Raw genomic sequence first — 72089 nt, 5'->3', positions numbered from 1 at the left:
AGACATCTTTATTATATGAAAGTGAAGTAAAAATTCTGTGTTACGATAAATATAATAACATGGGTATATAAGAGGCTAAACTTCTAGTATAAGTAGGAGATTTGCCTAGCAAAAAAAAAAATTGATAAACTTAGGCCTATTACATTGCATTAATATATCTATCACTACAAGAAAAACTGACTATTACGGCAGGCAAAAAGCGCCGCCAAAGGTACATTGGACCTTTAGCGGCGAGTGTTATTGTGGCAGTTCTTCCTGCCGCTGTTACGGTGCCATTATAGATCTATTGCGGTGGTAACAAAAAGCGCCACAATAGATCTACCATTTAGCGGTGGTTTTGGTTTATTGCGGCAGGTAGAAAACTGCTGCCATATGAGGTTAGATTTCGGTCAATTGACCTTTAGCTTTGGGATTTGTGCGTCGCTATAGGTGACAACCTTTAGTGGCGGGTGATAAGCGCCGCTATAGGGCTTCATGTAGAACAAAACATATGCACCTTTTAGTGGCGGTTACGCCCTCCACTATATGTGTGAAGCTTTAGCGGTGGGCTATAAACGCTGCTTTAGAGCTTCATTTAAAACATAATTTTAGACTTTTAGCGGCACTTTTTGCTTGTCGCTATAGGTTAAATTTTTTTTCCCTGCATTTTAGAACCACAGGCCTATTAAATAGAGCCTGTAATAATTTTAGCTCTACTGAGAGAATGCCACAAATGTAACTAATTAACAACACTACAAATTATCCCAAACTAACATTATATTAACATAGAAATATATTATCAAATACATAACATTGACTAAATTAAATGCCAATTCCTGCAAATAGGAAAATGGACTTCAACAGCAATCACAAAAAAATGGGAAACACATTGTTGGCTTGTCCAGAACTAGTTGTGGTGTTCACTAGCCTACATTTACAGTTAAATTCCAAGTAACCTACTGCTTCTCTTAATAATAATTGGCGATACTTCCACAACTTTCAAATTCATACATCTATTTACACATTCATTAATTCTCACAATTAAAATAAAAATAAAATCCAAGAGCTCATACCTAAGGCTTCTATCAGCATATTTGGCTTCAATGCCTTCAACTTCTGCATAGTCTTAGTAAAATGCCCACTCCCTTGGTTAGGCAAATCATCCTGGTCGACACTTGTAATCACCACATAATCCAAACCTCACAACGCAATTGCCTCTGCCACATTCCTCAGTCCATTCGGGTCAGGTGGGGGAGGTGTCTGTGACGTCTTCACATTACAAAACCTGAGAATTTAACAATTTCAGTTAAAGTTAATTCCAATATCAAACAAAGCAGACATCCATCCCTCTTCACAAACTCGTAAAATAAATTCCACAGGAATGCCCAGCTCTATTATCAAAGAAAAGCAAGGGACAATTTAAAAAGTCACACTTTAGCCATATAAGGTCTAATTGTATTTGATTTAGTTTAAAGTATTCATATTGTAATGAGATTACTAATGCATTTTTTGGGCTGTTTTACACATAAGAATTCTAATGAATTTAAGACTGAAAATAAAGTGCAAATTCGAAGTTGTCATTGCAAATCAAACTCTTAAATCAAAGCATGTTTTCTAGGTAAAGTGGGATTCACTCAATAAAACTATGAATTGTTACTAGTAGTCGCGGGTGCAGGTATCACCGAGGATCATGATAGTGGCAATGGTGGTGGTGTCGCATACTTTGACACCTTTGAATTATGCCCTCCTGTTTGAATGAAACATAGGATTGAGTTACACGATGAAATCCAATACAACATCAATCACACTTTCTTAAACTCCAGAATATAAAAGGGAAAATATCATATGATGACATAGCAAGGCTACATATAATTAGAGATAGCAATTCCATCCTCAGTTTTTTTAATATAATAATAAATTAATAATGCAAGCTTGATAAGGTTAGAAATTTAACACATAAGATAGACATATCTATACTGCAACGTATCTTTTTCACTAGTCCAATTTAATCCAATACAATTCATTTGGGGTATTGCAATCTCCTTCGCTTAAATTCCTGACATATATATTACAACATATTACATCCATGATACCAAACGCTATCTCTTGCTATGTGCTACTTTCCTAATCAAAATATAGAAGAGCAACTGCTCTTACAAAGTTAGGGAGTCATTTATGAAGCCTAGCTTATGGGCCAGGTGTGGTGCAGGCAGTAGGAAATCGGTTTTGTTTTAATTTAGTTTCATTTTCATTGATAGCTTTCAAGTTTCAAGTGAGGGAAATTTTGGCCTTTCAGTAATTTTCCCACCAACAAGTTAATAGGGTTGAAGTCTATGTAAGGCCGATATAAGACATGGACTATGTGTAAGGCCTACATGAGGCATGTCCTAATGTATTGGATTAGGGTGCTCATGGGTTGGTTAGGCTAGAGTTGAGGGTAAAATTTGTAGCCCTCAATGCCCAAACAACACCAAACCAACTCAAATACAGAGAGCCCCCAATTTCCAATGGCCAACTCTAAACTGTTTGACAACAAGGACTCTTCAGAAGCCCGTACTCCAAAGACCATTTGAGACCATAGTAAATAGGTCAAATAGCTTGCAGAACTATAAATGGTGAAATTTATATGTCAAGCCCAGCATCCAACACCTTTTTCACTTTGAATGAGGCTCCTAGCTGCTGCAGGCACTGGATCCCTTGTGGGGTGGCATTACTTAAATTAAACATACATTTAAGTTCATTATTTAATGTTTGTGATATCTAGTGAAGAATTTAGAATAAATAGTGTCTGAAAAAAAAAAAAACAATTTTAATGGTGGGTTCAAATTAGAATCATTAATAACTTACCGTTAAAAATTTGTTGAAAAAGTATTGTGAATATATTGTAGACGTAACACTTAGTATTTAATACTATTACCTAAAACCTTTCAAATAAGGAGAATTGGTGAGCTCTCTTTTTTCTTTTTTTTCTTTTTTTTTTCTTAAAAGGGTGTTCATTAAAAGTAAGTAAGCTAAATATCGTGGTTAGACTCATAAAATGTAATATAACAAAAAATGAAGCAAGAATAACAAAATCTTTATTATGAATAATTGCAAGTATTTGATAAAGCCCTTCAATTGTAATATATGATCACATCATTCATTGCAAAAGTTTATAGAGTGATAATGTCTTAACAAAACTCAATTGCTTATTATCGGAAGAAGATGATATTCATTATCACTCTTAGAAGCTTTTAGTGAATGGATATTGCCTTTAGCAAATAGATTTTAAGAAATTATCATGGCAAATAAATACTTATATATTAAAATAGTTACTCTAAATTTAAATACGTAGTTTTATTTATCTTCAAATAGAAATTTTATCTTAATTTTCTCAATGAAAATGCAACACGTGTTGTGCCACCCAAATTAATTGATAGAAAAAGAGTAAAAACTGTAAAGTATACTTAAAAGTAAAGCCATTTGCCCATCTCTACTCTGTAGGCTAGACTAGGCTTTATTTATGTGGTTGTGGTTTTCAACTAAACTAGACTAGGCTTTATTTATGTGGTCGTGGTTTTCAACTAAACTAAGTAGCATCTAGGCCAAACCAAAAACCAATGCAACTATCACTAGTTTAGAGAAGGGGGTAAAGAAATTGTAACTTTGTAAGTTTGTCTTAATTCCTTAGGTAGGGAATAAAAACAACAGTGAGCTAACATACACCCTCTGGGTCATTGTCTTCCTCTTCTCAAATTTTCTACACGACTACTCCCTCTTTCAGATCTTCTCAAATCTCAATTCTACTGCTCTCAATTTCCACAAATTTCCAATCCCACCCCTCAGATTCAATTCCCATTTTAATTTCAATTTCTAGGATTTCGCTAATCCCACCAATGAGTGAATGCAAAAAAGAAGAAGAGAGGACCTTCCTCTTCCATCACTCTTTGAACAAGCTCGTAAGTTCCATTCAATTGTCGCAGACTCCGACGCCGATCAGGTACACTCTCAATGTTGAACAGTTTGGTCGGTTTATTTCCTTCGGCTTCTTTGCCTTCAACCCTTGAATTCATAATTGGGAAACATAATTGAGCATTGAGAGTGTGTTTTGTTTTGTTTTTTTTTTTTTGTTTTTTTTTTTGTTTTTTTTGTTTTGTTTTGTTTTGTTTTTTGTTTTTTGTTTTTGTTTTTGTTTTTGTTTTTGTTTTGTTTTGTTTTGTTTTGTTTTGTTTTGTTTTGTTTTGTTTTTTTTTTGTTTTTTTCTTCTGTTGTACTTTACAAGTTAGCGATTTGGGAAACGTAATTGGGTTGCCGCTACAAAGCGTGTAAAGGTTAGATATTCGTATTGTTTTATCTCTATAGTTATTTTGTGGTTGAAGGGAGTTCAATTACACTAGTTGGACTGTCTTATATTTATTATTGTTTTTGATTTTGTTTCTGAAATATTGTCAAATATTTTGATATTTGTTTGTTTCTAATCCTAAAATTAACATAAAGTAGACCTAAAATGGTTAATTGTCGCTTCCCCACAATATCCTCTCCCAGTTTTTGAAGAACTGCCTATACTGTGTCCATATCTTTATCATACTGCTTTTTTAATATTATGAGAAGCTTAGTTACTTTGAGAAGGAATCCTTGTGCTGCTTCTCAAAATTAAGAAGAGGCTAAAGCACCTTTGATTTATCTAATGAGATGCTTCTATTCTTTAAAATGATGAAACACCCTATAAAAGCCCCAATCAAATGGAGTTTAAAAGGTTCAACTGATAGAACCATCCAGTACTCAAAATTAGGATCTGGAATTCTGTGAGTAATACACACAGCATGTATAACACAATAGTATATTGATCAGAAAAACATGAGCTAGGAGAATCACATCTTTATGTTGGTTACAGATGATAAAAAGGCATTCACATATACAAAAACAATCTCAAGATTAGTTATTTTGTACCTAAGAAAAAAAAATAAAACGCTATTTAGACAAGACTTGAGCAGACACACTTCGACCACTTTATATGGAAATAAAAACAATTTGAACCATAGATGAATATTGATAACCATAAAGGTTTTGAAGTAAATGTAATCAAGATTGGCATGAGTGCTTAATTAAGGTTAGAGTCATGTACATGGTTGTATTTAAGGATTACCTAGTTTTGCGTTGGTGCTTTCTAGATGGAATGACTAAATTCATTTCATTAACTGATCAAATACATGGGAAAAAGGCTTTGTTGAGGAAAATCTCATGCTCTCTGTTTGTTTCTGAATTGTTTAGTTGGTAGTCTCAGCTTAAATTTTTTATGCATAACTGAGGCAGTTACAAAGAATTGGGTATGAGTTTTGGCTGTCACATTGTTTTAAAACCATTCTCAACAGAGAACCAGATAGAGTGATTTCTGGTTTTGTGGTTGGATTAGAGTTTGATCAATGGTAGTATCATCTCATAAATAATAAAAAAATTTAATTAGATATATGTTTCTCAATTTATTATTTTGTGAGTCCAAATATTTTTAGAGATTCTTTTTTCCATTTTGATCTAAGGAGAGGGATTTATAAAGACTTTTTAGTCATTATTATGTAAGTTACCAGTGTGGGACTTTTACACCCTAAGAATGAAAGGTAAAAGAGAAGAGGGCTCATTTATCTTTGGAAACATTCTCAGTATCTTTTATTCTTTCAATGTAGGACATGTTGTTTGTAATAGAAACTTAATGCAAGTCCCATGTTGGAAAATTAAAGGGGATGCTATACTTCTTCTATAAACACCACACTTCATTAGGAATTCCAGGCACTAAATGACGGGCTAGCTTTTGTGTGAGTTTAATATTCTTTAGTTCAATGTTGAATTTGTTATGTGGTCCATTTATTCCCAATGAAGTAAGTAATGTTGTAAGCATACTTAAAAAAAAAGAAAAAAAGAAAAAGGAATGGTCAAAAAGTTTTATGGTAAGTTATGAAAAAATAGAGAAAAAAAAAAAATCAAAACTGGCCAAAACTAGTTTTGGAGATTGAACCTCCTATTTACTAATTTTGACTGGTTTTCGAATTTTTTTCGGTTTTAGGGTAATCACTGGTTTGGTATAGGTATGGCTAAACTAGTGGAATCAGCTAATCAGGTGTGGTTTTGAAACTAGGGTTGTCACCCTGAAATTTTACAAATTGAGTATGTACAATGTACATATTCATTATAATTATTATTTTTACTAATCAAAAAAATATTAATTTGTTTTTGAGGCACTTGTAGTCTTGTACAATGAATTGGTCGGACTAGTGGAAAATAGTCTATTATGATTGTTGTTGTTTCAATAACAAGCAATTTTGTTTATATTTTTTAATTAATTTTATTTCTGGAGAAAATTGGGTTATACTTGGTAAGTAGTTCACTTCTTTTATATTTATGAATTATGATAGAGACATCATAATAGAGAATTTGTTTAACTCATCGACCCACTTCATCTCAAGTAAGAATGTGTTTGTTGAAATTATGATAGGGACATCAAGATGGATAAAAGTTGGATGCATGAAACTGATCGAACTAGTACATGATATAGTGAAGGTGTTAAGCAGTTCATTAACATGGCATGTGTTCATGCGGATCGAGTTGGTAGGATTAAGTGTCTATGTTGTAAATGCACAAATCAGTATTATCAACATATAGATGTGGTCATTTGATTGTGAATAGATTTGATTTGAATTACACCGAATGGATATTTCATGCAGAAGAAGATCCATTTTTTAAACATATGCAAGCTGAGCATAATGATGATAATTCACAAGCAGAGGACATTGATGACGTTGGAGAAATGTTAGATGACATATATAGGGGGACATTTCCAGAAGCAAATATAGGTGAATCCTCCACTTCTCCAGGTCCATCAAACAATGATTACAAAACAAGACCTTTTGATCAATTGTGGGAAGATGCCCAACGTGAGCTTTATCCAGGTTGCAAGAAGTTTTCTAAACTATCTTTTTGTATGAAGCTGCTTCATATAAAGACACTTTGCAATTGAAGTGATAAGTCGTTTGATTTGATGATTGACTTGATAAGCAAGTGCTCCCAGATGGGGAGTCATTGCCAAAATCGTATTATGAGCAAAGTAGTTTAGGCGAGACTTGGGTTTTAGCTATGAGTTGATACATGTATGCAAAAAAGTCTGTTCACTTTTCTGGAAGGAACATGCTGATAAAGAAGAATGCCCAAAATGTCATACTTCAAGATGGAAAGAGGACAATGGTAATGGTAAAAAAATTCCTTGGAAGGTCTTAAGGTATTTCCCAATTAAACCAAGGTTGCAGTGATTGTTTATGTCGAAAGATATAGCTAAAGACATAAGGTGACACAAAGATGAGTGACTTGAAGATGGAGATTACCTTAGACATCCTGCCGATTCAATAGTGTGGAAAGAGTTTGATAAAAAACATGCTTGGTTTGCTGCAGATTCCCGCAATGTGCGACTTGGTTTAAGCAATGGGTTCAATCCATTTGGTAACATGAGTACATCATATAGCATGTAGGAAGTAGTACTTTTGCCGTATAATTTACCTCCATAGAGGTGTATGAAGAATCCGTATATGATTTTGTCCTTACTTATTCCTGGACATAAGGCACCTGGAAACAAAATTGATGTGTACTTGCGGCCGTTGGTGGATGATTTAAAAGAATTATGGAATGAAGGCATCAAGACGTATGACGCATCAACGCAACATTCATTTAAGTTGCATGCAGTGTTATTATGGACTATAAATGATTTTCCCGAATATGCGAACTAATCTGGGTGGTCTACCAAGAGAAAGTTAGCATGTCCCATATGTAATGAGAATATATAGTCAAGTTATTTGAAGTCTAGCCACAAATTGTGTTACATGGGTCATCGTCGATTCTTACCTCAGGAGCATAACTGGCGCAAAAAAAAAAAAAAAAAAAAAGAATTTTTTGATGGAACTGAAAAGCATAGGATAGCCCCTAATGAATTATCAGGAGATCAACTGTTGCAACAACTAATGAATGTTCCAGAAGTGCAATTTGGAAATGATGAAGCTATAAGAAAAAGAAAATGCACGAAGATCAAGTTGAATTGGACAAAGAAAAGTATTTTTTTTTTTAGTTACCTTACTGGTCAATATTGAAACTAAGACATAACTTAGATGTCATGCATATTGAGAAGAATATATGTGACAATGTCTTAGGTACATTGATGTATGATAGTGGAAAAGGGAAAAATAAAGACACTTCTAATGCACGAAAGGATTTAGAAGATATGGGCATACGTAAAGATTTGCACAAGCAAAGTGTACATTGACAAAAGCTGAGAATACAAGATTCTGTGATTAGCTGAAAAATATGAAGTTTCCTGATGGGTATGCATCTAACATTAGTAGATGCGTGAACCCTAATGGGGTACGATTTTAGGAATGAAAAGCTATGATTTTCATGTACTCTTATAACGATTACTTCCTGTTGCAATTCGTGGATATTTCAATGATAATATACGTACAACATTGACTGAATTGTGTTTAGTTTTTAAGGACTTGTGTTCACGAACATTGAAGTTAGATGTCTTAAATCAAATGAAGACATTTTTGTGATTTTATGCAAAATGGAAATGATATTTCCACCTGCTTTTTTCGATATAATGGTACATCTAACTCTTTATTTACCTCGAGAGGTAGAGCTTGCAGGCCCTATTCAATTTCGCTAGATGTATCCAATTGAAAGGTTTCTTGGTAAATTAAAGCGGTTTGTGCGAAATAGAACACGTCCAGAAGGGTCAATTGCTAAGGGATATTTATCTATTGAATGTTTGACATTCTGCTCCATGTATCTTCGTGAGATTGAGACAGTATGGAGTTGTGAGGAGCGGAATAGCGACAGGTGCCAGGAGGAAAGGGATGTAGGCTTGTCTGTTTTTTCACAACCAGTACATCCTTTAGGAGTAGTAAAATATGCAAGACTTGATAATATGCATCTCACATGGGCTCGATGGTATGTGCTTAGTAATTGCTCAAAAATTGATTCGTACAAAATGTAAGTGTTTCATTGAATTTTTTTTTTCAATTTACATGTTACTTAGCAATAAAATGAAGTGCTTTATATGTTTTTATTATGTAGTAAGCGTTATTTGAAGATCCATTGATTTTTTTTAAAGAAAATTTCATGTTACTTGAAAATAAAATGAAGTGTTTTTACGTATTTATAATGTAGCGAGCATTATTTGGAGATCCAGGGAGAAGGCATCATTGACGTTGATCATAAGCATGAAGTTGAATTCGAAAATTGGTTCAAAGATCGTATATGTGGGAGTAATGCGACAAATGTGTCAAAAGAATTATACAGTCTTGCATGCGGATTTGATGCTCTAGTTGCAGTTTACCAAGGTTGCATTGTGAATGGTGTTAAGTTCCACACAAAAGACTGTGAATATACTCGTCGTACTCAAAATAGAGGTGTCTTTGTTTTGGGTGAAGATGGTGGAACAAAAACTAACTATTATGGTGAGTTGAGGAATGTTTTGGAGCTAACCTACATGGGCAATAATCGTGTATATTTATTTGAGTGTGATTGGTGGGACACTAGGGATGGAACATGAATGCAAAGGGATGAGTATTGTACAAGTGTGAATACATCTCGTACATGGTATCATTCTAACCCATTTATCCTAGCATGCCAAGCTTCACAAGTTTATTACTTGAATGATGCCAAATTGGGTAGTAGTTGGCGAGCGGTGCAACATATGACGTATAGAAACATGTATAATATTACAGGCACAAAGAAAGTGCATGAAGAAAATGAAGAAGATAATGGTGATGCGGTATACCAAGAAAGTGAATGTATTGGAGTTAATGCAACAGTTCAACAAGAAAATGATGAAGATTCAACTTTGTTACATAGAGTGGTGTGCCAACAATAGATTTGGGGGAGTTAATACCTATCGATGATGTATATGTGCAACTTGATGAAAGTGTGTTCATCAATGATGACTTGTCTAATGAGGAATGGGATACAGATTCCAACAATGAAGAAGAAACATATAGTGATGACGACGTTTCAAGCTCAGATCAGGAAAAAGATTTATCTAGCAATGATGAATCTATTGGAGATCTTGGGGATGAAGATTAAGTTGAGTTTTGATGCAGGTTAAGTTTTGTTAAATACATAAAGCTTTCATATCTTCTCAACTATGATATTTTTGAAAAATAAAAATGTTAAAGTTTTACTTGGATGTTAAAACTATTTTGTACACATTTTTGTCATCGACTTTAGTTCACCTTTACATTGGTTTATTCTTTTTATTTTAGGTTAAAATGTCGCATGCCTTGGGCTACTAATGATGTTGAGGGGAGATACTTTTCATTGCAAACTTGGTTGTATATCTTCTTGAGAAATTTGTCATTATTTTATTATTATTGTAGAGAGTAGATTTGAATTTAAATTATGTATATGATATAGAACTTGGGTATTGTTTTTCCTTATTAGTAGTTATTGATTGAGTAGTTGTTATGCTTATACAAGTATTTGTGATTGAAAATTTGTAATGTGTGGAAATATGGTTTATTAAAGTCGGATTATTATGGTAGCGACCTGATTGTCCTTATCATGAGTTCTTTTTTTTTGGCCCAATTTAAAAATCATGTTTATAACATGCAAATAACACCTTGTCTTCTACATCATGGCAATCCATCTGGCTAAATCTAATTTACAAATGGCTAGCATGTGATCCTTGTAAAAGATCCAGCTACTTGACCCACTAATGCTGTGAAACTTCCTGATTCATTGGCAAAATATACTACACAATTGTCTGGTATTAAAGCACATTGTTTATGTGTCATTCTACATTTTGACAAGTGCCTGCACTTTTGGAACTCATTGTTGTGTTTGGTTGTTTGGATAGGATATTGAGAATGAGAAACTTAAGTTAGAACATGTTTAGCTTTCAGAGGAGAATAGTGGGTTATGTGTGTAGAATCAAAAATTGGCTAAAGAGGCTTTTTAATCAAAAAGAACTAGCTTCTGCTGTTGTTGTGGAGCTAAACACTTTGGCTGGTGAAGTGTCAAAGCCCTCCAACATTTCGGTTTCAAGTCTCCTGGTCTTCAAAGGCTGTGAGTAGTCTCCCTTTCTTTTCCCTCCTTTTGTGTTTACTTCTATAATTCAATGTTATTGTAAATTATTCCATAGAACTCTAAAATTTTAAAGGTGTCATCAGATGCCATTTCCTTGAAAAACCATGAAGAAGCCTGGCATATTCTTGTTTATTAGGATGCTTGCCTTTTAATTCTATCTTGCCCCTAATTTTCTTACACTTACAAATTAAACATCGCATCCAAATTTCTATTTCTCATTTTTTATTTGCAAAAGTGAACAAAATTTGCATTCATGCAAACTTATATAGGTATATACTCAAACGTTAACTAATGTCGTGATTAAGTTTCACTCAAAATATATGTGAGTTTCTTTTCATGTATTGCATTTTTCTCTCAGCATTTGAAAGGCACACCTGTACTGCAAACCTTTGGAATAAAGTAAACCATGAACCTGCCCCTAATCTTTCTAACAAATAATATTCACCCCGCCCTGCCTTCCCTAAATGTAGCCTTTTGAAAAGTAAAGTTAAAAATTTGAACCTTCTTGAATTAATCTTTTTGGAGGGAAAAAATGAATCATTTAAAAAAAGAAAAGAAAATCTGAGTATATTTTTAGCTTTTGATGTATAGTTTTGACCATTTATCATTTTCACTTTATTGTTAAATTCCCAAAGTGGGACTCTCAATTTGGAGAGGGAGTATAAAAATCTGCATAGACCGATTATCTCATCTTTCTAAAAATTAAAATCTTTTTAAGTTAATGCTTAAGATAGGTTTTTTGTGGAAGGTTCAGAGGTAACCCATGTGCTTAATTTTATACACATTTTGGTTATAACTCTTTATCTTATACTTGTTTTGAAGGTTATGCTGAAAGTACCAATGGTGGTTCGTCTTGAAGGCAAAAATGTGATCAGAAAAGAGCACGATCTCACTCTTTTGTTCAACTTGTAAGTCCCAAGTGTTTACCAGACACTATGTGAAAGAAACAAAGTTTTTATTTTTATTTTTTATAGAAAAAGAAACTAAACTCAAAGTCTGACACTTCAACTTTGGGGAGTGTCAAAGTTCACATCTTTCCTGTTTGTGTTAAATTGAGGTACTTTTGATGATCTCTCTTCATTTTACCTTTTGGGTATTCCTTAATTTTGGTAAACAAGTTGTGGGTATCTTTGAAAATCAGCAACTGTTTCATGGTTTAGTTGTGGGTCTCTATGTCTTAGAGTTTCATGGGTTTTGAATGATTTTTGGAGTTTTTATATGTTCTGGGTGTAACTGATTGGTGAATTGTAAAAAGGGTCTTAATTTAGTTTGAGTTATGGAGTACTTTTTAAAAGGAGACTATTTTGGAAATATTGAGAAAATTGGATATGGAATTTTAGCGGTTACTTTTCTTTTCTTTTTCTTCTTTATCTTGTTCCTTGTTGGCTCTTGTTGTGTTTTGTTCATTGCAACAAGTTTTAGCTTGGTTGCATATCTTCATGAGGAATTCGTTATCATTTGATTAGTATTTGAGTGAATAGATTGAAGCTTTTATTACGTATGTGATATTGAACTTGGGTATTATTTTCCCTTATTAGTAGTTATTGATTAAGCAGTTGTTCTACTTCTATGAGTATTTGTGATTGAAAATTTTTTATGTGCATAGGATTGTGCTTTGTTATTACCTAACATGTACTCATTTAAAATTCAGAATGTAAATTTTAAAGAAAAAAAATGTAAAATATTATTAGCAACAACAATGTCATCACTAATATTTTATCATATCATTAGTGACAACAAACAATATCATTGCTAATATGCAATTTTTAGTGATGACATGTTTTTTAAAGAAAAAAAATGTAAAATATTATTAGCAACAACAATGTCATCACTAATATTTTATCATATCATTAGTGACAACAAACAATATCATTGCTAATATGCAATTTTTAGTGATGACATGTTTATGGTCACTTATATATCGTTATCTACGACAACAACAAGTGTCATCACTAGTAATGATATATAAGTGACCACAAACATGTCATCGTTAATAGTAATCTACTAGCAACAACAACAAAATTCGTCACTACTAATGAGATAGTAGCGATGACATTTCGTCTTGGGGTCTCGAGTTATTTATGATGACAATTGTCACTATTAGTGACAACTTTGTCGTCGTTAATAGTATTGTATTTGGGACAACATTAATATCGTCACTAAAAAACTTTTTTGTAACCAAATTCGTTTAACGAAAGTTAGCGACAACATTTTTCGTTGCCAATATAATTAGTGATGATATTTAAAGCATTAGTGACGACTATATGCCGTTGCTAAAGGCCAAATTTCTTGTAGTGCAAATAGGCAACTGTGACCTGCAATGAAAAAATGCCCCCAAATTTGTACCAATGGAGATATCCTTGTACCAATGGAATTATTAATTAACTCCCAAATATTTACCAATAAATAAAAAGTTGTTGTTTTTGTTGTTGTTCTTTTTTATTTTTTTATTTTTTTTAATCAAAGAAAAACTAGTTAAATAAAAGAAAAATTCATTGGATGTGGTAATGACTGTTCATTTTCTCAATTTTAGAGTGCAAAACTCATTTAATCTCCCACATATAAATGTTGAAATAACTCATTAATCTCCCACTAATAAATGAATCTATACTCAAATTTTATTTAGAGATATCAAATGTATAATTTATTAAAATTTTCAATTAAAACTTTTTAGTATTTGGTTGCTTCACTAAATAAATAAATTTTATTTTAGTTGTATAGTTATCGAGTAATACGATGGATTCATTTTAATTTGTAATTTTGCATCTAAAAAAAAAAAAGATTTTATATATTAAAAAAAAAAGTTAAATAAATCTTTTATTAATATTCAAAATATAAGAATAAGCATTCTTGAAGTAGTCATCTTAGGCCACATAATGCCTTGAGCCGGCCCTGCGTAGAGGTCGAGCCTAGCATGGGTTTTGTTGTTCTATTGTGTGGTTGGTTACATGCGAAAATTAAAGGTTCAAACATGGCAGTTGTTTTTAACCACGAGGAATATTTTGCAACGGTTCCAATGCATGATTGGTTGCATACAAAAATTATAGGTACAAGCCTGTTCGCCACTACCGGTTTTTAACCACATGGATATTCATGCATTACGACGGGATCCCATAGAACCATATGATTAATGGTGCATGAGTTTCAATTAGTAAAATTTATTGTCATTAAATAAAAAATTTGAAGTTAGAATTTTGCTTAGATTAAAACCGATTGGTTTATTGGCTTAATAAGAAACAATGATCATTACGAAGTAGACATCATAAATTAAAATTCTATCATATCAAAAAAAGAAGGTAAAAAAAAAAATGTATGTGATTAATGATGAGAAAGAATGTCAATGATGTTGGTTTTTATAATTTTCTCAAATTCTAATTTGTTGGTTAACTTTTTTGTGCTAGTAAGGCCATCTCCAGCAACTTCTCCAAATTGTTGTACTATTTGGAGAGTGAATAGTATGTTTCTTTTTACCTACCTACCTTTTTAAATACATTTTTTAACAGATTCTTTATTCTTTCTCTATTCATTCCCAATGACTATATTTTTCAAATTTCCCACAGCTATATTTTTAAATCTCACAATAATAAACTATCATATTTTTAAACTCACTCTCAACCTCAATTGAATCTTGTGGAGCACTTGGGCTATAATATAGCAAATCGAAGGATCATCTAATTTTAATGTCAGGCTCACATTATTTTTTTGTGTTCTTAGCCTTTATTGCAACTAGATGATGTCCCGCGTGATGCGTAGACAATTCTACAATTTCATTTGAAATTATTTTTATATATATTAAGATCTACATATAATATTTATGTTTGCCCACAATATTGTGGAATCTTTGAAAACTTGATTTTCTTAATTCATATTTTATTTTTTAAAAAATTGTATAACATTATAAGACTATAACATATTATAATATTTATTGTTAAAAGTAGATTTTATTTTTTAAACTAATTAAATGATTTTGAAATCTTTAAATAAGAATATAAAGCATAAAATGCTTTTTTATCCTAAAATTATGTAAATTTAAACAACCTCCCAAACACTTCCTTAATCACTCTATTCTCACAACTAAATATAGAATCCTTAATCTCAAAATCCAATCCATTATCTCAATGAAATTGAGGGAATCATTTATAAGTATCAACATAAAGAGAATGTGATTAAACAAAAAGAAATTTGCTAAAAACACATCCAATTATCAAAATTTAATTGTCTTTAGTTGGGCTCCAGTATCCTTTAAAAAAAAAGTGAAAAATACTTTGAAATCGTCATTGATTTTTATTTTTATAACTATGGCTTATACGGTACAAAATAGCAGTAAAAAAAAAAAAAAAAACTACAAAGAAACGTATAAATTATGAGTTCTAACATTAAAAAAGAAAAATAAAAAAAAAAGCTCACTTCATAAATAATCGATTAGAATGTTTCTTTTTCATTTTGCTTTAGTTCTAAAACAAAATATATTTATAACTTTTCCAAAACAAAATCCCAAACACCTAAAGACTGAAAGCGAATCACAGCCTTCACAAAATCCTCAACGTCTGACTACAATATCAAAACTGTAAGCTACCGTCATTGAATAAAAACGCAAGCCCCTTTCCTCAGTTTTAGCCTACTCATATAGGTTATGATCAAATGGTAATGCAATGTTGGAGTTATGTAGGTGTCGTTGAAATGTTGAAGGTAAATGACATTGTTTTCTTTTTTTTTCTTTTCTAAGTGCATATTTGATATGGGGTGGCATGAAGAGTTGTGGGCAAATGTATATAAAGGAGTAGAAGTTAAAAGGTTGAATGGAAATGCAAATAGTTTTTTGTGTGTGAGAGAGAGGAAAAGGCTTGAAACAATAAATCAAATGAAACAAATAGTAATCTCAAAACATTGAATAAAAAATGTAACAAAAAGTAGTCTTGAAACATTGAACCAAAGAAAATAAAGAGTCCATATTTTTAAATTTGTTCTTATCTCTATTGTGTTTTAAAAGTATTTCAATTATCATCATAGAGTGTGCCACATGGTAGAACCCCATGCTCTTCCGCATGAAATCTCTGCTTTTATATATATATTGATGATTTGAAATTTCGCTTCATTTATGTTAGTCTTGTGCAAGTCCTTCAAAAATTCTATGTAATTTGGAATGAATTAACTCATTAATTTTTTCCTAATAATTCATTAATATTTTTCATTCTCAATTTGGACAAATACTTTATTAGACATGAAGTTCAGTACAATTTATAAAAATTAGCTGGTATGGTTTAACATCGTCTTGGATATTAAGAACTAGTACAAAACTAATTGGAATTACACAAGATAATCTTCAATAGTACAAGATGATTTTTCCCTGTAATGAAGGTTGTTCTTGGAAAGTATTTAAAATTTTTGTTAAAAAGTGGGATGTCTTCCGTGATGCTAATGCTCTAAAGAATCACCGACAAAATATCTAAAATTTCAACCAAATTTTAATTATAAACCCTTTCTTTGATTTTAATTAACCATATTTGCAAATACCCTCTAACAACTTCTCTATTCTCTATCTGAAACAATCCTTTTTATTCTCTATCTGAACTCGAACAAAATAACCAATTACCATCATGCATTAATTTTGCAGATCCTTATAACCAAGCTAATACATTACTCCCATGATGATCAAAATAGAATTGAAAGTTCATTACTGAGAGATATTGCATACATTAGTACAGAATGTATCCTAAAACAACAAGAAACTAACAGTAAAAAGATGCAAGATAAAATTGAACCTATAACGTAAGAAGTGTGGGAGGCATACTGTGAAGAATCCAAGCATGCGAATCACAAATTAGGGACAAACAAACTGGATAAAATGTGACACGTTAATAGCAATTCACATGACGCTTTAACAGATATATTAAATAACGAATCAAACAAATTCCACAATATAATTTCACATAGATTTTGATACAACGTCTAAAACCCATGTGGGGGGCCCTTAAAAATGCTGACACTATACAGTTTTTCCTTTAAATACCGTACGGTGCATTTGGGGGACGCCTACTCATTAACATTTATATAAAACCCAAACCCGCATATTTCTAAAACAGATACATTGTAGAATGAAAGAAGAACGATAAAGAGAACGATAGAGAAAGAACTTCAGTCTGTCATAGATGGTGGGGAGAAAAATCTAAGAAGAAAGTCAGGCTTTGCCACCATCAAACTCCGTACTCCACCGTATGGTCTCTGTTTTTTTGTATCGAAGGCAGTGTATTCCCTTCCTCTTCAAATACTGTTTTTGTAGTTTGAAAGATTGAAATCCTTACCGTTGCTTTTCCTATTCGAATTAAAATATTAAATCTTCAATTTCTATGTCTAGGCATGCATGTGATTTAGAGTTACATACTTACATCAACACATTCAATTTCATTACCCAAAAGAACATCTTACAATATATTTAACTTAAATCTTGGATTTTGTAAGCAATATGGATAAGAAAAAAATAGAAAAAAAGTTATGCAAGAAGAAAGAAAGAAAGAAATATATATATATATATATATGAAGAGAGAAGCCAAGTAAGAGGGTATAAAAAAAAGGTTTACTGACACAACTTTTATCGCAACTCACTACGTGGGCAAGTTGTGGCAAAAGTTAAGCCACTAGAAATTTTTAAGTTAGAAACCACTTTTTCTTTCTCATATTTTATTCTGATTAGTTTTTTTTTTTTTTTTTAATTTCAGATTTGTGACAGAGCAAGTTTGATCTTGTTTACTCTCTCATTTTGGACTGAAGCTAGGCCACTTATTAAGAGCATCTCCAATAAGCTCTCTAAAAAATTTTTTGGAGAGCAAACATAGAGAAATCAGCTTCAATAGTCTCTCTATCTATATATATTTTTTAGATTTGCTACATAGCTCTCTTGACATGGAGAGCACTATAGCAACTCCAAAGCCTTTTTTTTATTAAAAATACCGGTTGGATTAAAATATTATTTCTTTCTTCTCTTCTTTTCTTTCCCTTTCTCTCTTCTCTTTTTCTAGCCCTCTCTCACTTCTCATTAGAGAACAAATGGGACAGCCCTTCTCTCACAAAATCAACATAGATCTCTATCAAAACCTAAACTATGGCTTCCAATCAGAGTTTGCTCAACCACTTGTGAGAAGAATAGAGATTGAGAACATCGATCACCAAAAAATCGGTACCCATCTCGATTTTATGGTTTTTCATCATGTTTGAATTTATTGGTTTATTCTATGAGTTAAAAGATTTGGTTGTTTTGAATGATTTGCTATTTTTCCTCACTACTATCTGGGTTTGGTTTAGGTTTTGGGTTCTTTATCTCTCTATCAAATTGTTTAAAACATTGATGGAATAGATTGTTCTGTCGATCAATCCCATGATCATTAATAGAAAAATGAACAGGGCGGCTCAATGGTATAAGCCATTGATGCGGCTGCCTAAGGCCCAGTGAAAAAGAGCCCTAAATTTTAACCAATAGTATTAATTAAGCAAAATATTAACCAATAAATAAAATAATATTTTCTTATCAAATGAAAAACAAATAAAAAGAGAAGGAATGTTATGTCCACAACATTTTTACAAAAAAAAAAAAAAAAAAAATCTTAATAGCATATTGTTAAAGGTTTTTATTGACAGTAAAAAAAAAAATTAGTGGTAGTTCAACTAGAAAAAAAGAAGCAACTTAACACCTAATATTTGTCATGAAAAATATTATGAATGTAGCACTTCTAAAAACAAAAAGAAAAGAAAAAAGCAATTCACAAAAAAATTCACAACATTTTTCACAATAGTCAAGTTAGCAAACTTTTACTAGTTTTCAACTAGATTTACCACTGACATCACTCTTTTACTCACTACTATCAATCTGCCACATCAACATATGTAAAAAGTTTTGTCAAATTCTTCTTGTTTATAAACTTTAAAAAAAAAAAAAAAAATCTACGTGGTTCATGTTAACTAATAGTAATTTTATATATGAAACAAGATAATTAATTTTCGCCTTAGGCCCTCAAATGCATCAAGCCGCCCCTGAAAATGAATTGTATACAAGATTTGATACATGATACCAAAAATGGATTTTGGGTTTCTGAGTTTCCTACTTCACTCATTTCTTTTTCTGGATATCTGATATTAGCATTAATTTTCCTTCTTCTTATTCTCAATGATTTTTGTAGTCTTCATTTATGAAAAAAATAGTATTTTCTAGAGAGGATTTGGGGTGTTTGGAACAGGGTTTAGTTTTCTTTTCATGTCCAAGACATTGATAAGTTTTTTTCTTTCCATTTTTTTCTCTGTACATGATTCAGAATTTGTCTTAAAAATGCAAGTTGAGCTATATAAAGGCTGAATTGAATTCACCCCCCCCCCCCCCCCCCCCACATTAGTTTAGANGTAGGCGTCCCCCAAATGCACCGTACGGTATTTTAAAGGAAAAACTGTATACGTGTCAGCATTTTAAGGGGGTTTTTTTGCTTACGTGTCAGCACCTCGTAAAAGCTTCTGCTATTATATATAGTATTAGATTAACGTTATAATATTGATGTTATAACGAATGTGATTAGAATTGCATCACCAACAATTTAATAAATATCTTAATTACTGTTTTATTTCTTCTATATTTAAAAGTTAATACATCATTATATAATTTTATAAAGGATATGCAATAAAATTTAGGGCTAGCAGTGGGATAGGTTGGGGTTAGATAATCGTTACTGATCCCCACCCTAATTCCTCTTTGGGATGGGGAGAACTTATGCGGAGTGGTAATGGGGCAAGTCTAGTTTGAGACGGATTGTGGATGTTTTACTAATCTTAATAAGATAGCTCCAATATTCATGAGATAAAGATAAAATATATAAAAAAAAAAAAAAAAAATTGACGATCATAAGAGTGTTAAGAGTAAAGTAAAAACTAATGTTTTGAAGTACTAATATTATATGTATAAAAAAATCTTTGAGAATGATGGGGTAAGATATAAAATAAAATATGTATACATACTAACATACATTCAAATAGGGTGGAGTAAGATGAGATAGCGAGCAAAACCAATCCTTATATTTTCATGACGAAAAGATTCCGCACGAGATAAAGGATTATGCGAGGTAGATCGGTTTTGCCACCCTATGAATATTTATAGTACTTATCGTACAACTCTTGTTTGGGAGCAAGGCCCTTTAAGAAGAATTGAGGACACAAAAGCTACTATTATTCATTGTCATTGCATGACTTACAAAAAGTACATACAAAAGCTAGGTAGACTATTTGTCTTTGGAGAATCAACTTTAGGTGATCTCCTTACGGCATGCTTTAAGGAATATGGAACCCTGCATGCAAATTTATTCTCATTACATTACATATGCGGTTACATATTATGTCTAGATTCTAGAGGGTGAACTCTCGTTCTAGGGTTTGGCTTCACCTCCATAACCACCACCATCAACTTGATAATTTACTTCATTACTGTTTTCTTCGTAACCTCCTCCATAACTGTCTTCTTCATAAGCTCCTCCACCACCCCCTCATCCACCACGTCCTCTGTGACCTCCACGCCAACCACGGCCTCTTCCATAACCATCTTCTTCATAAGCTCCACCACCACCACGTCCTCCTCTGTGACCCCCACCCCAACCACGGCCTCTTCCATAACCGTCTTCTTCGTAAGCTCCTCCTCCACCACCACCACCACCACCACCACCACCACCACGTCCTCGTCCGCCACCTCCTCTGTGACCTCCACCCCAACCACGCCCTCTTCCATAACCATCTTCTTCATAAGCTTCTCCTCCACCACCACCTCCTCCACCTTTGCCTCCACCACTGGCTCCACCCTTGCCACCGCTACCTCCACCACTGTCGCTGCCTCCACCCTTTCCACCGCTGNAAATTGGGCCCGCAATATTGGACAGCCGCCCCCCATGCCCAATTCAACTATTCTCCCAAGTCCACTCAAATATTCTCCCAAGCCCAGCTTAGTTTAGGCTTTATCACCTTATGTACTCCAAATAAAATAAGCTGACCTGCTCAAGTCCAAACACTAAAAACAAAACTTCACTTTCTCTTCATCTCAAAAAATCCCCACTGACTCACGAATCCTTTCTTTACTTCTTATCTTTTGGTTTGTCTTCTTTGATATACTTTCATTTGCACTGGTACGTTGCCTACCTACCAACTCCCAAAACTCCAGTCTTTGTACTCATAGTCAGAAAAAAAATCCTGACCAATTTTTTCTTTCTTCATTAGTTTTAGTTTTGAAAATTGATGACTACTATGTGACTGTTGAGTTTTCTTCTTTTCTTAAGCATTAGACATTCATCTCTTTTTAGTGTCTTTTTTTTTTTTTTTTTTTCTCAACTATCTACACTTAAATATTCACATGCTCTTTATATTTTCATAAATTTTTAGAGAAATACATGATTGAAGGCATGGGGAGATTGTTTGTGATGAGTCTTGAAGGGAAGATCTAAAGTTGGAGGCAGTCAGGCAGAGGTAGTAGGCATTGCCACACGGATGACCCATCTTTGCAATTTGTGAAGATAAAATTTCTTAGATAAAATTGTTTTGATTTATTACCTATTTTTGATTAGTTAGATATCATGTGGCCGTGGGTGTTGTTAAATTGTTTGGTTTATGTTGTGTACCAATACTTGTTTGTTTAATTTTTGTTTTTATTTGAGGGGTTATTATTAATTAAAGTTGTATTAAAAATGGATTGTATGTTTAAATTATAGTGAAAATTTTGTTTTTTCTTGAGTATGAACAACATCCATATAACTAAGTAAAAATTTCTAATTAAAATTTTATTTTCTAAACTTCTTTTCAGGTTAATTTTTGAGTCATATTCTTAAAGTTAAAAGAATTATAAGCAAACGAAAAATAATTGATGCATTCTTTAAGAAAAAAGATGTTAGCAATTCAGAAATTAGGACACTTGTGGCTGTAGAAACAAATGTTGATACTTCAATGCCTGATGAACACCTTGATCTCTCCAAATATTCAAGAATTCAATCTGAAGAGATAGATCGTGATCCAGGGTCACGTAAACAAATATGTGAATTCCCTAGCAACAAATAAGATGAAATCCGACGAGTTTATCTCAAAGAAGGTCTATATCAACCTAAAAATATAGATTATCCATACAACGATAATACTCATTGTCGTCAGTTTCAACCTTCATGGTTCGAATCGGCCCCCCCATGTAAAAATTCTTGGTTACGCCCCAGCCTCCACCCTTTCCACCACTACGTCCTCCACCACCGCCGCCTCCCTCACCACCGCTTCCTCCACCCTTTCCACTGCCGCTTCCACCCTTTCCACCGCTACCTCCTCCATGTCCGCCATCCTTTGTGTCAGCTACCGGTTTGACTCTTCTGCGTGCAGCAGTGTCCATTTGCATAAGTAGAATGAACTTGTAATTTTTGTATGCATAAAATTAAGTTGGAAACAAACAAATAAAACAAACAAAAGCTTGCGCTCTACAACATAATTATTGATGTAAAAAAGAATATATACAATAGAAAAGTGAATCATAGTTACTAATTAGAAAATGGGAAAGAACGTATATACAACATTTATCGTACGTATGTGTCAGTACTACGAATGTAGACTTTTTTTTTTATGTGTACAACACTTATTTTATTCTTTTTTTTTTTTTTGAAGTGTTATTTTATTCTATTTTTTACTTTATAAAGTGGGAAAGGAATTAGAAACCAAGTTCTCATCATAAAGCAAGAGCTCTACCGATGTTGGTCCCAACATGTGTGTACGTGTAAAACATATCACATAGAATATGTTATAAACATGACATTTTTTTACNGGAATTAGAAACCAAGTTCTCATCATAAAGCAAGAGCTCTACCGATGTTGGTCCCAACATGTGTGTACGTGTAAAACATATCACATAGAATTGTTATAAACATGACATTTTTTTTACAACTGTTGAGTTAATAAATTTTTATTATTTTTAGTTTTAAGTTTATAATTGACATTACTTCTTTATTTACTTATCTATCAATAAGCACATCAACGTTATAAAGGTTTTTTTTTTTGGTTTTTTTGGGTCTTCCAAGCTTATTTATATATATCAGTTACATAAAATTAATAAAAAAATAAAAAAAAAAATTCAAAAGAAATTAATGTGGGTTGATGGATGTCTCTACTAACCTTCTTTGGTCGTGGCCTCAGTATCCAAGCCTTGAGACTCTCCAGCGTAACTGCAACACCTGCATCCGCGAAAACGGTCATACCCGCAGCAGCAATCTGCAAGGGTACTTTGAATCATCTACTTGGTTTGTTCCAGCAGCCACCTCCACTGCAAAGGTTAAATAGATTAAGTGATGAATATTTCTTAAATATCGAGTTCTATAACATTTAAAACCCTAGTAATATACTATTAAAAAAAGAAATAAATTATAGGAAAATTCTAAATTTTAGTATATAATGTATAATACGTCTTTTGCAATTCTATAGCACAGAAAGGAGTCCAATTTGGTATTTTGTTATTATAATAGCAGCATGCACAAATCCATATTAAAATTTTCAGCAAGAAACTAATCATAAAATTTAAAAAAAATAAAAAAAAAAAAAAAGAAAGAAAGAAGAAGGGAACCCTTCACTATTTTCTACAAAGATGAAGTTAATGTTTTTTATATAGGAAAGAAAAAGTGACAATTGTGTAGTGTTCTTCTAACGTTTGTTCTCGTCGTTGGGTGTCTCTACCACCACAGTTGAGCAGATGAAAACAGTGGCAAAGAAAACCCAAGAATATTATAAAAGTTTTGGAATTCATTTTCTGTTGAGGCAAAATGCTTCTCGTGAATCTCATAACAAAGATGTGAGAAGAATGTGTCTTTCAATGACCACTATTTATAGAGCCAGAATAAGGACCTACGCCCCAGATGGCACCCCAAAATATTATACATGTCGGAGTCCCACAGTCTCTATTACATAAATAAAATATCCCATATATATATATATATATATATATATATATATATAAATGTTTTAAAATTGTAGAATGATAATGGATTATATATATATATATATATATAATACGAGTAAGCTTTGAATTCTAAATTTTAAAAAAGCACCCAAAATATTGAACCAATAAAAATCCAATTTAATTAAAATCTTAAAAAATTTTACTAAAAAAAAAAAAAAGAAGTGTGCCAAATAATCATTAACAAACAATTTTCCTAAAAACTAGCAAAAGCGATGTTCATAAAAACCTAAACACTGAAACTAAATTAACAAGTTTATTTTTTTAATAAAAATTTGATTTTTAAATAAAAATATATAATATAGAAAGTTAAATAAATAATATTTAATTAATATTAAATATTTTTAAAAAATCATCAAAACATATGGTCTTGAGTTCCAAAAATGTATGTATCAGTGGGTGAGTACTAAAGGTAACATGAGTACCACCACGCACCTTTAGTACGATAGTTACTCTATAAGTATTAAGTGCTTGTGAGTGTGAGGGACAAGGGTTAAGGTACAAGTTTTTAAGAGAAAATTTCTTATATATACTTAAATTAAGTTAGAGTAAAATTTTTATCTGTAAAAAAAAAAGAGGGGGGCTGGATAACATGAGTAGTATGAGACACTTGACACTTGACATTACGGCGAAAAGCCAGTTGGCTGTGGAAGTTTTCGTTTGTGTTGTTACTGGGAAGTTTTTATTCATAGCTAGCTAGCACTTATTAAGATCAACACTTCTTTTTGAAAGATAGACATTAAATGCCGGAGACACATGTAGCTGGTGTAAATGCAGGAGCCTAGCATGGGTGAAACGTGGAAGCTAGCAAGTGAATTTAGAGAGTTCAGCATACATATATATATATATCCTCTAAGTATGTGCGTTGCACATGCTTAGTGGGTGAATACTAAAGGGTAACATGAGTACCAACGCGCACTTTTAGCACGATAGTTACTTCATAAGTATTAAGCGTTTGTGGGTGTGGAGGGCAATGATCGAGGTACAAATCTTTAAGAGAAAATTTCACATATATATATATATACACTTAAATTAAGTTTGAGTAAAATTTTTATCTCATAAAAAAAAAAAGGGGGGGGGGGGAGGGGAGGGGAATAACATGAGTACTGAGTAGTACGAGACACTTGACATTAGTGTGTCGTTTACGGCGAAAAGCCAGTTGGCTGTGGAAGTTTTTGGTTTGTATTGTTACTGGGGAAGTTTTTATTCATAGCTAGCTAGCACTTATCAAGATCAACACTTCTTTTTGAAAGATAGACATTAAATGCCAGAGACACAAGTAGCTAGTGTACAAGCAGAATTAGCTACTTGTGAATTTAGAGAATTCAGCATATATATATCCTCTAAGTATGTGTGTTGCGGTACTCAAAGACACTTTTGTTTTTTTGAGTAAAAGTTAATAATTTACATTTTTTTTAAAAACTAAATTTTAAGGAATAAAAAGATGAACATGAAAGAAAAAAAATCCTAAATTTTAGGAGTTCTATTTTTGAATTCAAAATGAAATTTGTTATTTGACATTTATGACTATTTTTCTAAAAGAAGTTATCTTTCATTAATAAAGGCATTTTTTGAACCATATAAAGTTTAGTTCAAAAAGAAGAGTCCTCTTGTATATAGTATAAATAATTAAAAAATATTTTTACATGATTTTTTTTTATAAAACAAAGGATTTATTTTTACATGATTGTTGATATATACTCTAAATGTAATCTATATATATAATAATAGGTGAAGTAGAGAGTGTGTGAAATTGAATTCTAAATTAAAACTCTAATTGTGTGCCACGTGTACACACCAAATTAGAATTCTTAATTAGAATTCCTAATTAGAGTTCTAATTTTGTGCCATGTGTCTAGAATCTAAAATTGAATTTTGCATCATGTGGCTAAATGTATGTGGGCTCATTCTCATTAAAACTACTTTTATGTATCGGGTCAAGTGAGTTACTGTGTTAATTAAGTTTTTTCTTGATTTTGCAGTCAAACGTGAAAACCAAAGAGATTAATATCGGTGATAAGTACTTGGTTTGGGTACATTGCATAATTTCCAAAAAGATAAATGTATGTGGGATCATTCTCATTAAAACCACTTTTATGTATCGGGTCAAGTAAGTTATTGTGCTAATTAAGTTTTTTCTTGATTTTGCAGTCAAACGTGAAAACCAAAGAGATTAATATCGGTGATAAGAACTTGATTTGGGTACATTGCATAATTTCCAAAAAGATAGCAAAGCCAGAGTTTGCATCTTTACATTTGCATTGAGTTTCAGATTAAAGTGCTTTCTTCTTGGTTTTGACACTGAGTTTTGTTTACTATTCACTTACAAAGTTTGCATCTTTACATTTGTTATAAATTGCTAATATGTGATTAGATGCACCTTATGCCTAAAATTCACTATCCTTATATTTGGCTTTTTGTTCAGGTTTGGCACCTATAACAATGAAGAAAGCACTGCTATGGACCGATGGATGATACTTTTTGCATGCCTTTTTTAAGCTACGAAAATTTCAATCACCAATAGAGATTGAAGATTCAAAAGCGTGAATGGATTTTTTGAATAAACATTGTCACCAAGGTTCATCTTTCTGTGTAAAATATATATACTGCTAAGTTTTGTTAATGAAATTTTCTGGTTAATAAGATGAATTTAGACTCCTTTTAAACATGAATAAACTCATGATTAATAATATATCAATTCCCGTGCGGTAGCATGGGATTACATACTAGTGTTTATAATTTCACATATCTTATCTATATATATATATTTTTTAAAAGTATATTCACATTTAATTCTCATATTTATACGCATAAAATATAATGCACACTAACGAGTGTACAATAATCAATGGTCATCTATAATAATAGTATATGCAATAAGAGTTATATCAATTTATATATATATATATATATATATATTAGAAAAACTTAAAATTTCAAATATTGTCCTCATGCTAAGCTTCCAGTATTGTTTAGAAACCTGAAACACAAGATGTATGCCTTAGTACCAAACTAATGATAAATAATAGGCAGAAGAGAGATGAAGAGGAGACGACAAATTAAGCTGGGTTGAATAAATCTTTTCAGTCAAATTTGTAGGACCAAAATTTATATGGCTGAAAGAGAGAGAAAGGAGAAGACAAAGCTTAGAATAAAAATCCCAGTTCAGTCAAAATTGTATGACTAAAAATGAGATCTGGCTAAGTTGAAATTCGGATACTCATCTTGATCCTCGACTTCGAGTCCTTTGCCTTCATCTAATACATGTCACGGTTCTGACTGCAGCAATAAAAGGTCCAAGCCTATTCATCACTACGTACCTGTTGTTAAACACGTGGATATTCATGCATTGCGACGCAATCCTATAATAGAACTATGTGACTAATAGAACTTGACTCGCCTCTCTCTGCTATCCCGTGCAGGTTTTTCCTGTCCCACTAAGGTGTTGGGGTGGGGGTGTGGATGGGGCAAGATATTTCCCCCACACCTTGGGGTGGGGCAGAGATGTATTTAGGTTTTTTTAGCCCCATCCCATCTCCGCCCTGTCTCGCTCTATTAGTGTTAAAGACTTAGTTTATATTAATAATTATTTAAATGCATGAATATTAATACCTTTTGTTTTATTGTTATATTGTCTTACTAAACACTTTGGATAATATTATTCAAATCTTACTAAAAATTAGTTTGATTAAAATAATAAATTGTAATTTCAAATATATTTATATTAATAAAACAGATTTTTTTTAAAAATTAATAGGAGTGGAGTGGGGTGTGACCCATTACCACAAAATAAATTTTGCTGGGTGGGGCGGGGTAGGGCAGGGCCCGTGAAGCCTTAGGGGTGGGGATGGGGCAAGATAGCTTGCTCCACCATAGGAGGTGGGGCAGGGATGGGGTAAAATGAAACCATGCGGGGCAAGGATGAAAACACCTTCCTTCGGCCCTACCTAGCCCCATTGTCATCCCTTATTCTCTCTCACTCTCCATGTTTCTTTCTTTTCTTCTTATATAATAATTTGTTGGACAAAGTTTTGCTACAAAGTACAAACTTGGTTATAGCTTAAGACTACAACTTCTTTTAAAAAAAATTAACATTGACTTTTTTTTCTCACAACAATAAAACTAAAATTACTTTTTTTCCCAAAACAATATAATGAAAATATCTGTCACTTAAGATTTGTTGTAAAATTCTTTCTTCTCTCTCTCTCTCTCTCTCTCTCTCTCTCTCTCTCTCTCTCTCTCTCTCTCTCTCTCTTCTATATATATATATATATATATATATTAGAACTAAATAATTTTTTTTTAAATAATGGACCTATAGCAGCGTTTGCAAACGCCACTATAGGTCAAAACCCACCTAACCTCACCTATCCCCACTCACCTTATCAATCCCTTGTCTCCATGCTTCTTCAAACTTCTTTCTTTTCTTTCTTTCTTTCTTTTTCTCCCTTATCTCCACTCCTCCATCTTTCTTCTTTTCTGTTCCTTTTTTTTTCCCTTCTTTCACTACACACTTGGATTTATTCTTTTCTCTCTCTCCTATTTGATTTTATTTCCCCTATTTTATTTGTAGTGGTGTTAATGTTAGTGGGTTTTGGATTTGAAGATGGTATTGCAACTAGTTAATTTTGTTCAAATTTGTAAATGTGCTACTATTATGGGATTTGTGATTGAAGAAAGAGTGCTATTGTGTTTGATGCCATTGGTTTTATAGTTGCAAGTAAGTTATTTATTTATTTGTTTTTTCAAATTAATGATTGTTTTGGTATATTCCTTTTTTTTTATAATAGTTTTGGTCTATTCCTTTTCTGTTGTCAACTTTGTTTCGTGGGTCTCTGAGATTTTTGATTAATTTTTGTGAATTCTTTGGCTTTTTATTATTGATAGGTTTAGAGATCTCAAGTGTGATAATATATATCTTTGTTAATAGAACCAAGAAAGTAGTGAAAATTCAAAATCTATTTGATGATTTCTTTTTGCAGGTTGGTCTATGGCAGTTGAATGTGTTGGGGTGGAGTTGCTATTTTTTTTTGGATGTGAGCATGTTGTGTTTGATCTTGAATTTTTTTAGGTGGGTTTGTGTTTCATTTTGAATTTGCTAGGCTAGCTATAGTGTTTGTATTTTGTTTTATTTATGTTTTTTTGTTTTGTTTTGTTTTGTATCTTTTAATTTAATTTAAAAAAAAAACTTTTAATTACCAAAAATTAATTTTTGCTAATCAATTTTTTTTTTTTAGGTGAGTGTTTTGGCTATAGTGGCATTTGTAGAACACCACTATAGGTCTACCCTATAGTGGCGTTCTAAAACATTGCTATAACCTTTTTTAAAAATTAAAAAAAATTGGTCTATAGTGGTGTTTAGGTCTATAGGTCTGCCCTATAGTGGCGTTCTAAAATGCTGCTATAGCCTTTTTAAAAAATTATTTTAAAAAAAAGGTCTATAGTGGCATTTTTGTAAAATGTCACTAAAGGAAATAGTGACGGTACTATAGTGGCATTTGTAAACACCACTATACAAACACTACTATAGCCCAAATTTTGTAGTGGATTATGCAGATGCATTTTTTTGAGGTATACTTCTTATTTGTATAAGACTGCCTGGCCACTAGGCTCTGGGCCTGTTTCTATTCTACTTGAGTTATTGGCCGTTGGGCCTTGGAGTAGGGTTTTTTTGTTGTTGTTGTTGTTGTGTTGTAATAGGATTTGTTTTGTTTTTAGTGTGTGGTCTTATCTAATAAGACGTGTGTGGCCATCTTCTTGTTGGCCTTGGATTTTTTTTTTTTTTTTTAATTTTAATCTTGCGTTTATATATATATATATATATATATAGTTATTGTACTATAATGAGTAAATCTTTATTTATGCAAGTTGAGATTGTTAAAAACTTGTTATTGTTCGGTGAAACTATAACAATACTTTTTATATAAATCTGGTTCTATTGCTCTACACTTGAAAGTTATTTTTTATTCCAATGTTTATAAATATATTGTTTAATTAGAAATGTCTACTAGAAAATATGCACCTGGATATGAAAAACTAAAATTAATAAAATCATATCTAAGATTGACAATGTCCCAAGAAAAATTAAGTGGATTAGCTATTTATAGATTGAAAAAGAGATGTTAGAAGAACTTGGATACAAAAATTTAATTAGTCAATTTGCATCTCAAAAGACAAGAAAAATAGATTTTAAGTGAAATATATTATAAATAAAAAATATTAAATAAATATTAATTTAATTAATACATAAATATAAAAGGCCCTATTTTAGTTCTCACCTTAGGCCCCAAAATTTCTAGGGCCAGCCCTTGCAATGGAGAGAAGGTTGTCATGGCAGTTCTAGACTTCCTCTAGTTTGATCTTCTCTCTCGCTCTCTAAACCTAGCATTCTCTCTCCCTCTCAATTGAGCCGATTCACCCTTGTAATTTTTATGCTCACACGCCTCTCATGTGAGTTTCCCGTTAGTTTTTTAACACTAGACTAACATAGGTATTGATTTGGTAGCTATATAAAGTTTAGGAAGGAAATTGGCCAAAATAAAAGTTTAGGGTGTGTCAAGCCCACTACCTTAAAATTCAGGGTGTCTTGGCATTTTGTCCCAAAAGTGCTCCTATAAAATTTCTAAATTTCTAACTATCGAGGTGTTACAACACTAACACTTGTAATCAAACTCTCAAATCCCCATGTTTATGTTTTGAGACACAATTTGTCCAGTAAAGATTAGAGAACCCATAGAACTGGACTTTAGTTAATTAAATTAAATACAAGTAACCAATCACTACACCTTACGAAATCCCATTGATTGGAAGCAACTCCAAGTACTTTACATACATCCTACACAACACATACATAATTCTCTATCTCACTTTTTGTGTTCCATTTTACACTCTACCAATCACAACTTGCTATGTATTCCATGTATTCTTTTTTACTTCTCTTATAAAATAAACAAAGTTTAAAATGGAAAGAAGAAAAATGAAGCACATGACATGCCACATTGATGAAGCATAAAGTGGGACACAAAAAATAGGACATAGGATTTGTATTCTTCCAGAAATGGTTGTAGCTCCAAAAGCATGACTAGTGTAAGTGAATCAAGGTACACAGACATATAGAGAGACCAAAAAATCTAAAAGAAAAGAGAAAAATACCAAGTCGAGCCACATGGCGTTACCAAGCTTGCTCTTATACTTGTAATGACTTGAGGAAAGCACAATCTATATCTACACTTACACCCAAAAGGATTAGTCAAGTGACAACTAGGGATCCTTATAATCACTTATAAATCCAAGATTCACCTAGTAAACATCTAATATGAGACTAGCACACGTTTGCAAAATACACACTTAAACCATTCAATTTGGAGTATCATAACTATTCTATAAGCATTCCTATCCCTCTTTGGACACCGGTTCTATGTGCATACATTGATTTTTACACTAACAAGTGCAAAAGAGGGCACCCTATACAATGGATATGGAGGCACCTTGTGGCTTGGAAATAATATTGGACAAAGTTTGGTTACAAACTTTGTTGTTGTCTAAGGCTACAACTTCATTCAATATTTTTTTATTGGATGTGAATTTTGACAAATCTATAATTAGATTATATTTTCTTCTTATATCCTCATTCCTGCAAAATTTTCAAAGATCAAAGATCAATAACTATATCATAATCAATTTTTTAATTACAAAAGTGTGTAATCTAAAATTAAGCATACAAAATAAGTTTAAGGATCATACAATAAATAATATCAATTGGCATAACAATTGACATGTGTGTTAAGAGTATAAAGAACATGCAATGTAACTGTTAGATTTTCAAAATATGTAANGGTATAGTTTCTCTTTCTTATTTGATCCCTACAAAAAACTGGGCCTATAGTGGCGTTTTCTATAAACGATGCTATAGGCATATCTATAGTTGTGTTCAGAGAGTCCTATAGTGGCATTTTAAAAAATGGATCTATAGCAGCGTTTCCAAGGGCCTATATCAACAATTTTTAAAACACCACTATAGGACCTAGTTTTACAAGAGCCTATAGTGGCGTTTGTCTAGGTCTTACAAATGCCGCTATAGGTCTTTTATTAAAAAAAAAGGACCTATAGTGGCATTTGATAACCGCCACTATAGGCACTTTTTATTTTAGTTTTTATTTCTTTTTCAATTGTTTTTTTTAATTTATTTTTTTAATAAGGGCCAGAGGAGAAAAAAGACCTATAATTGCGTTTGACAAACGCCACTATAGGCCCTTGTAAGAGAAGGACCTATAGTGGCGGTTAACTATAGGCACTTTTTTTTTTTTTAAATAAGGGCTAGAGGAGAAAAAAGACCTATAGTGACGTTTGACATACGCCACTATAGGCTCTTAAAGATATTTAAAAATATATAATAAATATACCCAATCCGTAAAACAAAAATTATGGCATATTTTAGGAATATGCCATAGAATATTCTATGGCATATTCCAAACTATTACTTAAAAAAAAAAAAAAAACTAACTAACTAACTAACTCAATTAAAATCACTCCTCTGTATGAAATCTCTTACTCTCTTTTGTGGTCCTAGCCATAGTTTGCCTCAATTATGACGTGACCCATTATTTTTCCTCTATCGTTCACACTTTTTTACATCATAATTGTGATAAAAAGTTGTAAAATATTTTGTAACACTAAGGAGGTGTTTGGTACACCATTTCAAAATAAATATATATATATATATATATATATATATATATATTTTGAAATGGTGTACCAAACACTCCTTAGTGTTACAAAATATTTTACAACTATATATATTTAAACAACATTACATGTATTTCTCACACTTTTTTACTCACACGTATTTCCACACATGTTTTCAAACAACTAAACACATGTTTTTAAGTGCATGTACCAAACACCCAAATTTTCCCATTTAAAAAAATTGTAAATATTAATTAAAAGTAATTATAATATTTTATTTGTTAACAATATTTTAACAACAAATATAGAGATCAAATAAGAAAGAGAAACTATACCTCAGTGACTCAATCCTCAGTTTAGAGTCTTTAGATGTGATCAGATGATTCAAATCGAAGGGCCTGAGCTAGCAACAAAAGGATTTAAGATTAGGATTTAGGACTAGTGGAGAGAAAGAATGAGAGAGGCTGAGAGCAAGAGCTGAGAGAAAGAGGCAGAGTGCAAGAATGAGAAAGAGAAGCAGTAATAATTTTAGGGATTTGAGATTTTTTATTTGTTTTGATTTGTGATTGTTTTGTGGTTAATTTTTTAGACTGGATTTGTAGTTTATCTTGTTGAATTTTGGATTGTCTAAAGGATAATGATGTTATTCTTAGGACAAATTATTTTGTTTAGACCAAAGAATTTTTTGTGGTACCAATGTTTAACCAGACATATAAGAATTTTTGTTCTTTGGTCACAAGGATGTGCCAGATTTTTTTGGATTCATCTGAAATTAAATTTTTTTTTTTCTACTACCCCTTCTTTTCCAAAATTTTGGGGCCCCTTCCACTTGGGGGCCTTAGGCAATTGCCTAATTGACCTAGGGGAAAGGCCAACCCTATCCATTGCCAAAGTCTTTGTCTCGTCGTTGTCTTACTTCTGGTAAGCTTTTTTTTTGCTGCCCTCTATTTTTCCAATCCTCCATGTGTGATTTCCTGTTGCAATTTTTTGGTTTGGTTTAATTTTCGAGCTTACCCAACTGATAGTTACACTTGCCCAAGTGTTTCAAGGCCTGTGGTGGATTGGGTAGAGTTGTGATAAAATCCCCATTTGATCAAAACTAGTTTTGAGTATCCTATACAACTATTTGATGAAATGCCTAAGAGGGATATGGCCAATGCTCTAATAGGTTTTGGGTTGTTTGATAGGATTTTATATGGGTTTGCAATTTCTTGACGATAATTCAAATTTATTTTTAATGCATTTCCACTAACTTTTGTAGGCTACAAACTTTTTTTTTTTATTTCAATGCCTTGAATTCCTAACTCTTTTTTTGTTTCATCTCTTTTTAGCTGATGGAACAAGAGAGAAGAACAACAAAATTTAGAGTACAAGAAGATTGAGCAGGCTTGCCAAGAGGTGATATTTTAGCACTTGGTTTATTTTTTGTTTGATGTATTTGCAATTTAGGTTCTACTTATTTGCTCTTTAGCCATTTGCAATGAATTTTATATTCTATATAGTTTTATATAAATAAGTAGCTAGAATATGGACAAAACGTTTTTTTTTTTTTTTTGGGGGGGGGTGGGGGGGGGGGAGGACAAAACTAGTAAAAATCTATAGCCTTAAGGGAACAATTTAGCTTATGGATGGGGGGATTAGTGTATTTTCTTTTTTCTTTCTATTCTCTATATTGTTCTTTTTTTTTCCCATATCTTTATATTAATTTTCTTGTTAATTTTGTAATGCAGCCATAGTTGAATGTCCACTGTCACTTCCTGCAAATTCATCTTCTATGCCAAATGTACCACCCCCTTAATCCCAACATGATTGTACTATGGCGAAAAGCCAATCTGAATTTGTTAATGTTGAAATTTACACAGTAGCAAAGATTGATGGTGCAAATAATCTAGCAAATCCCTTTATCAAAGCGTTGCCCCAGTGGACTTTTGAGCCACAGTTGGAGGGAACGAGAGTTAGATTGGTGCACAATAGTATTTAAGGGCAAGTGAGAGATTGTTAGAATTAGTGCCCTAAAATCCTATTGTATAATGCTATGTATGACATTATGTTATAAATAATAAAATTGTTTTATTATCTAAAATAATGGTAACATGAATATTTGAACATTATCATATAGTCCTTGAGATGCATTGTATGTGATTTAATTACAGAAGATATAAATCACAAGTTCTTTGTAAACTCAAAACCTTATTTTGTAGTCGGTGATGAAATTTGACATTTCATCTGTGAAGACTATAACATGTCAACTAAGATGGTTTGTCTTGATCATGAAAGTGGAGACTTCTAATTGATATATTGATGTGTCTTAAGTGTGTAAGACATATTGAACTGAACCGCTATGAAATTAATTATTCTATTAACTACTGTCAACTGAAAAATAAATCTCACAGCTTTCATTTATATAAACTCTCAATCCTGAGAGGATTGTGAACCAATCGTGAAATATAGATTGCTTTGATATATCAAGAGTAAGATCTAATCTAATAGTCAAAATCTCAGTATGTTGGGCAACCACAAGTAGTGTTGAAAGAACTCATATTCTCAAGATGAAATTCATAGTCTTTTTTTTTCTTTTTTTCTTTTTTTTTTTGAGAAACATAGTCTCTTTCTAGAAATATAAAATATTCTCTTGAGATAAGTTTAATGGGTTTGGTTATTTAGAGTGTAAGGCCTAACCACTTTAGTAAAGAGTTACTAAAACTTGTATTTTATGAAATGTGATTTCATAAATATATAAATAACTTGAAGGATTAACTAGGAACTCAAGAATTAGGAGGTAGTAATTTTCAAAGTGACAGTTATATATTATGACTTCATATTACTATGAATATTTTCATGAATTCGTTAATTGTTTAGATAATTAAGTCTTAGGATATAATTTTATTAATAAAGCCCAGAGTTCAATTATATTTTTATAGTGGTATTAAATATAATTAATAGTAACTTTGGATTTGTAAAGAGTTGACAGATAAGCATGAAATCCATTAAAGCTAGAGCTTTACTTATCCATTTGGTCCCATCCTAAGCCACACACAATAGCCTAATTGAGTTGTCCCAAAAGGCCAACCCAATTAGATAATTAGTTAATTATTTAATAAGAGTTATTAAATAAAATAACTGTCAAGGCAGTTATTTGAACGTACGAGAAAAACAAAAGAAAACAGTTTTTGAAAAAGAACAAGTTCTTGGAAACAAAAAAGCACGTACAAAACTGATTGCGAGACCACACACTTTGGGCATATATGGAATTGGGATGAAGATTGAAGGTCTTTCCAAGTTCAATCTTCTTCTTTGTTTTAAATTTGACTAGATCAAGGTACACCTTTCTATTCTTTGTTTCTAAAGTTCAGTTATTCCATGTTATCTCATATGAATGAAATAGATCCATTAATTTCCATTGTTTATTTGGTATGAGATGCAAAACTATGTTTGATGGAATCAATAGAGAGATTTGGGGCAAGTAGCTTCAAGAAGTTTGGAATAGTGACAGAGACTCAGAGCATGGGACATTCATGAGTTAAGGAGGGTAGAAGGGTCATTTGCTGATGAAAGGAATTTAAGGCCTAGGTTCCCTGAGTTTAACTAGTACACCAAGGGAAGAATGTATAGCTAACACATGAACTCATATTTGTATCACATGTAGTCTTCAAGGAGGCACTAAAGGAGTGGTGTATTAGAGAAAATACAAATTTGGGTCTATTTGGGAACAACTTATCTAACTTGTTGTTGAAAATTTTTTGCTGAAAGTATGCTAAAGTATACTTGTACTTTGAAAATTTTTGAAAAAGTAAGAAATTGTGAGAAAAAATGAGGTTTTAAAAAGCTGTACATAAAAGCTAAAAACTGATCTTATAAACTAATGCTAAACATAATGAAAGTTTGGTTACAAAGTTGGTTATAGTCACTAGCCAATGGCTACGACTTCCACTAAAAAAAATAACATTACATATTTTGAAAATCTAATCGTTAGATTGCATGTTTTTTATATTTTTAATACACAAGTCAAATTTCTTATCAATCGGATGTTATTTACTATTCAATCCATAAACTTGTTTTTATGCATGATTTTTTAGACTACAAAAATTTCATTATATGATTAATGACATAGTCATTGATCTTTGATATTTTGGAAATTATATAAGAAGAAAAATGTAATCCAATAGTAAATTTGTCAAAATTCTCTTCTAATAAAAAGATATTGAGTGGATTCATAGTCACTGGCTACAACTAAGTTTGTTGCAAAACTTTGTCCTTAAAGAAAAGCATGATTATGAGTATAAGCACAATGATAAGTGGAGAATTATGTGTGGCAAGGATCATAAGTATAGTAAGGTTGCTTCAAGGTGACTAGCCAAGAAATATTTGACACTTTGACGAGACATTTCTTTTAGATGACAAATTTCATTGAAACAATATAAATAATTTTTTACTTATCAAAGTTTTTTAAGATTTAAAAGTTGTCAAAGAAAAATAAGGATACAAAATGAAAAGGAAAAATTTTGGATTAAAGAGAAAATTACAAATAGGGTGTGGATTGAATTTTGAATTCTTTAACTTCCTTTTTTTTTTTTTTTTTTGTTACTACTAAAAAAAATATTATTATTTAACCGAACTGAAAATGATTTAATGATAAGACAAATAAAAAATTTAAAGGTAAATTAAAAATTTTAAATCTACATTTCATAAATTTGAAATTTATATTGTATAAACTATAACTAGTTACAACTGTTAAATATTATCATTTTTAATTTGAAAACGTGAGTCACGAAACATGAATATAGTGTGTGTGAAGAAGTTAATATATTTTATTTTCGTATTAGGTTTGAGTTTTACTTTTTTTTTTTTTTTTTTTCTATTTCATTTAGGAGTTTAGTGCTGTGTAATAATGCATTTTATTTTATTTTTGGATGAACAATTCATGTTTAGGGAATATAAATAAAATATACATATATTTTTTTCAATGTTTAATAGAATTTCAAAGTTATAAAAGAAATACATAAATAAAAAAGGAAGAATAAAACCTTTTTTAAGAATGAAAGAGTAAAACTTAGGTACAAACTCTAGAGCAATGCATCAGGTTTCCTAACTAAATTCAAACACATGATTGCATTAACTAATAAAACACTAATCTTGTTATATTTTCTAAGAATAATTAAATTCAATACAGCTATGTGTTTTAATTTAATTATAGAACATAATATATTGAATCTAAGTTTCTAAGGTACGATACATAAGTTTTGTGAAAATAAAGAAGCTAAAATTTTAATTGAAAAGAAAAAATAAATTAATGATCCCCTTGCCACATCCAATTCTGCATTTGGTTGATTTGTCAACTTTTGATATGAATAATATTACTTCCACTTGGGTCCTCCATTATCACTATTTATTTTTATTATGCACCAATCACAATATGAAACATTAGTTTTAGTGTAAAATTGGGTGTTCCTAAACTTATTGAAAAATAAGAATATGGTGCCAATTTGATTTTTGAATTCTTTAACCTTCATTATTCTGAACTTCCAAAAATAATCCTATTATCTAAATGAAAAGTATTTAACAATAAGATAAAGACAAATTGCTTAAAAAAATAATAAGACAAATTAAGACTACAAAGATAAATTAAGAAATTTAAAATTCAATTTAATCAAGGTTAGAAATTAGAATCCATATTTTATCCTTTTTTTTTTTGGCTAAACAGAATCCATATTTTATCCTTAAAACTATAAGGATTTGCTTACTTGTAGGCTCTTGACGCCCTGTAAGGTCACTACCATTGCCGCATATTAAGTAAATATTACACAAACTTCACTAACACATACAAATACGATCTACTACCAAGATTGGTGACTGACGGTGAGCCATGCCAATTTCCCATATCAGTGGGAGTACTGGGTGAGATTTCCCAGTCTTCAAAATCAACCATCAAATCACATCCATAGTGGTTGGAAGGGTCTTACACCCCCTTTTCGTGGCTTCCATTTCGGAGTCTCAAGGACATCAGATGGTTTGTCTCCCACCAAGCTTCTAAGCTCTGCGCAGTCACCGGGCAAGTTAATTGGAGAAGAGATTTCCATGTCAATGCACATATCCTCAGTTTCGGAATGTATCTGACCAAATGTTCTTTGTATCTCAGTCTCACTTGTGTCTACATACTGCATTCCATTCAGATTTATTGGGGATTGTTTTTTTATATAATCATTCTTCCAAACTTCAGCATTATCATCACTTGGAAAAGGTCTTTCATCTTCATCAAGCTTGTCCAAGACAGTTGCTTCAGTTCCTTCACGTTTGGTTTCATAACTCTTCTCTGGAACATAATCCAAAATACTACCAATATCACCAGGTGGGTGCAAGCCTGTGTGGTCCCAAAAAAAACCACAGTTCTCAATAAGATAATTCTGGGCATTTTTTCCTTCCAAACACATCTCTGGTTGCTCCTTCAATATGTGGCCATGCTCTTGAGCTATTGCTTTGTGTCTTGCAGTCCAATCATGACGACTCCAAAGATAGAGTGGCGGTGGCTTCAAATTCCAGTCCTCCAGTATCTTGTCATGAACATCAACAGATCCAGGTAGGTAAAATGACTGAAAAGAGGACAAAAAAGTAAATGAGCCATTTTGGAAGTTCACTTTACATCTAATATGATCTATATCAGGACAAACAGATGTAGCTTCTTGTTGATTTACCTTGCCTGAGAGTACCTCATGGTCCTCCCAAATTAAGTCATATGCAGCATTATTCTTGTCCAGTCTGGTAAACAGCAAACAAAAGAGAGAGAGAGAGAGAGATTTCAACTCTTGCTTTGCTTAGCAATGAGAGAGAGCAGAAGAGTATATGAGGTCCATTAAGCATGAGTCCCGAGTTAACCCCAAAGTCCCATTGTAGCTTAGACACTTAAAGAAGCCAGTATCCAACTCCTTCCCTAACAATATTGGACGTCTAATTAAATGTGACTCACCTCAGAACTCCCACATAACTAAATACTTAATAAAGCCATCATCAACTCCCTTCTTGCAATGTGAGTATTTTCTTTCTACTTAAATAATCAAGGAGGGGAAAAAACAGGTCTATTAAACAAGCTTAAAATCCAAGCCCTCCCCAAAACTCGTGCTAATTTTACCTCTTGCTTTGGTTTGAAACATTAAGAGAATAAGATTATAAATAACTACAAGCAATTACCGTCTGGCTTCCTTTGGAACAATAAGAATTAGGAGCTTTGGTTTAAACTCCAAGGCCTTGTTAATAAACTTGTTAGCAAGAGATGCTTTGATCCCAAAAGGGGGATTCAGCCCCATGATCTGCTCACAAAGAAAACAAAAGAAAAAGTACATAAAACCTGTACACGAGTTAAGAGATATATTAAACTACTTTATGCCAAGATTTTTGCCTCTTACCAGTTGGGAACCATTGGGTAATTCTTCTGGATTGACACTCATCCAGTCTCTCTTCTCAAAACTGAAATCATTCTGCAAAAGAAGGATGCTTATGTAACTAATATCAGGAAAGAATGAGGGATCGGCAGAGGAAAGGGAACAGAGAGAATTCCTATCTATCACTAAAATCATTGGGTTCAAGTTAAGTTTTTAAGTTTTTTATTTTTTATTTTTTATTTTTTGTGGGACAGAAGGTTTCAAAAAAAATTATATTCTTTTCAAACACAAAAAATTCAGGCTATTTAATTTTTTTGAAGAGTCAAAAAGTATGTAATATTCAATAGAATAACAAGATTTAAAGGAAATTGTTTTCTTGTCATACCAGACAAAATAGGAGGTTTACCCAAAAGCTTAACTAAACAGAGCCTTTATTTCAACTTCTTGGGCATAACATATAGTCTATATATAATAGAACCATATTCTGCACTTCTTTCACAGAAAAAGGGTGTTTTATTCAATGAAAAGTAAAGAAAATACGAGTCAGATGAAAAACCTAGAACCCAAATCATAGTAGCAAGTTTTTTACAATATCAAAATTATAAAAATGTTATGAATACAAAATAGTTAATAAAAACATCAATTTTGGTATGTATTTCATTGTTAACCATCCCCTTGTGAATTATAAAACAACATTTACCCACATTAAAAGGATTGATATCTTTTATTCAATAAAGATACTTATTGACACATATTTTGCAGTAAATATTATTTCCATGGAATATACACAATCATTGAAAGCAAATTAAGTTCGCCATAAGCCTGGAGGTACTCATATTTTGCAACACCACCAATCTTTATACAAACTGAGGTTGCTGTGTACAAAGATGCAGACACAACGACCTGCTAATGAAATATTTTTCTTTTATCCCATATTGTTGATCTTGTTTAGAAAACCAACTTTTTTAGAAAACCAACTTTTTAAGAAACATCATTTAATGCATTGTCTATTAGATAAAAATGAAGAAGTTTTCAAAGCTACCCTCCTTAATCTTAACTCAAATAAAACAAGTAAAAAAAAATAAATTATAAAAATGTTATGAATACAAAATAGTTAATAAAAACATCAATTTTGGTATGTATTTCATTGTTAACCATCCCCTTGTGAATTATAAAACAACATTTACCCACATTAAAAGGATTGATATCTTTTATTCAATAAAGATACTTATTGACACATATTTTGCAGTAAATATTATTTCCATGGAATATACACAATAAATTAAGTTCGCCATAAGCCTGGAGGTACTCATATTTTGCAACACCACCAATCTTTATACAAACTGAGGTTGCTGTGTACAAAGATGCAGACACAACGACCTGCTAATGAAATATTTTTCTTTTATCCCATATTGTTGATCTTGTTTAGAAAACCAACTTTTTTAGAAAACCAACTTTTTAAGAAACATCATTTAATGCATTGTCTATTAGATAAAAATGAAGAAGTTTTCAAAGCTACCCTCCTTAATCTTAACTCAAATAAAACAAGTAAAAAAAAAGTTATCGACTTTTCAAATAAAGCGATAAATTAGAAATGTTATTAGTAGTGTTCATTAATTTATTAAAGGATATTGTATTTTGGGAAATCCCAAAATAGTATAGTGAACTAATAATATCATACAAAAGAAGTAATAAGCAAAAAGTATAACTAGTTCTCAACAAGTTAACAGATATCTATATATTTTCTTCCTCTTCAACCTTAAGTATCAAGCTCTATACTCTATATACTGAAATTTCAACCGTAAAGGGGCTCTGTTTGTGTTGTCAGGCTAGCAGCCTTGCTTTCTGTTGTTTGTGGTTGACTGCTGGCAGGAGTAGACATTATGTCTGGGATTTGGGAGATCTGGATTTCTGTTGTCCCAGGGTGCGTATATAGATGCTGGTTTTAGCATTCGTTGTTAGGTGGGTAGGAGTTTATGTGTATCTGGGGGTTGTTTGTGGCTGCTGTGTCAATCTGGTGTATGTAGCTTGGCTGCTTGTGTCTTTGTGTTGTTTGAGCTGTAATTGTTCCATTTTTTATTAATAAAATTTAATTATTCGTTAAAAAAAAAAAAAAAAAAAAAAAAAAAAAATATCCAGTCTCTCTTCTCAAAACTGAAATCATTCTGCAAAAGAAGGATGCTTATGTAACTAATATCAGGAAAGAATGAGGGATCGGCAGAGGAAAGGGAACAGAGAGAATTCCTATCTATCACTAAAATCATTGGGTTCAAGTTAAGTTTTTAAGTTTTTTATTTTTTATTTTTTATTTTTTGTGGGACAGAAGGTTTCAAAAAAAATTATATTCTTTTCAAACACAAAAAATTCAGGCTATTTAATTTTTTTGAAGAGTCAAAAAGTATGTAATATTCAATAGAATAACAAGATTTAAAGGAAATTATTTTCTTGTCATACCAGACAAAATAGGAGGTTTACCCAAAAGCTTAACTAAACAGAGCCTTTATTTCAACTTCTTGGGCATAACATATAGTCTATATATAATAGAACCATATTCTGCACTTCTTTCACAGAAAAAGGGTATTTTATTCAATGAAAAGTAAAGAAAATACGAGTAAGATGAAAAACCTAGAACCCAAATCATAGTAGCAAGTTTTTTACAATATCAAAATTATAAAAATGTTATGAATACAAAATAGTTAATAAAAACATCAATTTTGGTATGTATTTCATTGTTAACCATCCCCTTGTGAATTATAAAACAACATTTACCCACATTAAAAGGATTGATATCTTTTATTCAATAAAGATACTTATTGACACATATTTTGCAGTAAATATTATTTCCATGGAATATACACAATCATTGAAAGCAAATTAAGTTCGCCATAAGCCTGGAGGTACTCATATTTTGCAACACCACCAATCTTTATACAAACTGAGGTTGCTGTGTACAAAGATGCAGACACAACGACCTGCTAATGAAATATTTTTCTTTTATCCCATATTGTTGATCTTGTTTAGAAAACCAACTTTTTAAGAAACATCATTTAATGCATTGTCTATTAGATAAAAATGAAGAAGTTTTCAAAGCTACCCTCCTTAATCTTAACTCAAATAAAACAAGTAAAAAAAAAAGTTATCGACTTTTCAAATAAAGCGATAAATTAGAAATGTTATTAGTAGTGTTCATTGATTTATTAAAGGATAATGTATTTTGGGAAATCCCAAAATAGTATAGTGGACTAATAATATCAGACAAAAGAAGTATTAAGCAAAAAGTATAACTAGTTCTCAACAAGTTAACAGATATCTATATCTTTTCTTCCTCTTCAACCTTAAGTATCAAGCTCTATACTCTATATACTGAAATTTCAACCGTAAAGGGGCTCTGTTTGTGTTGTCAGGCTAGCAGCCTTGCTTTCTGTTGTTTGGGGATGTATGAGTGTATTTTCTAAGCACTATGTACAAAGAAATGTGTTGTTTTTGAGTTGTGTCAATGAGCACGTAAAGATAAAAATTGTTCCTTTTAGAATCCAAAAGGAACAAAAAGTGCTGAAAGTAAGCGGGATTCGCTTATTTTACTGAAATTGAAAACTTTTTGCTGAAAGTACTGTAGATAAAGGCAAAGGTTAGCTGAAATAATACAGTGAGACTTATGAATAATACCAAAAAGTGCAGTAGAGCCATAAATAATACCAAAAATAAGCTGACAACTTTCATCAATGCCAAACGCACACATAATAGTCGAAACTGGTATTTTCTTTGACACCTTCCTCTTAGCGAAGCATCTCTCAAATGCTGATGGCATTATTGGTGCCAAAATTGCAGTCTTTGCACCACTGGCACTCACACAGTAGAGAAAAGATTGCTGGGGTGGGAATGGAGGAGTGATGAGAAGGAGTTGGGGAGGGAAATGACAAAGAAAGAGAAATGGAAATGTCTGTCAACATGAAACTTGGTTTGTAACAATGTCATGTGACATTCACTTGATAAGGACCCTGTCTATTTAAGAGAATGCCACCTAGTTCCTCCAAATCGGTTTGTAGCTAAATTTTTTCTAGAATTTGAAAATATGAAATTATACAAGTAACATATAAATGGATTTGTCATTTATGTATACTTCACTTCGGTTGCCTTCAATGCAGTTTGAAGCAACTTTGCAAGTAATTTCTAACTTCTCTTTTTTTCATTTTTAAGCTTGTTTATTAGGTTTGGTCTCTTCTGTTGTTGCATTGCTTTTCACGTTTCTATCTTGCTTATATGAAAGTTGTTGTTTACATTATTTTTTGGTTGTGTTTCTGTGAAACTGTTTCATATTTTGTTAGTATTTGGTAGATGTGGAATGTGGTTGCTCAAAAGGTTCATCATATCTAAGTTTAATTCTTAATTAAAATGATTAGAAATCCCTAAGTTAATAATGTGATTTAGGTTTGGTGTTAGTATTACTTATTTTATATAACCTTGAGATGGCCAATTTTGTGCAGTTAGCCATAGCCATTTGGCATCTAGNAGAAAATACACTCATACAGCCCCCCCCCCCCCCCCCTCTCTCTCTCTCTTTCTCACTCTGTCTCTCTCTATGCAACGACAAAGGTAAAACCCATTTCCTTCTTTCCAATTACAATCTTTGCTCTAGTTGAAACCTTTTGATACTATTTGAACCTCGAACAAAAACCCCATTTCACAGAATTTGAATTTTTTTTTTTTTTTTATTGGCATGAATTTTCTTTATTTCTTTTTCTAATTTTTCTTTTGCAGATTGACATGGCCTCCATTGTTGCTAACTTGCCTCCCCCATTGCTGTAACATGGTAGAAAACCATTTTCCAAACTCTGTAGAAACTCCCAGTTTCTTCGATTTTAGGTGAGCCTTTTATATTCTAAAAGGTGTCGAAGAGAGGCCTGAGGAGGTTGTTGCTCAGATGCTCAAACAACAAGCTGCTAATCTCTTCGACCCCTTCGTCTTGGCAAAGCTCCTCTCAAATGCTGACGAAATCATTGGCAGCAAAATCCCAGTCCTTGTACCATTGGACCACACAATAGAGAAAAGGTGGGTAGGGGTGGGGGTTGGAATGGCAGAGTGATGAGAAGGGGTTGACGGAGAGGAAACTACAAAGAAAGAGAAGAGGGGATTGGGGCTAATAGGGAATGGCATTTTACATAATACCTGGTCCGTTAAATTACTTAACAATGTTATGTGATGTTCACACGACAAGGACACTTGCCTACTTAAAAGAATGCAACCTAGCGGTTTGGAGGAATTTCCTACTTTCAGTCTGCTTTACTGAAGACATTGGCTTTCAGTTTGCTTTACAAAAAGAGAGATTTAAAGAAAAGAACTATCATGCAATGCCTATAGTACAATACAATCTATATAATTGGTTCCTTTATAAACATTTTAGTAGTAATTCAGAAAGAAATGAAAAATTCTTCATTTTATTACAAGAAATAAGAAAATCTAATTTTAGAGAAAAATAAACAAATAGAATGAATTAGCAAAGTATGTTCTGATGGTAATTTTACTCTACAATGATGATGGAAAATGTATGGCAAACATTTTATAATTAGCATTTTCTGAAAAAGCACATTAACAAATTTGTCAATGAAAAAAAAAAATCGTTAGATGCTACACAGAAATTCAAGTTATGTATAAAACTGTAATAATTCAAACTACTACCGTTCAGACCCTACAAGCAAGAGAAAATAACTACATTTTGCCTATTTGATCTTCAACTATATAGATTAATTACAAATGAATCTTAGATTTATGCTCCCTTTAAAAGTCAATATACCGTCAATTTATATTGTTATAAAATGTATGAACTAAGAATTCAAGGAAAACATAAACAAACTTTAGCATTGGCATAAATAATGCTTTTTTGTAACACATTGTTTATATTTAACTATATTTTTGCTGTTTAAATTACATATATATTTCTTGAAATGAAAATCAATTGAATCTAACCAAATTCATAGCAATAAAATTAAAAATGAAAGAAAAAGGCCATGCATAGCACAGGATATAGGCTAGTACCATTATAAAAGTCAAAATCTACCTTCGCTTGGAAAAGATCATAATTTTTAAATGTGCACCCCTTCCCAGTCTGTTCAAGCTTTTCTTTCATGAGACAACTGAAATCATTAGAACCACAGCAGAAATCGACAATCTGTTCAAGGAGGAAGTGCTTGTGAGAATAATGATGATAACGAAAACAACAATGAATGCAATTTTCCGGTAGTTAAAAGAACCAACAACAAACAGACAAAAAAATTTCGAAGTTTCAATTTCATACTTTTATTCAAAAGAATTATAAGAATTGTAGCAGCATCATAATTGCTTTGACTCTAATTATCTATCTGCAATAGATTCTTCCACAATCTGAGAAGCTTTAATCTATATTTTATGCAAAGAAGTGACTCAAGTGAGAAGTATCTTAGCCTCATACAATTCTCCTCTTTCTAGTTCATGAATGCAAAGTCAAAGCACAGAGCGTGCAAGTCCAAAGTGAGTGATTTTCCTTCACAATAAGATACAATTAAGGACCAAAATGGGCTATGTATGAACTCCTTATGCCAATCCAGGAATATGTCCCGTCATGCTTGTTTCCTAATGATATTGTTTTAGTTGAGAATATATTTGCTGAGTATGTTCACTCAAAATTAATAAAATTTTCTGCAATGACATTTGTGGCTTCATTAGAATAATCATTATTGATCTCCATCACATGAAATAGCATCTACACAGGGACAGAGCAGAAGCACTGCCACTCAAGTAAGCAATGCCTCCCCCAGTCACCTTAGCTGTCAACAGCAAAACTTGTCTGTCTCAGCCTGATTGCATCCATCAAGTAATACAAACCAAATTAATGTAAAATAATTACTCTTTCAGTATCTTTCTTTTGCTACACGGTTCAAACTTCAAACCTAAGAGTCAACCTAATGAAGAATCAGATATGTTGTTTACTATTGATAAGGAAGACTTCCCCCTGGTTGATGAGAAAGATCAACTCAGAGAGCAACAAATCAAAGGGTATACATGATGTGAAAATTGAGCTTGACGCGATCAACCTTCCACGATGCTTAAAGTGACTAAGCTTAATGATGTGAAAAAGATTGATACAATGATACTTTTTGAGGCTTAAGACATGGTTGTATCTTTTGCAACATTGATTCCAATTTATTGTTGCATCATTTTGGTTAGGATTGTCCATCCACCCATGAAAACCGATCCACCAGCTCAGCCACCCAGTCTATTCTTGCCAGTTTCGAGACAAACAGCAGTTGGTGGTGGATTAAGCTCTTCAAGAACCAATGAATACGGTCTGGGTGTCAGTTTTCACAGATTGAAATCCAATTAAACTGACCCATCCAACGGAGACATAAGGTGTGGTTACAGCAGGCAATCTTCGCCTGTCGCCCTTCATTGTCCATCATTGTTGGCCTCAACCAAATCCCACCAACACACATGGAAGACCAAGCAGTCAAGATCGAAGATATTCTCGGTTGATGAAAGTTACTGATATTCTTGACCCAACAAGGTAGGAACAAGTTTCGGTTTGATCCCCAAACCAATTCAACTAGACCCATGTTTTGTCTTGTGTCAAACCCTTAGAATCCAAACCCTACATATGACAATTAAATCCTAATCATCTAATTTCATTAAAAATCATAAGCTAATCAAATGACCTTTTAAAATAGTAGCATGGACACATGGAGCATTCTTAAGATTCTTCCCTAGTCCTTTTGGTTGGATTACACAAAAAGAGTTATAATGATTAAATGGAAAAATAAATGGTAATAGGAAGAGTATCATAAGTAACAACTTTTGAGCTTCGACCTACTACATTCTCAGAAAACAATCTGCAGTGGTATGAATCAAGGTTATTACATACACCATATTCCCTAAAATTACAAGATGCATAACCAAATCCGAGAAAAGGAAAAGGAAAAGAATTGTCTTACCATATCACCGTTTTGCACGTAATAATGGAGCCTATTAACAATCTGCAGAATGAAAACCCATTCTATGAGCTTTGCCCAGTCATTGATCAGCTAGATCCAAGTAGACCAGATACAAAACCAAACTACAAGAAAAACTTAAATCAAATAAACCATCAGTAGAATTTACCTCCTTAAGCTTGTCCAATTTTGTGAAATGGCGACCGAAAGATGTATAGCGCTTGCCATAGAGAAAAGGTGCAAGATAGACACTGAGCTTTCTCTACAGAATGTGAACAAGTAATTTAAATAGTTTAGTATGATTTAAATTTCCTTTAATCCCTCCCTTCTTATAAATAAAATTCTTTTTAATCATTCTCTCCCAAAGTGATTCAGTCATAGTTGACAAGTGAAATGATTTAGTACACAAAAATCTAATTTTTGACCATATTTTCTTGAAATATCAGACCTTAATGTCAGTAGGGAAAAGGAAATAAAGAAGAAAATGATAATTTTTTTCCTTTCAAGAAAAGTTGTAGCACAAAAATAAATTCAAACAATGAATCATAATGACAGAGGAAAGAATACAAGCTTGACCACTTGAAATCAATTATTTTCCATCAAAGTATATTACACAATAAAAAGAGATACACCATTAAGAGCATTTCAACAAGAATAATATGTGAAACAGAACTAAGGAGCCAAGTACACCTCAGAGGCACAAATCTCATTAGTAATATCATTAAGATTTTGGTAGAACTGGCTTCAACCTTCCATTTGAAAATCTGCCAGAGAATCTCTGGTTCACAAACAGCTTTTGCTTCTTCAATGCTGCAACCCTCTTCTAACCTCTGTAAGGCTGTTTGAATAGCCTGCAGGTAAACTTGAAGGATTTAAAAGAAATATAAAAAGGCCACTTATAGAGATGCACAATTACAATGTTTGGTCAAATAATTTCAACATTGGCAGAAAAATTTGACAGACAATCAGTTGGAAATACCTTAACAGAGCACTCCACTTTTCCTTGTGTGATACTCTTGTCCAATACAGATTCATAATATGCATCTGCACCCTGGACTTTCTGCCTTCTGATGAATTCTTCATTATTAAATGAAGCGGTGGAATTTTTCATTAGAGCCAAAATTCTGTAAATTGAAAAGTAAAAGCAGTATTATCAAATCCATATATTATGTACTAAAGCTTCAAATTTCAGATTTTTCCTCTCACACAAAGCTGCACTAGGCCTGTAATTTTGAAAAGAGGAAGAAAGCAAGTAAAAAATTACCGATTTTTCATTTCAGCATTCAATACGAACTCTGAACTGTTTGATTTTATCATCACAGACTCCTCCAAAATTGTGTTCTTGATTTTCCCACTAGACAATTTCTGCTTCTTGGACCTTAATGGATACAATTCCAAATCAATCAAAGACTTATTGTTCTTTGTAGAGGACTTGCTTTCAACCGCAGTGAAACACTTGCAAGGGATAGACCTAATATTTTCCTTTACAGATTTTCCAACCGAGTCAATTGTATTCTGTTTTTTCAAGGAATCAAAATCCTGCCTAAAACATCTTTGCTCAATCTTTTTGGTAGAATCTCCACCTTCGACACGGTTGCACATCTTTTTGACCCGATTCGGCAACTTTAATATAATTTTTCCTGCATTTAAATTGTCACAAACCATTCCTTTTCTTGAAGCCACAGCCTTCTTTTTGCTTGATAGCTTCTCTCCTTCATTTTGTCTATTTATTCCTTTAGCATCAGGAAACTTTAAGTGGTCTCTAAGTGGAGTCCCAAGTTCTTTATTGATCTCATGATCCCTGTTCAAAATATTTGGCAATCCAATGTCATTTAATGAACAATGTATATACATTCTAAAAAACATGAATGAGATTACATATACTTGACTTCTTACAAGCAATATATCAGAATTCGATTTGGAAGCAGGCCATCCCAAGCCCTTGGTAAAATATCTTCGTCATTATTATATTCAAAACAAATCCTCCTGAATCGAGGGCAAACCATATGTCAGAACTTTTCCACAGAATGCTACTTTTAAAACCTACTTTAAATATGAAAAAAGAATTACAGAGTACCGGGGCAAGCATTTCCTGTGATATGCCTTGGGGCAACGACGACACAAGGCAAACTGCAACTCATGAACATTCTTATTTTCACCTTGCTTACAAACAAAACATTTGTGAGCAGGGCAAGTAAATGATTCTCCTGCAGCTATTTTTTTCTGAAGTTTTAGTGCTTGCATGTCCTGGTGTGGATGGAGCAGTTTAGCAACACATTCTGGGTGATAGAAATGGCCACAAGTTGCAGAAACACAGGGGAAGACCTTGAATGTGACAGGAAAAGTTTTGAGTTGAAGATATACACATGTAACCTAACCAAAATGAGTGAAAAACACCTAAAATCTAAGATTGCAACTTGAATAAATGAAAAAGTACTATGGGATGATCAACTGAGGTAGCCATATATCTAGAAACGACTGAAAGCAATTAAGAAAATGTAACAGATAAGGGTTTCTGCTAGATCCGTGTGATAACAAATTGGGTTATAAACTACTGCTATAATTACCCTTTCTATGTGCATAATGACTTCCAGAATTCATCATTCACCCTGCCATCACACTCAGTATTCAGATAGGTCAGGGTAATAAGCTAATCTTTATTGCAACTTAGTGAAGGGTGTTAAAATATCATAATCAATCTCACTAGGTCCAGATTTGGTACCATAAAACATACATATATACGTACACACCAATACACACACAAACAGGGGGGGGGGGGGGGGGCACTCTAACTACCATACATCTCAAGCTCCCATTCAAAATTATGCTACAAAGTTTTTATGATCTTCTCTATTGACAAAGATACCAAAATCAGAGTCCTCTTTTCTCTTGCCTTATATTCCCTTGAAGTGGGGCGAAGGGTGGGGGGACTGAGAAATACTGAACAGTTTCTTCAAATGGCTCCAAATTAAAACCAAGTGGTCACAAACACATTCACCATGAGGGTTCCATATAAATTTTAGTACCAATGTTGTGGCCAAATTCTTGATGCACAATTTTGGGAAGTGGTATTAGACTCATCATTTAACAATTCAAATGATCATTTTAAAGCTTGAACGAGAATATATATATGCGTGTGTGTGTGTGTGTGTGTGTGTGTGTGTGTGTCAAATTGTGAAGTTATTACCATTATCAGAATAGTATACCTCTGCTGGCTCTGCATCAGAAGATTTATCAGAAAATCCCAATTTGCCACAAACAAAGCATTGATGTTGCTGATACTTGCAATTTCTACACAAAAATATCGGCATTGCCTGCACATAACCAAATACTGATTAAAGGAGAAAATAACTAGAGTTCAGAGAAAAACGAGCAAATAGAGGGAATACACACAAAATGAAAGCAAAGAAGTCAGTACCTTGACTTGAGCATCAGTATAGCCAAGAGTCTCACAGAAGTCCTCAGCCCCAGAACCTATGTTTGCATGAAAGGATCTCAAGCACTTTCCTTCACAACTGTATCAAATGCAAATTTAAATTGAAATCAACAAAGTAAATTAGTCTACCAAAAAAGGGATTATTGAACAAAATAATCCTTAAGGAAACACTACCTTCAAATTAAAAAAATTGTATTCATTAAGTAAAAGAAAACCATTAATTAAATGAAGTCATAAATAGAGCATACCATAGGATTTCACCACCATTGTCACAAATTGAACAAACATAATCATAGAGATAAAGTTCATTATCTTCTTCACCAAACACTTTATCACATTCCTCTTCATCATCTGAATATACTATAAAATTCAACTTCTTCCTTTTTTGAGCATCCTGTTAAACCAACCAAGGACACCTTGAACAAAAAGAAAGATTTTGCAACATAATGTGTAAGCAAGAGACTAATCAGATAGTTCTGACCTCATGAAACGCATTACTTTTCCTAGGCTTCTCCAAAAAAGTAAGCAAATACTGTCCAAAAAATTAATAATATGTAACTTAGAGAAGCTAGTAACAGTAATAACATATCAAATGAGTACAACAGTATTCCATAGTACATATTCTTTTCAAATGTAATCAGTGGCAGAGGGAGAGGAGCCAGGGGACAGATGCCCCTTCCCCTCTATTTTAGTGTTAAAATTCAAAATTTTGAGTCAATTTTTGGTAATGCCCCCCTTCAAATTTTTTTTTTTTTTAAGTATAGACGCTCTTTAATGTATTATTGTCTTCTTTTTTAATTTAATAATGACTTTTTTGTCATATATAAATCATATAATTTTAGGAGCATTTAAAGCATTGGTTTATAAAATAAAAGATTAAATCTCTTTAGTAAAAGTTCTTTTTGTTTTCCAAAGACAAATTCATTTTCATTTGCACTTAGAGAGTTAGGGATATGGGAATACAATGATACATTTAAGAAACATTTCTGGCTCCACTACTGAATGTAAGTATTTGTAATTCTATAAAACAATAGTTATATCTTCAATAAGCAAATGCATACTTTCGCACTAAACAACAAGAGAGATAGATACAAGAAGTAATAACCTTAGATTTTACTAAAGGTTTATCTCTTTTAGCAGCTTCAGTGATCAATTGTATGTGATCCAATAGATCATTCTCAGAAGGTTCAACCTCAAATGAGCTGCAAAATACACAGGTGATCACAAAAACAAGCAAACCAGCACTTAGGATATCATATATAATATAAGAAAATCAAACCTAAATGTTTTCATCAAGTGGTTCCATAGAGATTTAGCTGATGCCTCTGGATTCTTTTTAACAAAATGAAGCCAGTGAACAGTCACCAAAATTGTCCTGATTGTGCTCTCGAAAGCCTTCCTTGGCTTTTGAAGTGTTATCCAGCATTTCTCCTTGGAAAGCACACAAATTTCAGGCTGCACATAGGAAAGTTGAAATTTCCATGCTATGACGCACTTGTAGATTCTCTGAAGCCCATCATCACTATCCCCACGTACAAAAACTTGTGTTTCCAAGTCACCAAAAAAATCACCGTCGCTCCATTGTAGTGGCAAAACAGACAATGAAACGGGATTTCCCATGTGATCGATAAAATCATAGTTTGTGACAAACTCTGCCACAATCTCACTCTCTTCATCGGATGCCATTGAATTTACACACCAAGACTGTACAATCGAGCAATAAATATTATTTTGGTAATCAGTGAGCTCTATCATCTAAGAAGCAAATACAGTAAGCTTCCTAACAATATGAATATGCTAGGTATATTTTATCAAAAATAAATTGAACCACAAGCATTAGCAAACATTTAAATATAAAACTATGTGGGCATTAAGAACCAGGTTACACTATTTGTTATTATTTGCCATCATGACTAAAACATGAAAATTAATTGTACAGTAGAGAGTAATAAATAACAATTGATATCTGGCTAGTAATAGTAGCTTCGAAATTAGATGTATCAAAAACATTAAACAAACCCAAGATATAAATAAATAAATAAATAAATAAATAAAAAACTGTTCCTTCTTGGACCCAAAATTTCCTTCCATTTTCTCTCTGCTTTTTTAATTTTCCCACGCTTTCTCAGCAACCGAATAAATCAGTTTGCAAAGTAAGAAGTCTCACATACTTAATTCCTGTTTGGCCGTTCCAACAAGAACCACCTATCTTGTAATTTTCCTTTATTAGAAGATTCGTAAACTCACTTTCAACAATTTTACACTCCAACTTCTAAGCTCCCAAAATCACACTCTAAAACCCAATTCCCTTCTCTTTTCCTACCCTTTCTCGTCAACCAAACAAAGCATTTTGCACACCGAAAAAAAAGGTAACAACAACAACAAGAATAATAATAATAATAAAAAGTAACTAGAACTCTAAAAATTTAACACAAAAATAATAAAATAATGCTTTCCTTCCCTTCACTTCTCTTTTCTGACTCTTTTTCACATCAATAATAATAAGAAGATGATGAAGAAGAAGAAGAGGGACACGGCATGGGCATGTGATGCGTGTGTGAGTGAGAGAGTGAGAGAGAAGTGCGTACGAAAAGTTTGAATAATCGTCTTTTTATCCATTTATGGTAACCGACTTTATTAATATTAGCTCCCTGTTTGTCCTTTTATGGGGAATGCCTACTGTCACATTTGTAACTGTTTACCCTTTTGCCTTTTGCTATTCTTCAAAATTCAAACAACTACCCTGTACCCCTTACTTGTCTTGTAAACATTTTGCTATTCAATTTTTTTTATTATTAAATAATAATAAAAAAAAAAACTTTCAATTTCTAACCTTTTATTTTATTAAATAAAAAAGTTTAACACTTTGCTAAACTATAATTGTAAAGGCCGTATTTTATTAAAATGTTACTAATAAGAAATACTTATTTTCATAATTGAATCTAAATAATTCAATTAATGATCAATATTTATTAACCTACCCTTTTTGATACAATTATATTTGTTGATAATTTTTTATATAATTATTACGAGTGTTGTGGGTTGTGATCCTTTTTGTGCCTTTTGGCTCCTCTTGTCAAGCAGGCAAGATGCACGTATCTCTCTAATTCTCCCTGTCACAGTTTGAGCTGATCATTATCGGAATGAACCCAAGAGTACGTTGATGCCTCTAAGATATAAGCATTAAAGAAGTCATCACTTGGTTATAGGTCCAAGTATCATTTTATTAACTACATAAGGAAGGTCTTCACATTAGAATTTAGATTAAGGGTTCATTTGGTTGGAAGAGTAGAAAAGTAGAAGGATAAAAATAGTGGGAGGATATAAAAGATTTTATTTTATCTCCTACTTGTTTGGTTGATAGTGTAAAATTGGAGGGATGAAAAAAATTGATTTAAATAAATTTACTCATATACCCTTGTTAAAGAATGATGCCCAATTAAAACAAAAAAGTGACAAAAAAACCACAAAATAAGAACAATCTCTCAAATTTATTAAAAAAAAAAATCATGTCTCCAAAAAAAAAATCACGTCTAGTTAAAAAAAATAAAAATAAAAATTCACGCCCAGCCCATAGAAAATCAAAAGAAAAAAAAAAGAATAGGAGGAAAAAAAAGGAAAGAAAAGGCAACTTAAAAAAAGAAAAAGGCACGCCCGTGCCTTAAAAAAAAAAAGAAAAACCAACGTTTTTGCCCAGAAGAAGAAAAAAGGCAGCCTAGAAAATCAAAAGAAAAAAAAAGAAGAGGCAATGTTGCCAAAAAAAAAAAAACATAAGCCAAAGCAACGTTACTAAGGAGAGTCAAGACTCAAAACTCATCAGGTCATGAATAAAAGTGAAGGGTAGGTGAGAGAGTATTTGTGTAAAATGCATTTTTAAGCTCTTTTCTCTCCTTATTTTCCTCCCAAATTAGGAGAATAAAAAAAGTGGACCCGGAGGTAAAACTTTCTCCCCTATTTTTTGTCTCTCCTATTTTCTTTCCTCAACCAAACAGTGAAAAATGGCATCTTCTACCCTATTTTTTTCTCCCTATTTTCTATCCTCCTTGTTTTCACCCCAACCAAACACACCCTAAATTTAAAGTTAGGGTAGGATAACGAGAAGAGGTTAGGCACCTTGAACCGCTTAGTCATAGATAACCCTTATTTATATTACCGAATTACTTTAATAGAGTTTGCTAAGCAAGCCCTTACACATGCACTAACACCATTACCCTAGAATTTATTTAAGATTATAAGTCACAAAAAAATGAAAGCAATGGAATAAATGAAGCTGACAAAAGAAGCATAGAGAATAATAAATCATCCAGACAATTGGGTCACCCAAGCATGTGAGGTTCAAGTGAGTATATGAACATTTGAGGCAATCTATATATATAATAATAGGTAAAACTAAAAGAAAATCTAATTAGATTTCAAATTAAAATTAAAGTAGAGTCTAATTTTATGCCATGTGTCCAATCTAATCTAAGTTTTTAAATTTTTGTGTCAAGTGAGTTAATTCAATGAAAAAATTGGATTTCAATTAGAGTTTAATTTTGTGTCATGTATCCCATTTAATCTATGTTTTTAAATTTTTGTGTCAAATAATTTAATTTAGTGTAAAAAACGAGGAGTCCAATATAAGTGAATTAATAATTTATGAACCTTTTTTGTATAACTAAAAACAACTTAAGTTTATAAGTCATATATATATATATATATATATTAATAGTATATATATATATACTATTATTCTAATAATTTTTAACTTACCAGGTTTTTGTGTACAATCTTTACTAAAATGACCAAGTTTTCCACAATTGAAACATTTACATTTTCTTGATTTTTGGTTAACATATTTATTAGAAACATTTTTCTTTTTAGCATAGAAATTATTAGTTTTGTATTTTTTTTATATTTTTGTGACTTTTATCATGTTTTTTGCCCTTTTGCCGAGAAGGAGCAATCGGGGCAAACCATATTATTCACAAAAATTACCCATTTCATATTTAGCTTTTCTTTTATTTTTTAATTGGTATTTTAATAGTTTTTCATCATTGCACATATTAATACCAAGTTTTTTAATAGTGCTTAAAATATCACCATAGGTTAAATTATCATAATCAATAGACTCATTTTTACCAATTAATTCTTGTTTTATCTTATGAGCAAAGATAGGAGGCAGACCGTCAATAAACTTTTCTTTCCAATAAGGTTTGTAATAGTCTTTCCGCTGCATTACTCTGGAAAGGAAAACATCTTGATACCATCTATAATCAGACATAGTAGGACATCTCAAATTATTCAGTAAATCAGAAATTCGAGATGAAACATTAGATGGAGCACCAACAAAATGTTTGATAATAGTATAAATCAAGGTATTAACACCATCAGAAATACCGCGACCAATACGATCATAAAAATAGGCAAACCTTCATCATTCTTTTTAACAGCATGTTTAATAGAGTCTCTGGAGTCTTCAGTGAGATATGAATCCCACCATCCACGAAGAGTACCAAAAAAACCAGTAGCAAGCAAGTCAACAATTTCAGGTTGATCAAGATCATGATTATTTTGATAAGCAATACCAACCATGGACATATGTCCCATTTTGTTAATAATTTCTTGTTCAGAAAAACCATCAATATTCCATTCATAAATTTTATCAGCAGAAACAGAAAACTGAGTTTGAAAAGGTCTTTCTTCAAACTGAATATCAGGAGGAGTAGGTTTTGAATACCAATTTTTTGTGAGAAACATGGGTTTGGAAGAACTTCCAACAAATCTTTTAATTTCTGGGAAATCATTATCAAAAACCTTTTTAGCAGAAACAGAAGAAACAGTATCAGAATCTATATTTTCATCAGAAACAATTTCTTTTTCATTTCTTGAAATAGTGCAAGCAGCATGAGTACTTGTAGAAGTACCCTTAGTTTTAACTTTTAAATCCGCAAGCATTTTTTCAACAGTGTCAAGAGTTTTAGGTTGAGAAGTTTTAAACTTGAATTTGTTATCAAAAGTGGGTAAATTAATCAAAGGCTTCTCAGTTTTAATAGAAATAGGTTTTTCAACAGAAGCAGACTTTTCAGTAGTTTTTTCAACAATTTTTTCTTCAAAATTGTATATCCCTTTCTTCAAAAGTTACCCATTTCATATGCAAATAACCTATTTATTTATATATATATATATATATTAATAGTCAAAACTAAGAGAAAATCCAATTAAATTCTAAACTAAAGTCTAATTTTGCATCACGTGTCTCACCTAATTTTTAAATTTGTGTGCCAAGTGAATTATTAGATGCAAAAATTAAAGCGTCTAAATTCAATTAGATTCTAAATTGAATTTTAATTGGAGTTCAATTTTGCGCATGCATTCCATCTAATTTTTTAATTTTTGTGGCAAGTAAATTATTGAATGCAAAAACAGAAGAGTTTGGATCTAATTAGATTCTAAATTATATGGAAAAGTCTTGGACCACATAATTTTTAACAACTTCTTGTCACAATTATGACGTGACAGAGTGTGATTGGTAAAGAAAAAATTGTGGGTTCATGTGTAAGTAACAATTAACCACTCACAATTTGCCACGTTAGAGTTGTGGCAAAAAAATTGTGGAATAATTTGTAATCCTAGAATTACTCAAATTATATATATATATATATATAATTAAGATTGTTTTTAAAAGTTTCCGTGCATATGCACGGGGTTACATACTAATTACATGTAAACATATGAATCAATCAAAGTGTAAGCGTGTGCACCAATCAACTTGTAGCATGCGGGTCAACTGACATGTAGACATATGGGTCAATGACATGTATGAGCAATTGTACTAGCTTGTGCACAAATTCATGTCTATTATAGCATAAGTATCTATTTTTTCTATTTTACACAACAATTTTTCCAAAACACTCACATTAGATTATTTATTCTACATTCTATTTTATTTGAATAATTATTTTTCATTATTTGTTTATTATTATCTTCATTAAGAGAGAGAGTGAAAGAGAAAGAGAGAGAGAGAATTTGATGAGACCAGAGGTGAGAAAAAAAGTTAAAATAATGATATACAAAGTTAGAACATTCACATCAACTCGTGTAAAAATTTATGTCTATTTTAACATAAGAACCTACTTTTTTCTAATTTACATAGTTACTTTTTAAAACACTCTACATTAAATTATCTATTTTACACTACATTTCATTAAAAACATTATCCCCTCTATCCATGTGTGTGTGTGTTAAAAATACTTAGTATTCTCAAAAGAAAAAATAATGGGTTAATCCCACATTGAAAAATGAGTGCGAGTAAAAAAAGTTTAAAGTCTGTGCTGTGTATCCAAAAGTTAGGCCCTTTTGAATATACACCACTGTAAATTTCTTTAAAAAAAACTTTCTCTCCTCTCCCCATGTGTGCGTGTGTTAAAAATACTTAGTATTCTCAAAATAAAAACATTTCATTAAAATATAAATTTTTCTTATTTTTTTTTAATTGTTTCTCTTTCTTCACATATAACAACCATCATCCACTCTCTTCCTTCATTCTCAAGATATGTAAAAAAGTAATAAAAAACTGAATGTAAAATAAATAGTGTTAGTATAAATTTACACAGCTACTATAGCAAAATTGTAAATTTACACAATTAACTCATTGATGTAGGTCATTTTAGGCAATACTATGTAAATTTCACACATTTTTCTATTATACAAACATTGATGTGAGTATTCTAATCGTGTATATTTACATGGTTACTTTAGTAATTTTACAAATTTATCTTTAACTTAATTGATGTGGGTGATTTTGTGGCTTGAATGTGTAAAATTGAGCCATTTTTCTAATTTGCATTGTCTTATGCAAATGCTCTAAGCACATGACAATTATCCAAGTACTGTCAATTTTTCAAGCATATGAAAACTAACCAGGCATGCAACTATTAATTAAACACGTGATAATTGATCAAACATTTAACAATTACATGAAGCTCGTTATGATTAATTAAACATGTGAGCATCAATGCGAGCGAAAATGTGACAGATAGTCAATCACGTGACAATCAATTAAGCGTGCTATAAAAACTAAAAGGAAAGAATTGATCATGGGAATTTAAACATGTAACTAATCCCCATTAGGCATGTGATCTCTCTTACCAGAGAAAGCATTTGATTCGAAAAGTCTAAGCACTTAGTTAGGGCCTGTTTGGTAAAAGAATTTAAACATAATTTTTTGTTTTGCAAACCAAAAAATAGTCGGTCCTGCACTTGAATATATTGTTTGGCTAATATTCTCTAGATACAATTTTTAAAAAATTGTATCTTATTTTTCTTGCTTAAACCAAAATTTTGAAAACAACGAAGAGGGTGTTTTTAAAACACAAAAAACGTTTTCAATGGAATAGTTGTAAATAAAATAAAAACAGTTGTACATTACTCCAGCCAAGACATGTAAGAGTGCTGACATGGCTAGATCTAGACCCTACACGTGGGCTAGCTGTGAGGAAAGGAAGGGATGCGTTGGCTGAAAAAGAGGATCTTTGGCTTGTGCCAACGATGTGACCACCTTGGAAAAGAGTGAGATTTGCACCTGACATTGAAACCCAGCACTTGCACAAAAGAGAGATAGTGACCCTTATGGTTAGATGCTATAGAACACCCCTTATTGGCTGATTTTGTGCTAGACCATTGTTGAGGACATGTTCATCACTCTTAGCCTCCCCGATTGTAACACCCCAAAATCATAAGCAATAAAAGTCTATTCAATCTAAATAATCCATAAAAATATTAAATAAAAACAACCAACAACCTAAAATCTCATCACAAATGTCAGAGTTCTAGTCCACCAAAGATAAAACATCTTCAAAATAATTCTCTAGTATAATGTTTAATACCATAAAAATAATAATAAAATTCTCAATTCTACAAAAATAATTCATAACTGTTGTCTTCCAAGAATATTTACTCCAATAATCCCTCTAATGTATCTGTAAGGGGGAATAAGAGAGAGAGGGGGGGAGGGGGAGGGGGGAGATAACTCAATAAGTGGAATTCAATAACATTGGGGTGTGGGAACAAACCTTTCAAATAAATAATTCTTACAACAAATTCATAACTTGTAACTCATCAATATTTTATCATCAAATATTTCATATAAAAAATATCTTTATATTGTGAGCCATCATAATATATATCAATACCATCATATAAACAATTTCTTAGACTTTTCTCGAGGTCAACATTTATGCCTCATTGACAGGGTTGTGCTGACCCCTTTTTGGGACTGGAACCTCCTTTTCATCCCCTTTCTTAAAGGTGACTCATTTGGAACCTAAAGGTACACTCCCTTACTAAGGAGCTTCCTTTTTGGATCCTCAATAGTGTACTCCCTTGCTAAGGAGCTATCAAATGTGTACTATCTCTTTTTTGGGACCGCCCCTTGCTAAGGACTAACTGTAGTATAATTATCCCTTACTAAGGACTAAATACAATACTGAGCTTTTAATCACGACTTGCCATAGGTTTTCAAAACATATTCAATATGCTCACAAAAATAATCCATTCATAATTCTCAAAAATATAAAGATATATTCACACATACAAGTTTAAATAAATTTAGGTTGTCCCACAAGTTTTTCATAAAACGAATAGTCAATGTGAACATCAAACATTTATAAAATATCAATTTATATATATATAATATCAACATATTTCTTTGATATAAAATAGTTTAATAATCAACATTGTTTTGGGAAAACCCCCAAAATTAGTAAACACCACTTACTTCTTATTTGCAAAAATATGAAACCAACCTCCCTTGAATCACCACAAATCAGTAGAATTAGAACCTAACAACACCTAAGATAGGTCCATCAATACACAATTTCCCACTTAAAATTAGTTTTACTGATATATCTAAAATTCTCTATTTATTCACTTAGTGACTTAACTATCCAATTCACTTTCAGCTTTGATCAGATTTTTGGCTCTGCCTAATCAAATTTTCCATTAACGTAATCATAGATATTCATGAAACTTCAATATGGCCGAATAATGAATATCTGATCAATCTGACTGTAACAGCCATATGTTTTATTCATATCTATTCACTTTAACATTATATCTATTCAATCTAATATTGGAAGCCACATATAACAGCCTTAATTTGTCAATCTAGTTGCCTATTATTCCCTTGATGCCGCTAGACTAGTATTTAGACAATAACAAAGGTGTGGATGCATGTCAGTTTGATTGTGAACTTAGTGAGGCTATATACGATTATATAATAACCACAAAGCACCATTTTTCCCATTAATATAATCATAGATTTAGATCCATAACAACAACACCTATTTTTCTATCAGGTACTCAAATCATAGATGCTTCCTATAAGCGTAGAAACAATTGCTAGCCATAATATTCCAACTTTCTATATTTACGACAAAACAAAATCATACCTGCAATCTCACACACAACCCTAAAGCAGAAAAATAAATTCAATTGTGTGTGCCACTAAAAGAGGGGAAGTCTCCTATTTATATATATACGTATAGCTCAAGGATAAGGCTAGGGTTTTAAAATCATCAAGGCCCATATATATACTTATGCCATATCACTTGGGCCTCTTATACCATAATAATTATCTGATTTAAACATCTTAGGCCCAAATCAATTAAATCCATTTAATTATGGGACTCATCTTTAATTAATGCATATGAAATAAATTTATACAAAATTATGGGGTGTTACATTGATGTCCTTTTCCTTGTCTATGGCTTGCTCCCCACGTAGTAGCAAAGCCACCCTCCATTCCACTACCCTGACATTGGCATGTTTTCTCTCTCCTCTAACCATAGTATAGTAAAATAGCTGTATTAGGGTTTGAAATGGGCAAATAAAGGTTTGACTCTTGCCTTAATGTACCTCACAACATTCCTCGTACTATAAGAGGGACATGTTGCGAGCAATTAGGGCAAGAACCAAGAGAAGCAAAGAGAAAGAGGCGGAAAGTTTGGGTAGAAAAGTGAGGTAGAGAAAAAGGCTTTCTTTGGGAATAACATCATCATTGTACAAAGACCTAGATTTTCACATAATACAGAGCTCTAAAGAGTGAGGGACATTCTTCCCCTCATTCACCCATGGTTTTTCATCCCTTCCAAAGGGTTTTCCACATATCTTCCCATACCTTTTTTACTTTCCATGTTATGCTTTTCATTCTCTCGACATTATAGTGTTAAAATTTTTATTTCTATTGTTCTTAAGCTTTTTCACTAAAATGTACTATTAGACTTATCAATCATCCTCTTTCATAGTTTTGATAATCTTACTTGCATGTACAACTGTAGACCCCACAAATTTATCCAAACTCTTCTATCTCTTACATTAAGGAGTTTATCTTTATCACCAAAAAAAAAATCTCATGCTCCAAATTTGAAACTTACCATTATCCAAAAACTTAAAAGAAAAATACAAGAGCTCTATCCCCTTATCATTATCAAAGAAAAAAAAAGTAATCTACAGATTCTACACGTTACTTTTTGTAAACTTTTTTTTTTTAAGTATAAAAAATAGAAATGGTCTCCCAAACATCATTTTTTGTTTTTAGTATTTTGAAAATTGTTTTTAAAAGTGGGAACCAAACACATATAATGTAATTATTATCTGAAAACTATTTTCAATTTCAATTTTTTGAAATTTGTTTTCATATTGTTTTGAAAACAAAAACAAAAATCCTCCTACCATAAAAAGCCCTTAAATTATAATGCATTTTAAAAATTGATATGAATTTAAATTCAAATCAGCTCTTGACTTGTCTATAGATACACATCCATTTATTGTAGATTGCCTTAATTAAAACCATATCTCTTATTTCCTTTCCAATTCAAGAGCTTGACCAAATCTCAACATTCAAGACCCAATCATTTTTCATTCTTTCCATGTTTTATTTTCCATTCAAATTTAAGCTTAAATTCCAAAAAAAAAAAAAAAAAAACTCCAATCATTAATGGCTCAGATTATTTGAGAAAAGATTGATTTTGAATTGATGGCTTTTTAAAAAAAATCTCTCAATTAAGAATGTCCATTCAAATTTGAATTCAAGATCAAATCTAATGACTTTGTCATTCACAATAGATGAACCTAAGATACGTTACACATTTATGGCAAGCATTTATGCCAAAGGGTAACGGATGGAGCAACAGGAATGAAGACGTATCAAAGCATCAGTTTGTAATATATTAACCATTACGAATGAGAATGAATGCAAAGATCCGTTGCTCATTAAAGACAAGATGGCTATAAAGCCTGAGTGGAATAAAACCAAAAGGCACACAATTCTAATTCCAAAAACACTCCCAAAGTTGAATTCCGTTGTTACTCTCCAATTGAATTCCATCTAACTTTATCATCGGAGGGTTTTTGGCACACACCACACTGGTGTATCCATATTTCTCTGTTTCACATCTTATTGCAAGTTTGTCTCTGGACGAATCCAACGTCATCGTCCATCTGCATAGATGAGAACTCAACTGACAATTTTCTGTATCATCAAAATCCATTTGGAAAAATCTCATTTATCAATTAGTCCATTAAGACACCATAATTTTCAAATTAATTTTCTAGGATTCAAATTCTCAAAGATCAATGTCCAAGAAAAAGTAACAAGCCATGTTAACCATAAATGAAATAAATGAGTCATGCAATCACATTCTATTCATGTTATTGATCAACGAATTAAAGTTAAAATTTTATTGCCTAATTTTGCATGAGCTATTTGGCTTGTGTGTGAGAGACCACACCTTGGCCCCCTAAACCTTCTCAAATGAAAGTATTTTAGCATAACCCAAATGAATGGGTGGAGTTGTATTAGGGACTCTCAAGAGACAGTGGATGTTCTACTATGGTATCATCCCTCCTAGGTTAAAGGTTTTACAATGAAGTAGCCACTTATTTAATTGAAAAAATAAGAAAACCAAAAGAATTAAAAAGATACATCACTTTTATTGATGAATTGAAATCGTACATCTCTTTGATGATAACCAAAAATTACGTAGTTTGAGTCTTAGATACAATCTAAAACAAAAGTATAAAGTTTTGTTTCCTAGTTACAATCTAAAAAAATAAAATTACAAGGAAAAAAACATAATCTACTAACCCTTGATCTAAATTCAGAGGCTAGATTACAGGATTGGGAAGGTGTTAGACCCAACTTGCGTGATGAAACCATTCTTCAAGACTTTGGTGGCCAATGATCATATCACATCATTTAATAGTTCATAAAATCCAAGAACATATGATTGTAAAGCTTGAAACAAGCATTGATAAGCATTATGAAACCCTATTCTAAGCATGCATAGATAGATCAGATGATATGAACTTGGAAGACATGGTAATTATGTGTGTGATATGTGATAAACCCTAATCTAATAGCATGTGAATATGTTATTTGAATTGAAAATTCCTAAATATGCAAAGGCTAAGGACAACCTAGATCTAACATGCTAGCAATCAAGAATGTGAGAATAACTAGAAAGAAAAGCATGCTTAAATCCTAAAGAGCTAGGGCATAAAATAAAAAAGAGAGGTTTAGAAATCTTATCTGCATGCACCAACATTCCTAAGTACTCAAAGTAAGAAAGCCTCTCCAAAGCAAGATTTGTGAATAGAAAGTCAGTAGCCTAAGATCAGGACTATTTCTTTGCCTAAAGGTTCCCCCATTTAACCCATAGTTCTTGCAAATGCTGAGATATGAGCTCATATTTATAGAAAAACATGGGAACATCTTGATGTTGTGTAATTGTTTCTTTTCTTCGTTTTCACAAAAGTTCCCACTTTTTCCCATTTATTCTACTTATGACAACCTATCTTCAGGTCTTTGGTAAGAGGTCTTCCCGATGTTTGATTCAAATAATTCCAATGTTGTTGAAAAGATTGTGTACTCTACTTTCAAACAGGTCCAGCCTTATGTCGTTTGGATTGTTAATGAGAAAGTTATGCACCTCAAAAATTGGCTAGTTGGAAAGGTTTGCTTGGAACTTAAGAAAATTCGTGTTTTCGTAGGCGATTACCACAAATTTGGACCTCTAGTGAACAAACCAGGAGTATCATGTCATAGAGAAAGTCATCTACTTCAAGACATGTTACGTTTTTGAATCCACATTTCATAGTATGGAGCAAATATGCGTGAGAACATCACTCCAGAATCACCCATTTTGCCCAAAATCCAAGTGGCAAAATTGCTAAATGTTTTTTGGCTATTTTTGCACCGTTTTTGTGATATCTCACTAGTTCATGGTTTGATTTTAGTCCAATCTCAAAAAGTAATAAAGTTAATTGGTTTAAGAGTTTGGGCTTGTCAATTGTTGAAAATGTGATATTGTGATCATTTTATTAAACAAGCAACAAAATACATGTACAATCTTGGCAAATTTTTTGGATAGTAGACTAGATGTAATTACCAAATGCAATCCAACCCAAGTGACTTCATATCCCAATAGTACATATCAATTAGGGACTTATGCATTGAAACAAGAGAAGTTTAAGATCCGGCCAAATCCAAATCAAATCTAGACTAGGACTCCTTCTAGTACGGTTGTTCATCGGTGTAGTTGGCTTTTAGAGAGATTTTCTCAACACACCAATCTCATCAACTTGGTTGTTCATTACTTGCAGCATGTTGGGCTTCTCCTTCTCCCCTCCCCTCCCCTCGGGGGGGGGGGAACGGGGATGTTTATTTGAGTGGTGGTTGTTGGATGCCTGAGCCACTATTTTCGGTTTGTTTTGCTCAATTGGGTTGTTGCTTGAAGTTTTGAAGTTGAATAGCCCTAATAGCTGTTCATTTTTTCCCTCCTTAGATCCATCCATCCATCATCAATACTTGTGCCTTCTTTTTAAATGGTTATTATTATTATTTATTATTCTTCTTTTCCTATCTAATAACCTAGTAAATCTCATATATGCTCTTAGTCAATGTCTCTTTAGTAGTGTTCTTGAGCCAAAGTATAAAATCTTCCAAATTTTTTTACAAATATCACTTTTAACTCTTGATTTCTTTGATTTATTTATGTTTTTTTTTTTTTTTTAATGTTTATTTCTCATTTTTAACCATGAAAATGATGAGATGAATAAGATCGCATAACGAAATCAACCTCAAGTGAGTGAATATCAACTTATCAAATCACGGATAAATAATATGAAATCAGCCTAAACTCATGTGGTTAATAAATAATCATCTCATAAAAATATATTTCATTTAAAAAAAAAAAAAAAAAAAAAGGGTTGCTACTTGGGACTTCTCACTTTAGACAGGAGGTGTCCCCTCATGGTACAGTACAAGGATAATAATGCACATTTCTAGTTTCTGTAGCCTGCATTCTGTACCCATATAAAAGCAAAACCCAAATCTCCCTCCACGGCTCCACCCGCTCAAAAATGTCCCCAACCCGCCACAACACCAATCTCCCAAACCCGAACTCATGGAGCATCAGCACAGACCTGGACGGGATCGACCTGGACCCATCAGATTTCGGGTCCTCCATACCCCTCAAGAAGGTCCCAAACGGCGACGTTTTCGAAGCATCGCGAGCCGGAGACGTGGACCGCCTCAAGTACTTGTTGGAGTCCGGCGTGAACGTCAACGGTCGGGACCAGTGGGACTCGGTGGCGCTCTACTACGCTTGCTTGGCGGGTCACCTCGACGCCGCCAGGCTGTTGCTTGAGAGCGGTGCCATATGTTCAGAGCACACTTTTGATGGCGATAGGTGTCACTATGCGGCGCTGAACTTGAAGGTCAGGAAGCTTTTGAAGGCATTTGAAGCAAGGCCACCGCCTCTGGGTCCATTGCAGGGTGCTTTGAGAGAGACTTTCTTGGCTTGTGCTGGCAACAGGGAATACTCGGACCATCCTGATTACGGTATGTTTGGTTAATTGGTGATGTGGGTTTTCTTGTTTTTATGGACATTGTTGTTTGTGACTTCTCGTTTTTTTTCTGAAATATACTAGGTTTACTGAGTGGGTTTTTTTTTTTTTTTTTCATATGATTGTGGGTTAGTTTCAATTTCGGGAATGTTACTTTTTGTAAATTTTGTGGTTCAATGTTGAATTTACTCAATTGGGACGTGTGAGGTGGGGTAATGGGTTGGTTCAATTTTATGAACATTGTTGTCTGTGAGTTCTGGTTGGCTGAAATGTGCTTGGTTTACTGATGGGTTAGTTTAAATTTTAGGAATGTTACTGTTTGTCAATTTTGTAGCTCAGTGTTGAATTTATTGAATTGGTGATGTGGGTTGACCGGTTTCTCTCAATTTAGTTGGTTGAAAAAAAAAAAAAAAAAAAAAATTATTTTATTTTTTTTAATACATACTATGGTACATGTATTATTATTTTTAATATTATTTTATAAAAAGCTGAAATGTTACATTTCCTGAATTGGTCATGTGAAATCTACAAGTGGTGTGGGGATTATGAGTTGGATACAGTTTGTGGGTGCAAATCCTGGGTTGTTGTACATTGTTTAATTGTGGTGTTAATGGCTAAAATTTATGCGAGTAGAGGTAGTTGTAGAAAGTAATTTCATTTTGGGTTGAGTGAGTAAATGGGGGAATAAAGGATGATTATGAAGAATGTTGTCTCGTTTGATTTTTTGGAATGAACTTATTTTGTGGGTGAATGGTTCATATGGGTATTTTGGTGTATTTGAGTGTGGGACTGATGCCTGACAGAGCTGGTTCTAGTTTTTGGGGGCAAACTCATCGGGGCAGATCTTGTGAGATTATGATGGCTGCTCATAAGGAGGAGTGGAGATAATATTGGAAAATTAAATTTGTCGGGTGTTATTTGTGTTGTACATGTTGATTTTGAATAAGTACACGATATTACAAATTCGGAAGATTGGATGAATAAGAAAAGATTGGTTGATTGATTTATTGATATTTTGCTGTAAAATTGGGTAACATAAGGCAAAATAATTCTATTTTAATGTGTTAAAAGTAAATTTGTTGATTTAGTTGCTTCATCAGCGTAGATGCCTGCCAGCTCAATGGCGTTACATATTTTTTCTTCCAAGAATAATATGCATATTAATTCAACATTCAACATGTGATATGGTTGGCTAGGTGTGTCATCCAATGGGGGATCCAGTTCCTACCACTTCCCACCAGATGTGGTATTTTTTGTGCAAGGTAGTCCTATTGAAGCTCACAGAGTCATATTAAGTGCTCGGTCACCATTTTTTAAGAGGAAGTTTGAAACTGATTGGAAAGACCGCAAGGAAGTAAGATTTTCAAGGGAAAAGTTATCTTATACTGCTCTTTACAGCCTTATCCACTTCTTTTATTCTGATAGACTAGAGATTGCAGTAGATGACATGGAGGATCTTGTGAGAATATGCAAAGTATGCAAATGTGAATCATTACAAAGGATTCTTGAGAAAGAATTGATTCACCAGAAATTTGCGGAATACAAAGCACTAAGAGACGTAGATAATTCTCAGAAACGGTTCATTTTACAGGGCTTGTCCCTTCCTGAAGAAGATCGACTTCCTGCAGCATTGCATCAAATCCTTCAAATTTCCCTTGCCAATTCCACCAGTGAACACAACCAAGACAACAACGTTGAGGAATTATCATATAATGTTGGTGCAATGCAGATCAATGATGTTGTTGATGATCTTGCAGATGTTTGTGTAAGAGTTGATAAAAATATTTTTCGTTGCCATCAAGTAGTTTTAGCATCAAGGTCAGAATACTTTAGAGCAAGATTGTCTCGAATGAAGGATTTTTATGAAGGAAAAGATGCATTACCTGTTGATACACTTCCATTTCTTGACGAACATGATTTGAGGACAGAAGCATTTGAGAAGATGATTGAGTATATGTAAGTCAATTCTCATTACTATAGAATACTGCGATTAGGTCAGAATATTCAGAGGAAATTATGCAGCAAAGATTTTGTTGTTACAATAACCCAAGGTTCATTCCCTAGTCAGAATGTTTCTTGCACTTTTGTTTATGATTGAGACCATTTAACATGATTGCATGTGATCACCATTTCAGTACCAGCTTTAGTTGTCATGTGTTTTATTTTAATCCTTTGGTTGATTCAGGTACACTGATGGCTTGAAAGATATAGACCCGGATCAGGTATAAAATGTATCAATCAAAACTACTTTTAGCAAAAATATTTTCTTTTGCTGGTTATAATACTCTTGTTAATTGAGCAGGCAGAGGAAATGTTTGATGCTGCTTCTAGATACTTGTTATTTCCTCTTAAGCGAGCTGTAGCTGATGTACTATTGCCACACCTGGAAATGGCCTCACCTGCAGAATTGTGCCATTGGTTGATATTATCGGATTTGTACGTCTTTGGTTATCTCTTTTCTCTTCCTAATATATCTTGATCAGTAGCGATAGTAATGTGTGCACTGAGGATGTCTTATATATCTATATCGGGGACTTGGAAAGGAAGTACATAACTGAATCATTATATTCTTACCAAGTGCCACATATTTGGCCCATTACACAGCTGTATAACAGTTTGTGAGCTCTTGGATGAGGCACTTGCTAAGTGAACTGTTCCGTCTTTCCTTTCTTACAAGTTAATTGCTGCTTTGTTAATCCTCTCTGTATTAATTGTTAACTACTGTCATTACACTTATTAGCATTAGACCTTTAGAGGTTCAGCTTTTCATCTGAAACTGTTGGATACTCTTCTAATTCTGACATTAGCAACAAGCAGTTTTTTGGCCTCCACATTGAATTCGTAACTTCCAGTGAGAATCCTTATTAGGCTATCCAATAAAGACCCATATTAAGTATCTGGGAGTGAGTAAAACCTCTTTCAACTGTTCTTAATATAAATATCATCATCATTTATACATTTTGAACTGCACAACATGATCTGGAGGAACAAGAAAAAATAAAATAAAAATTCTCTCTTATTTTGACATTTTTTGACAAGAAACTTTAAAGTTCCCCACAGGTGATTTGCTGAATATGTTTTCCTTTACAGTGCTTCTGATCCTACCTCGATGTACTTATAGTGGATATAATCATATTTTTGCTCCCCACCTATTTGGTAGTTGACTATGTCAATCTGGAGTAAATTCACAGGAAGGAAGCCAGATAATTTGACAATAAGCTGGAACCCTTTCAAATTATAGCTGCATAGATGGTTAGAAATGAAATTAAGTCATTAATGGGTAAATCGTTTAATACCTTATCAGCCTTGAACTTAATTGTGGTTTTAATAATGTTGAGTGATTTGCATGTTTAGGTATGGTGTTTTCAAGATACGGGAGTACTGTCTAGACACGATAGCCTGTAATTTTGAGACTTTTGCTGATACACCAGAATTCCGAGCAATGCTGTTGACACTCCCACCACCATCTGGGGATTCCTCACTTCGCACCACTGTTCCAAGTGCTCCAGGAGCTGTAGTCAATACAGACCAAGCAAATCTTCTTGATGATTTACGAGAGAAGTGGCTTGAAGCTGAAGCTGCTGAGCTTGACAAGAGAGATGAGAGTGCTTTACTCTTTGACAAGCGCCTTGAGATGCTTGTGCTTGTTGCTGAACGAGAAAAATCTGATGGAGCTCCTGCTGATGATATTCATGATGGTTTTAAATCACTTGTATGCCCTCCTACCTCTTTCCCCATGCCAAGCAAACAAGAAGAGAGAGTGTAGGTTTATAGACAATTTTTTTTTTTTTTTAATGATGTATAAATAAAACATTTTTTTGGTTGAAGTGGACAATAAATTGAAATGACTCAAGAGTACTTTAGTTGGGTTTTTTTGTAACTTTAGTTACTCGAGCATCCATGAATTTTATTTCTTAGGTTTATTATTTATTTTGAATTATGGTGTAATTGGTTACAGTTAATGATCTAATGAAATACTTGTTGGATGGAATAATACTTGTTAATCTGAGCCGTTTTATCTAATATCTTTGTGTTAGATAAAGAGGAACCAATCTCAATTCTCATCGATTTCCCTTGTTTGGTTCTGAATCATGGTGGTAAAATGTATTTCAAGCAAAAAAGAAAGATTCGTGGTAATCTATAGGCATTTGCTCACAATGATATGGTCTTGTTATCATATTAATGGCTGGCAGGCATTTGTTATGTCCCTCTTTGAATCGTTATACCAAACCAACCCCCCGTTCTTCCCCATGTATGCTAGTCAGATGACGTTAAGGGGCCAAGACTAAGAGAGACGTTGCCTTCTTGCACTATTGATATCTTTAAATTGTATGGCCATGGCATAATTAAGAATGATCTTCTATATGATATGATTTTGTTTTCCTATAAAGCAAAAGAGATCTGTATGTGTATGATGTTTCAATTGGGCGATAGAGGTGCACAGAGCACAACGCTTTTAGTTGAAAACAAAATATGTAAAACTAGCATCAGAGTGCTCTCTGCTCTTCGTACTCCATTTCTTTCCTAAAGATAGTAGATAGGCTATTTTACACTTCGTTTACAAAATTTTAAAAAGTAGGAGATTTTTATTATTTAAGTAGGTTGAGGCTCTGATACTAAAGAAAAACACACAGAATATCTGAGGGAGAATATATGGAAGAAGATTTATTATTGCATTCCTT

The 72089-nt window shown here is 32.5% G+C and overlaps 3 protein-coding genes and 1 long non-coding RNA gene across 9 annotated transcripts; 2 read left to right on the top strand and 2 right to left on the bottom strand.

The window, feature by feature from the left end:
- Window positions 1–3544: 3544 nt before the first annotated feature.
- Window positions 3545–12432, top strand: LOC111986805 (uncharacterized). 5 transcript variants are annotated; one of them, XR_010631888.1, is made up of 5 exons: window positions 3545–3958; window positions 6446–8982; window positions 9160–10091; window positions 10254–11055; window positions 11899–12432. XR_010631888.1 is itself a non-coding variant. In XM_065780847.1 (5 exons), the coding sequence occupies exons 2-3, from the start codon at window positions 8657–8659 to the stop codon at window positions 9542–9544; spliced, it is 669 nt and encodes a 222-aa protein (XP_065636919.1). In that variant the 5' UTR covers window positions 3549–3958; window positions 6446–8656; the 3' UTR covers window positions 9545–10091; window positions 10847–11055; window positions 11899–12432. The 5 variants fall into 5 exon arrangements, 1 of the variants encoding a protein (XP_065636919.1); XR_010631886.1 differs by having other exon boundaries at window positions 3547–3958; window positions 6675–8982; window positions 10847–11055; XR_010631885.1 differs by having other exon boundaries at window positions 3547–3958; window positions 10847–11055.
- Window positions 12433–22009: 9577 nt separating this feature from the next.
- LOC112024297 (uncharacterized) lies at window positions 22010–23885 on the bottom strand. The gene is made up of 3 exons (XR_010631881.1): window positions 23760–23885; window positions 23233–23380; window positions 22010–22439 (listed from the first exon to the last, which is right to left on the bottom strand). It is a non-coding gene; the product is annotated as an uncharacterized LOC112024297 (long non-coding RNA).
- A 14485-nt stretch (window positions 23886–38370) lies between these two features.
- On the bottom strand, window positions 38371–54113 carry LOC111999985 (protein ENHANCED DOWNY MILDEW 2). Of its 2 annotated transcripts, XM_024032091.2 has the most exons (18): window positions 52799–54113; window positions 52625–52721; window positions 52001–52051; window positions 51768–51913; window positions 51502–51598; window positions 51290–51397; window positions 50161–50408; window positions 49980–50069; window positions 49348–49884; window positions 49063–49207; window positions 48833–48934; window positions 48253–48345; window positions 48087–48128; window positions 46181–46291; window positions 40150–40221; window positions 39935–40053; window positions 39442–39505; window positions 38371–39339 (listed from the first exon to the last, which is right to left on the bottom strand). In XM_024032091.2, the coding sequence occupies exons 1-18, from the start codon at window positions 53272–53274 to the stop codon at window positions 38683–38685; spliced, it is 3255 nt and encodes a 1084-aa protein (XP_023887859.2). In that variant the 5' UTR covers window positions 53275–54113; the 3' UTR covers window positions 38371–38682. The 2 variants fall into 2 exon arrangements, with proteins under 2 accessions (XP_023887859.2, XP_065636918.1); XM_065780846.1 differs by lacking the exon at window positions 52001–52051.
- Window positions 54114–66822: 12709 nt separating this feature from the next.
- On the top strand, window positions 66823–71270 carry LOC111999987 (BTB/POZ domain-containing protein At2g04740). The gene is made up of 5 exons (XM_024032093.2): window positions 66823–67402; window positions 68604–69363; window positions 69593–69629; window positions 69710–69843; window positions 70762–71270. Exons 1-5 carry the CDS (start codon window positions 66922–66924, stop codon window positions 71171–71173), a joined length of 1824 nt encoding a protein of 607 aa, XP_023887861.1. The 5' UTR covers window positions 66823–66921; the 3' UTR covers window positions 71174–71270.
- Window positions 71271–72089: the final 819 nt, after the last annotated feature.

Source organism: Quercus suber, unplaced genomic scaffold (genome assembly GCF_002906115.3).
Source record: "Quercus suber isolate HL8 unplaced genomic scaffold, Cork oak 2.0 scaffold_249, whole genome shotgun sequence".
Taxonomy (NCBI): Eukaryota; Viridiplantae; Streptophyta; class Magnoliopsida; order Fagales; family Fagaceae; genus Quercus; species Quercus suber.
This window is presented reverse-complemented; position numbering and strand designations above follow the sequence as displayed.

Bases quoted from the DNA above. Each gene is read 5' to 3' on its own strand.
- LOC111986805 (XM_065780847.1), top strand. From the start codon at position 8,657: ATGTATCCAATTGAAAGGTTTCTTGGTAAATTAAAGCGGTTTGTGCGA. The intron at 8,941-9,159 runs GTATGTGCTTAG...TTTATAATGTAG, and splicing joins CATCTCACATGGGCTCGATG to CGAGCATTATTTGGAGATCC.
- LOC111999985 (XM_024032091.2), bottom strand. From the start codon at position 53,274: ATGATAGAGCTCACTGATTACCAAAATAATATTTATTGCTCGATTGTA. The intron at 51,599-51,767 runs GTATGCTCTATT...CATTTGATACAG, and splicing joins AATGGTGGTGAAATCCTATG to TTGTGAAGGAAAGTGCTTGA. The intron at 48,129-48,252 runs GTAAATTCTACT...TTCATTCTGCAG, and splicing joins AATTGGACAAGCTTAAGGAG to ATTGTTAATAGGCTCCATTA.
- LOC111999987 (XM_024032093.2), top strand. From the start codon at position 66,922: ATGTCCCCAACCCGCCACAACACCAATCTCCCAAACCCGAACTCATGG. The intron at 67,403-68,603 runs GTATGTTTGGTT...ATGGTTGGCTAG, and splicing joins CTCGGACCATCCTGATTACG to GTGTGTCATCCAATGGGGGA. The intron at 69,364-69,592 runs GTAAGTCAATTC...TGGTTGATTCAG, and splicing joins GAGAAGATGATTGAGTATAT to GTACACTGATGGCTTGAAAG.